Below are 69,775 nucleotides of genomic sequence, written 5' to 3'. Positions count from 1 at the left end.
TTGGCTTGAATAAGAATCTGTAGAGAGAAGAGTTCAGACTACAGGCCACAGCTGTAAGGTCATTCTTTTTTTTTTTTTTTGCCGCACTGCGCGGCATACAGGATCTTAGTTCCCTGACCAGGGATGGAACCCGCGCTCGCTGCAGTGGAAGCGCGGAGTCTTAACCACTGGACCGCCAGGGAAGTTCCTGTAAGGAAAATTTGAAACAGAATCTTCTGGGAACCATGGTCACTTCTTCAACAACTTTTTTTTTCATAGACAGCTGGTAACCAAAGGATATCACGGAGCAAAAAGATGGACCGTAAAAGGTGGATTTGTTTAAAAGGAGTCCTCTGTTGATTCCATTCACCTAGAAGTCCATGATCTGTCATTCCTGTGACACTCTCTAATCAAATTATTTCATTTGATGACTCCCAAGGCATTCATTTTAAGTTTTGTGTAGAGAATATAAGAAAGTACTTGCTGTCTGAAGCCAGAGGAAAAAGACCTGAATTTTTTCAGGGTTGGCAGACTGATGTTACGAAGTGTATTCCACAACAGAAAAATGGCAATGACTGTGGAATCTTTTGTTCCACACACACAAAAAGGCACTGCAAGTGCCTCTCCAGAGGGCAGCCTTTCCAGTGTTCACCAGAAGACATGCTTGAGTGTGGAAGAGGATTTACAAGTTGCTGAGTGCTGGCTCCTGGGCTGAAACTCAGCAGGGACTCTGGGAAGTCTGACCAAGTCAAAGCAGATGATTTTGTTGCTTGAATCTCCAAACACTTATTTGAGTTTTTACAGATATTTCAGATCAGTGATGTTGGGCCACTCTTGCTACCTCAGGTTTATCTTTTTGTCCTTATTCATTTCTCCAGTTACCATGTACTATTTTTGAATGCTCGGGTTGGTTTCATTTTTAATTTGATGAATTCCATGCATCCCCTCTCTCTCATATTTAATATTTATATCCAAATGCAGGCATATAGACAGAGCATGCGGTGCAGAGGGTGTTTTTAAGTCTAAAAATGAAATAATCTATTTAGATATATAAGACCCAAATTCTTCAATTTAGGTTTAATCGGGGTGAGGGCTTTGTGGCAAAGTGAGGCCAGACTGTCCTGGTCCTTGTGGGCTCTGTTAGGGGTTTTATCCTGGGAACACTGGGGGCTATGGAATTGCTTAGAACGGGGAAGGGCATCATCAACCCTCCATCTTGCCAAGAAACCTCGGCCAGGGTGACAGGTGCTGAGCCCCAAATGGGGCAAACGTGGGGAAGATGGGAGGGTCACTGCCTAGAGCTGTATGGGAGGGGCTGAGGGGAGGGGAGGGGCCAGGACAAGGCCAGGATCATGCCCTGGATGACAGAGAGGGCGGGGCAGCCACCCCTAAGATGGGGCAGAAGAGGAGGAGGAGGAGGAGGCTTGGGATGAGAGGATAATTGGGTCAGTTTTAGACATAGTGAAGGTTTACCTGTCTTCCTCAATATGGTAATAGATTTGTTTTTTATTACAAAAGTAATATAGGCTAATGGAAAGAATTTGGATAAATATAAAATCACACACACACACACACACACACACACACACACACACACAATGAGCTAGGATTCAACCAAAAAATAATTCCTATTGTTATTTGGTTGTATACTTATAACCTCTGTTACATAGATATAGATAATGATATAGATATAAATGTAAATAAGGATATACATATGGATATAGATGTAGATAAGGATGCAGCTATAGATATGGATATAGATAAGAATATGGTTAGAGGTATGGATATAGACTTAGATACAGACATAGACAGATATATATTATAGTGAGTTGAATGGTAACCCCCCCAAAAAATATATGTCCACATCCTAACCCAACCCCTGGAATCTGCGATTGTGACTTCATTTGGAAAAAAGGTCTTTGCAAATGTAATTAAAGATCTCAAGATGAGATCATCCTGAGATAAACAACAAGGATCTACTGTATAGCACAGGGAAATATATTCAATAACTTGTAATAACCTATAATGGAAAAGAATCTGAAAAAGAATATATGTATAACTGAATCACTTTGCTGTACACCTGAAACTAACACATTGTAAATCAACTATACTTCAATTAAAAAATAAAACCATATTCCATATTAAAAAAAAAAGATGAGATCATCCTGAATTATCCAAGTGGGCCCTAAATCCAATGACAAGTGTTATTATGAGAGAAAGAAGAGGAGAAGCCCATGTAAGGATGGAGGCAGAGATTGGAGCCAAGAAATGCCACGAGAGAGAAGCTGGAAGAGGCGAGGAAGAAGTCTCCCCTAGAGCCCTGCTGACATCTTGATTTCGAACTTCCGGCCTCCAGAATTGTGAGAGAATACATTTCTGTTGTTTTAAGCCACCCAGTTTGTGGGGATTTGTTACGGCAGCCTTAGGGAACTAACACAAATCTGGACATAGATTGGATCTGGATATCATTGTAGATATACATACAGATAAGGACGCAGCTGTAGATACGGCTGTAGCTCTAGATAAGGATACAGCTGTCAGTGTAGATATGGATGCAGATGTACTTAGACGGAAACCTACAGACAGAGACAGAGATAACACAGATCTTGAGGAAACCCTGATACAGGAATGGAGCCAACCTGGGCTAACCATGGGGCACTGCCGGAGGGAGGCCGCCGCAGATGTCACAGACACAGCCTCCCACAAATGCTCCACAGCCAAACTCTCAAGGTTTTCTGGAGAATCCCAAGTATCTGAAATGGCTTTCTTTAATGGCCCCAGAAAGCCTGCTCTTTTCTAGTTGCTAGATAATCATTTTGCCCCCCACCACCAAAGTGTAAAAACAAAACTCGTCCCCAAACCATCTGAAGCTTTCTCTTATCTTTCTCGTATAAATCCTGTTTTGCCTTCACGCACTGACAGCAGTCCAAGGCCGTCTGCCTCCCCTTCCCACGCTGATAACTGTCTTCAAGTTAGACACAGGGGTTTGGAGCCCAGGAAAGAGGAGGGAGCTAGAAAGGGCTGAGAGAGGGGGCGCTGGGCCACTAGGGAAAGTCAGGAGGGGAGTGCCCACCAAGCCGCTTGGGGATCCAGCAGCCAGGGCCTTTAAACCAGCTCTGAATGAGTCATGCGGCAGCTCTGGGAAAGAGATCCCAAGAAAACTCCTTTAAACATCCCTGTCTTAGGGACAGGAAAACAGGTCTAGGTAGGAGGGGCCACAGAAAAGGGTAAATGCCAAATACTTTGATTCGGGCTCAGTTAAAATTGGTAGTTGAAACCAAGTGATGCAAATTAGAAATATGTGTGTCATACAAATGATTAGGGGAAAAAATGCGGAATAGAGAAAAGGTACTCCCTTTACCCCGGTACTTTACTGCCATCTGCTGGAAAGGTGTTGTAATGAATATAGAACACCACGACGTTAACAGCGCCCCCTACAGCTGTAGAATAGACAGTCACAAAAGTACCTAATGAGAAATCTTCAAAGGACAGATGGTTAACAAAAATGCTTTGAGAATTGCAAAGCTCTGAGGGATTTATAAGCCTTTATTATCCGCGGTAAGATTGCAAACCATCTGTCCTAAAAGGAAAAAATGAGATCATCCAGGTGGGATGCATTCTCATTTAACTTAAATCTTTATGTATTCTGTGTCTCATCATCGTGAAAATTTAGTGTCTGTTTTGTTTGCTGAAAGGGGTCAAAAGCTTTCCCCCAAATGTTCTGCTTTTAGCATTAGCGTCAAAGGTCTCATTATCTCCCATTCAAGAAGCTCTGCCCCTTCCTAGTTGTGTCCTCAGGTAAATTGCTGCCTGACTCTGTGCCTCAGTTTCCTTATCTGTAAAATGGTGATTCTTGTTATGAGGAGCCAATGTGTTCATGCCTGCAATGCGCCTGACACAGGGAGTGCTCAATATTACTGCAGACTGGTTAAAGGCACAGACTTGAGCCCAGCTCTGTGTTCAAATTCCAGCTCCGCTGCTTGCTGGCTGTGTGATCTGGGACACATAACTTAACCTCTCTGTCCTTCAATTTGCTTATCTGTAAAATGGGCATCAAAAAGCGTGTCTATTCACACAAATGAACTTATCTATGAAACAGAAACAGACTCACAGACATAGAGAACAGACTTGTGGTTGCCAAGGGGGGGGGGAGAGGGAAGGATTTGGGATTGGGATTAGCAGATGCAAACTAGTATATATAGGATGGATAAACAAGGTCCTTCTGCATAGCACAGGGAACTATATTCAATACCCTGTGATAAATCATGATGGAAAAGAATATGAAAAAGAATGTATATGTATAACTGAATTACTTTGCTGTATAGCAGAAATTAACATTGTAAATCAACTACACGTCAATAAATTTTTTTTAAAAGTGCGTCTATTCATAGTGTTGGCATAAGAATTAAATGTTCATGTGTGTAAAGTCCTTAGAGCCGGCCATGTAGCAATTACTTTGAGTTGCCTGAAAAGGTGTCCATTTTATAGGTGAGGAAACTGAAGCTTGCACAGATGCAAGGGTTTCCTTGAAGGTCTTCTCTCGAGACCTAACTCAATGTTGGTGGGAGAGAGCCCACAGGTCTGGGCAGATTGCTATCCTGCCCAGGGTCTCTGCGAGGCCAGGGTGGGTGGTGTCCCCCCCACCCATGCCCTGCCTGACTTCTTTCCCCCATTTGCATCCCGCATCCGTTTTTAAAGTGAATACGTTTATTTTTTATTGTGCAAAAAATACATAACATACAATTTACCATTTAAACCATTTTAAAGTGCACAATTCAAGTGCATTTAGTACATTCACTGTGTTGTGCAACTTTCATGTCTATCTAGTTCCAAAATATTTCCACCCTTAAAAAACCCTCGTATCTGTTATGCAGTCACTCCCCTTTCTCCCTGCCCTCCAGCCCCTGGCAACCACTAATCTTCTTTCTGTCTCTATGGATTTGCCTCTTCTGGACATTTCAGATCAATGGAATCGTACAGTATGTGGCCTTTTGTGTCCAGCTTCTTCAGTTAGCATCATGTTTTCAAGGGTTCTGTTGTAACATGGATCAGAACTTCCTTTTTAAGGCTGAGTTGATATTCCATTGTATGAATAGACCACATTTTTTAATCCATTCATCTGTTGGTGGGCATTTGGGTAATTTCTGCCTTTTGGCTATAGTGAATGCTGCTGCTATGAACATTCGTGTACTAGTTTTTGTTTGAACACCTGTTTTCACTTCCTTTAGACATATACCTAGGGGTGGAATTGCTGTGCGTCAGGACTGTACCTCGGAATGGTAATTCTGTTTAACCTCTTGAGGAACTACTAAACGGTGTGCCACAGCAGAAGTGGAAGTTGCCATTCCCACCATGAACATGGGAGGGTTCCAATGTCCCCGTGACTGCTGGATTTTAAAGTACAAGCTGCAAAGCATGAGGCCCCCTGAGGCTGCCCCTTTAGTCATCCCGAGATGGACGCTCACTCCAGCCTTCCCAACACTCTCAAGGCTTCAACTCCTTCTGCCCATGTTCATTCTCCAATTCCTCAAGCTGGCTCCCTCATTCTTTGGGCCTCTAGCCCTGTGGTCATATTAACTCTGGATGTAGGCAGATCTGGGGGTCCAAATCCTGACTCCTTGCTTATTCTGTGTGCTCCGGGCAAGTGGCCTCAGTTTCCTCACCCTCATCGTGCAAACACCAGAAGGAAACCTGAGGGAATTTCCCTGAAATCTGGGTGGAGGGAAAGGCGTTCTAACTCTGACTCACAAGCCAGAAGCAATAAAAGAAAAACCAATACATTTGATTTCTTAAAAACAAGGAATTCCCTGGTGGTCCAGTGGTTAGGGCTTGTCACTTTTACTGCCGGGGGTCCGGGTTCAATCCCTGGTTGGGGAACTAAGATCCCACAAGCTGCGTGGTAAAAAATAAAAAAATAAAAAAGTAAACTCTTAACATGGCAAAAACCCCACAAGCAAAGCCTAAAGATAAAAGACAGGTTGGGATATAGTAAATTTTATGTGATGTGGTTTTTTTTTTTTTTTTTTTTTTACCACAATACTAGTATTAAAAAAAAAAAATGGGAGAAAATTATTTGCAACATACATGACAAATACAGGGCCTTTTAGTACCTCACTGTGTACTGTTCTGGCTGGAGATCCACTACCAGAGTCTGATCAGGAAGAAACATCAGACAAACATCCGACAGACCCCAAATAAACGTTCTTTAAACAAAGAGGATGGGGAGGATTGTCTTCTTCACAAATGTCAATACCATAAAAGATAAAGAGGCTGAGGAAATGTTTCCGATTAGAGACCAAAGAGACAGGAGAACTAAATGTAACCCAGGGCATTACTGATCGGGTCAACAGATGCAACTGGAATACAGTCAGTAGGATAAATACAAATAGCACAGCAATGTTAAATTTACTAGTGGATAACTGTAGTGTGATTATGTGAAAGCACCCTTAATCTTAGGAAAAACACACTGAAGTGCATAAGGATAAAGGATCATGAGGTATGCCATGCAATTTACTCTCAAATGACTCAGGAAAAAAGTGTGTGTGTGATACATACAGAGACACACACACACACCAGTGCAAGCAAATGGAACAAAATGTTTTGTAATAGGTGAATCCAGGTAAATGGGACACAGGGGTGTTCTTCGGACCTTTCTTGCCACTTTTTACGTTTAAAGTTGTTTCCAAATACAAAGTTAAAAAAGAAAAAAAGAAACCGTCGGTATTTTAAGAGGACTGCCAGCAGTATGCAGTCTGGAATCGAGTCATCCTTAAAATAAAAAGCCAAACCGAACAGCTGACAAATTAAATGCTAGCTATGCGCCTCTTTCTATAGGAATAATTGCATCTCTGGGCTTAAAGTGAATTCTAAGCAACTTGAGGTCAACCAATAAATTTACTTCTAATCAGAAATTTAAGTAAATTATTAAAAAGCTTCCTCTGGAAGTGCAGTCAACATGGGTCTTGGTGAGGCCTCGCGTGGCAGGCAGTATTCTGGGGAGGGGACTGGTCCAGTGTCTCCCATCTATTTCCCCAGCCCCTTGAATCTGGGTCGGTCTACGTGACTTGGTCGATGGACACGATGTGGGGGAGGGGATGCATCGGGACTTCCGAGACCAGGTCGTGAGGTCCTGCGGCTTCTGTCTGGGCATCCAGGATGCTCCCTGGTGGGCCCCGGCTGCCAAGCTGTGAGAAGCCCAGGCCACAGGGAAGGCCAGTGTGGGCACTCCAGCCACAGTTCCCAGCCAGCAGCCTGCCCCGGCCGCCAGGCGTGGGAGTGAGCCATCCTGGACGTCCAGCCAGGCCAGTCTTCAGGTGAGTCCAGGCCCAGAGGCCACCTGACCACAAATGTCTGAGACTTCAAGTGAGAACTGCACGGCCGCCCTGTCAACCCATGAAACAGAGAAAGACGGGGGTGGGTGTGTGTGTGTGTTTTTAAAGTGAGTCTTAGGGTTTGCTGTGCAGTAAAGGATTCACCTCGCCCAAAGAAAGGTCTGGCCAAGGAGGGGCTCTAAGCCCTGGGAACATCCTCCCAGATAAGGGTTTTTTACTCTGGGTGGCCTATACGTACCCGAGATTTATGCTGGGGACCCTGGGCCACATGGCATCGGCTAGTCTCTCTGGAGACTAAGGTCAGCCATGTGGGATGGGTGGCCAACGTGACCAAGCCCAGTAAAGACCCTTTAAACCAAGGCCCAGGTGACCTTCCCTGTGCGTGTTGTCACATGGTTGCTGGGAGAAACCAGCGCCATCCGTGTGACTTCACTGGCAGAGACAACCGGAAGCCCGCGGCTGATCTCTCCTGGGCTCCGCACTGTGTGCCTCTTCTCTTTGCTGATTTTTTCCTTGCTGTGATAAACTGTAACCGTGCGTATAACAGCTTTTCTGGGTTCTGTGAGTTCTTCTAGCAAATGACTGAACATGAGGGTGGGCCTGGGGACTCCTGAACTCCTGGGTTACCAGCAGGAGTAACCACAACACCCAGGATGCCCGGCGTCTCACCTGCCGGAATTCCCCCTGTAGGTCTGAAGGACTCCTCAGAACACCTGTTTCCCATGGGAAGTAAATGCAATTGGCACATTGGGATTCGTGCCTATTTTCCTCAGGACAGCCCAGTGCATACCCCCGGAAGGTGGTTCATTCACATCCACTGCAATGCCGACTTGCCGTGGAGAAGAGGACCCACCCGCAGGGCCTCTCTGAATGCCCAAACAGAATCAGGACTGAGATCGCCTCATTTCTGTCCCCGGCGAGGGGGGGCGGGGGAACCTGAGGGGTCAAGGTACTCACCGGACTCCACCCTCCATCTGCTGTCATCTGGAAAAGGTGGATCCAAAAGAGCTCAGACTTAAAAACAGACATCTCTCCAGTGGCCCAAGCCAGGGAGAGCAGCCTGAGTGGGATGCAACAGTAACCTCTGACGGAGAATAAAAGGGGAAGTGGTAGAAAATGCCTCCAGGCTTCCATGGCGGGTGGAGACGTCTGCTTCGCTGTGTGACGCAAGGACCGAGGCCGGCCTGCCCAAGTGGGGTCTGCCCCGCCGGACCGTGAGCAGCCTCAGTGAACACTTGCTGACGGGGACCGGCAGAGGCAAGGAGCAGCTTCCGCCAGCTTTTGCTCTGCCCTGGTCTCCCCTGCTGCACGTGAGCTGTTGATGGGGGTTCTCTGTCCCAGGCGGCAGCTCTCCCTCAGGAGCCCTCTATGATTGGCAAAGGGGCTGCTGGGCTGTTTGGCCCCAAGACCGGCCTCTCCAGCTCCAGGGTGCCCCAGGGAGATGAGAGATGAGGGGATGGGACTTTATGAAGCGGTCACCCCCATCCCAGCAGCTCCCGAGGCTCCACCATCAGAGACAAGCTGACTTACAATAATGACTTTATTTTAACATATTTAATTACAGACATAAAAGAGCCGGGAAGGGGGTGAGCCCCAGCCTAGCCCTGCCCTGCGGCTGCCAGGAGCGGGTGAGGTGCAGGTGAGGCCTCCCTGATGACCCTCCTTCCAGGGGTCTTCCTATGGCGGGGACCTATTGCTTTAGCAGAGGAGGGGCCACGCAAGCAAGGGGACGGGGAAGCCTCTGGGCCCCGCCCCCCCCGGCAGTGCTGGCCTCCCTCCAGAATGCCCGCTCGGTGCCCCACCCTCCGCCTCTCCACCTCCTTCTTCTTTGTCCAGGGAGCAGACCATCTGGCCAGCCCCCCACCCCCTCTGCAAACCTAAAGGGGAATAAATACAAACTTTACAAAGTAAAAGGGGGGTCCAACGTTGCCCTGGGCCGGGCCTGGGGTCGGATGGGGAGCAGGGGCCCTGCCACGTGGGCCTCACATCATCCCTAACTGCAGCAGCGTGCTGGCGTAGGCCATGGGCTTGACGTCGGGATGAGGCTGAGAAACCAGAGGCACACAGGTTAGACACGGACAGAAATGGGCCGGCGCGTGGAGGAGGGTCTTCTGAGCACCAGATGCAGAAACCAGCCCTACCCCTGAGAGCCGTTATGCACTCATAAGAGCCTCTTCCCCCTGGGGCCCAGGCCAGGGAGAGCAAGGGACCCAAGGGAGTGACTCACCACTGCTGTGAACTGGTGGAACTGGGGCCGCAGGTCAGAGCCCCGGAGGTGGATGTAGGCAGCTTTGTTCCCCATCTGGTCGCTGCGGGGACAAGGGCAGAGGGGCCAGTGCGGTCCATCAGAGGCTGGGTGGGCCTGGGGCATCAAGGAGGAGGAGGAGCAGGGAGAGGGAGGGAGAAGAGCCCTGGACAGAGTCAAGGACACAGACGGACAGAGAGGCTGACCAGGCAAGAGAGAGGAATCCAGGTGAAGAGGGGCCCAGGGGGCCCAGGCAGAAGGAGTGGGGATGAGGGGGGAGAGAGGGCCACGTGGGAGCCGGGGGCGGGGAGAAGAGGGCCCAGGGAGCAGGGCCGGCAGAGGGCCTTCCTGACAGGATGGGCAGAGGGCACGGGCAGCCCCACAGAGGCAGGACTCTTGCCAAAACCTGGTCTCCAGGCTGACCATGCCCTGGCTCTAGTCAACAGGAAACACAGGGGACAGCGGAACGTGGTGTCTGGCCACCTGGGGATGGAACGGCCAGAGCACAAGAGACTCTGGTTTCTTCAACCAAAAACCAGCAAGGGGGAGGGCGAGAAGAACAGGCAACTCGAAGATCAGGAGACTGAAAACGTGGCCCTTGTTTGGGTCCTGCTTGGAAGAAATCGACTGAAATGAGACATTGATGAGAGACATGGGGAAATGGAACTCTGGCTGGGTTCAGGTGACCTCTTTTGAAGGTGTGACAGCGGTATCACAGTTACATACAGAAAAGAAGAGTTCCTTCTTTCAGAAATATACTAGGGCAACAACGGGTAGAAGAGAGAATGCCTGGGTTTGCTTTACAATAGCCCACGGCAGGGGTAGGGGTGGTGAGAGCTGGTAACTGCTGAACCTGGGTGACAGGTACGTGGGCGTTCATCACACTATTTTATCTACTCGTATGCATCCTGGGAATTTTCTATCACAAAAAGTTAAAAAAAGAAAACCACCAGTGGGCGGAGAAGACAGGCCCAGATGGGTGGGGCAGGCGGGGACGTACCAGTAGTTGGGGGCAGAGAAGACGGTGACGCAGCGGCCGCCGTGCGCCACCTCATAGCCCTCGGCCTTGACCTCGTGGCTACGGATGATGTAGTCCAGGCTGTTCTCCTCCAGGAAGGCCTTGGTGACGTCAGGCCCGAACTGGCAACTCACACCCCGCTTGCTGACTGAGCGCCCGTTCTGGGGAGACAGGGAGCTCAGGGTGCCTGCTGCCCCTCCAGCCCGCCCGCTCTGCCCACAGCCCGCACCTGCCGGCCACGGCCCCGGGCAGACTGACCTGCGGCTGCGGGTCCGACCAGAGCAGGTCGCACATGGGACCTGGAAGGGAGCAGAGGGGAGCGTCGGGACCTGACGGAGGGCAGACGAGGGGCCATCCACCGCGGAGCGGGCGTGGGGCACGTGGGACAGGACCCTGAGCCGCTGCCCGCCTCCCCGGGACCAGACCCCATTCAATCCGTTAGGGCCCCGAAGCTGGAGGGAGCGTTTTTTTGTTTGTTTGTTTTAGCCGCACCACACAGCATGCAGGATCATAGCTCCCCCACCAGGGATGGAACCCAAGCCCCCTACAGTGGAGCGCGGAGTCCCAACCACTGGACCGCCCTGGGGCCAGGAAGTCCCTGGGGGGAGTTTTTAACACTGCGGTTCTGACCAGGCCCCTCTGTTGCTCAAGCCTCTGGGGCTCCCACTGCCCTAGGAACAAAGACCAAGCTCTCCACCCGGACCTGTGAGGCCGGACAGGGTCTGGCCTCATCGGCCCCTCCGCGCCCCACGCTTGCCCGGCCGCACTCCTGCGAGAAGGCACCTCCTCCTCCCGCCCCGTCGGCGTTCGCGTGGTGCCCCCAGGAGGCCCTCCCACGGCCCGCTACCTCCCCACTCCACCCACACCCTCTCCCCACAGCTGTGTGCGGTTAACACTCCGCTGTCTGTCCCCATCACGTCACTCCAGGGGCAGCCGGTGAACTCACAAATAAATAAATAAATGACCGCTGTGTGCTGCGGACACTCATGCTCCCCGGCCAGCACTGCCTCACGAGGGAGGTGCACTGACCCAAGTTACAGGTCAGGAAACGGAGGCTCAGCCTTGCCGTCTCTTGCCGAGGGCGCAAAGCCCATCTGGGGCAGGGCTGGAGCCCCCGAGCCCCAGGAGGGAGGGGCTGTCCCCAGCCTTCCCCAGTCACCTGAATCTGGGGGCTGCCGACTCCGCTCGATCTTCCTGATGTCATCCAGGGTGACGCCGTCTTCACTGAACAAGCCCCCGTGCATGATCTGGGGTTCAGGAGGGAACAGCAGCGTGAGGGCAGGGGCCAGCCACACCCCAACCCTCTGACTCGCTGCACCGCGTGGCGGCGGCGGCGGCGGGCCTGCCTCACCAGCACTTTGCCGTTGATACACTGGGCCAGCGGGAGCCACTCGAACACCTCGCTGAAGAGCTCGTACATCTGGGCTGTGTACTTGGCCTTCACCTCACCCTCAAAGCCGTAGATCTGGTTCATGTTGTCCGTCTCATGGTTGCCTGGCCGACAGCAGGACAAAGAGAAACCTCAGCACCGCTGGGCGCCCTCTGGCTCAGACCCCGGCCGAGGCCGAGGAGGACAGGCCGGTGGCCCCAAGCCAATGGCACCCACAAAGCAGCTCACTGGTCCCTCCCAGAAACCCGGCGGGGTGGAGACAGTTCTCAGTCCCCTTTCTAGAGGGGCAAACGGGCTGAGAAGGCACATGGCCACAAGGCCCAGGCCTGCACTGATCATCACGGAGTGGGTGAGGCCTGGGTTCAGCCCTGGCCCCGACCCCAAGTGACCAGAGGCGTGTCCCTTGCCCCAGTGAGCCTTGGGCTCCTTTTTGAAGGACTTGCCGTACGTTTCCGGCTGGAAGTACCAAGGAGGGGGAGGTATTGACAAAAAAGAGGTCCCCTGCAGAATGCCTGCTGTGGGCCAGCCCCACGCCGTGCTCTTATCTTCCCACCCGCAACCTCATTCCTCCCTCCTGGGGCTTGGGGGAGACAAGGAAGTTGCCAGGCCCCCACTGAGCATCTGCCACATGCCAGGTCCTGTTGCAAGAACTCCCCGAACCTGGCTGTGAACCTGCCCGGTGTCAGCACTCATGCCCCCAGGAGCCCCCAACCCAGCCCGCTGCCCTCACTTCCTCCTGGTTCTCCTCCTCTCCTGGCTGCATCTCCCGCTCAGCGCCCCACCTCTCAGCGGGCAGGTCCTCCGCCGGCGGCCCTCACTCCCTGCTGAGCTCATTCTGCCCAATACCACATGTACGCTGAGGAACCCACACTTCACAGCCCCCCGGGTGCCCCCAGGCATCTCCTCTCAGCCTCACAGCCACGTCCAGAGCCAAGCTGCCCATCTTCCAGCCCACACCCTGCTCTTCCTGTCCCCCCGTCTGTCAGTGGCAGCCACAGGCCTCCAGATGCTCCAGTCAAAACCTTGGAGTACCCCCTTTGACCCCTTCTTTCTCTCACACCCTCATCCAGCCCACTGGCAAACACTCTGGGTTCTTTGAAAAGTGAGCCCCAATCCAACCACTGTTCCCACCCGGGTCCAGCCACCACCAGTCTCCCTGCTCCCACTCTCAGCCCTTGGCTTGTTCCCCACACGGAGGCCCAAGGGATCCTCTTAACACCAGAGAGAGCTCCTGACCCTCCTCTGATCAGAGCCTTCCCATGACCAAGTCCTCACCGGGGCCCACAGAGCTCCATTAACGTGATGCCGCTGCACAGTGCACAACCTGCCCGACCTTACAGGGCAGGCCCGTGCATGATCTCAGTGAAGACACAAAACAAACACAACTGCAACTGGTATCCCCACTTCTTAGATAAGAAATGGGAGGCTCACAGAGGAAAAAGCGAGGGCTCTGCCCAGGTCCCCACACTGACCCCAGACCCTGCTGCCTTCCAGCTCACCTCGAAGAAGGTGAAAGTGATCAGGGTACAGGAGCTTAAAGCCGAAAAGGGTGAGGATCACTTCTACAGAGAAGGAGCCGCGGTCCACGAAGTCGCCATTAAATATCTGCCCTGCTAAGGAAAACAAGGGTGGGGGGGAGTGCTCCCTCCTTAGCCCCTCCACACCCCGGCTCCTGTCGGCACTGCCCTGGGGTCGAGAATGCCAGCAGGGCTTGGGGCATCTGGGCTTTCGTCTCTCCTCACTGTGTGGGTCTGGCCCAGCAGCTTGGCCTCTCTGAGCCTTGGGGTGGTAGTAAGGTCTCCAACCTCGTCTGCTCCTCAGGGAAACTGATGGCAGAGGGGGAGACCCCAGGTGGTCAGCCGGCTTCAGCTCTCCCCCCAATACAGGCCCAAAGCCACAGGGCAAATGGGACACAGGCCCTCCCACCCGACACTGCATAGGCCTGGTAGCCCCACCCAGTGGCCATTCATCAGGCAATTATAACATCAGCAAATACTTATTCAGCATGGACCGTGGGCCACTGAGCATGTCACAGGTATTAACACACTATTCCTCTCAGTAGCCTGATGAGGGAAGCCCACTTTACCACTATCTCTTCTCCCCATTTTACAAACAAGGAACCCGAGGAACTGCGAGGTGAAGTGACCTGCCACAGCCATAGCTGGAAAACGGCACAGCCAAGAGGGAAGCCAGGTGTGGGCAGGGCCAGGCGCCCCACGTATATGCTCTTGTACCACACACATCCAGCCCTGTTTCAAGCCGGGGAGAAGCTGGGGCTCGGACACCCTGGCCACCTGCCCAGGTCACACAGCAGGCGGGGACTGGCCCTGGCCTGTCTGGCCCCAGAGCCCAGAGCGCAAGGCCGCCGGCCGCTCCACTCCAGCTCAGTGCCAGAGCAAGCACTCAGGCCTCTCCCTTCTCAGGCTCACGCCTGCTTCCCAGGCAGGGGTTCCTCTCCCTCCTGCACCCCACACCCTTCCGAGGAAGGATACGTAGGGGTTGGTGTCCGAGGGTAAACCGTTGAGCTCAAATATGTTGAGGAGGTCATAGAACTGGCCGTGGGTGTCCCCGCACACTGTAATCTTCTCTGTCTGGAAGAAAAGAGGCCACCGGAGAGGGAGGGGCCCAGAGAGAGATGTGGGGAGGGGGCAGGGGGGAGGGGAGGGGTGAGAGGTCACAGCAGACCGAGAAGAACCATGCAAAACACACAGGCGGAAGGCACAGCAATGAAGAGGGGAGGAGAGAGACAGCCAGGAGGAGAGAGACAGGGTGGGGGAGGAGGGCAGACATCAGGGAGAGAGAAGGCAGACCAAGCCCGGTGGGTCTGTGAGTTTCTGAGCTCCGTGGCCCCTCCCCAGCCAGGGAGCCACCCGCCCCGGCCCGCCCGCCCGCACACTGCCCCCAGCACGCACCTCTTTGAGCGTGGTCTCCACGAGTGTGTTCAGCTTGGAGAGGACCTCTTTGACCTGTACCAGAATCTGGAAGGCAAGGCAGGCTGTGAGTGGGGCCAGCTGGAGGGCCTGCCGTCCACCCCAGCCCAAGAGAGACTGTACTGGCCAGGAGACGCTGCTGGGCTGGGGGTGAGGGAGAGGCGGGGAGAGGAGAGGAAGGGGCAGGGGAGGTCTGGCCGCGCGGGTGCTGGCCGGGAACAGAGGCGGCCCCCAAGCTGTGACCCGAGTGTCCTATGCGGCATTTAAACATCAGGATTATTTAATGGGAAAACCTAGATTCTTGGTTTCTCTTAAAACAGTCAGCATGGATGGACCTAGAGACTGTCATACAGAGTCAAGTAAGTCAGAAAGAGAAAAATAAATACCGTATGCTAACACATATATATGGAATCTAAAAAAAAAAAAAAAAAAAAAAAATTGGTTCTGAAGAACCTAGAGGCAGGACAGGAATAAAGATGCAGACATAGAGAATGGACCTGAGGACACAGGGAGGGGAAAGGGTAAGCTGGGACGAAGTGAGAGAGTGGCATGGACTTATATATACTACCAAATGTAAAATAGATAGCTAGTAGGAAGCAGCCGCATAGCACAGGGAGATCAGCTCTGTGCTTTGTGACCACCTTAGAGGGGTGGGATAGGGAGGGTGGGAGGGAGACGCAAGAGGGAGGAGATATAGGGATATATGTATAGCTGATTCATTTTGTTATAAAGCAGACACTAACACACCACTGTAAAGCAATTATACTCCAATAAAGATGTTAAAAAAAACCCAAAAACAATCAGCATCATGAAGAAACACACAGGATGAAGCCAGATGTGGAACATTTTATAAAACAACTGGCTTGGAAATGTCTAAATGTCAATGTCACGAAAATCTCCCAAAAAGGCTTGAGACTGCTCTAGATGAAAAAAAGGTTAAAAAGGCAGGTCATATGCAGTAATTGATCCTTCAATGGATTCTGGATTTTATTTTTTTATTATTATTATTTTTGGCCACGCCGCACAGCTTGTGGGATTCTTAGCTCCCCAACCAGGGTTTGAACACAGGTCCTCGGCAGTGAAAGCACAGAGTCTTAACCACTGGACTGCCAGGGAATTCCCCGGATTTTGGATTTTTTTTTTTTTTTTTTTTTTTTTTTAAAAGCTAAAAAGAATGTCTGGGGGGAAAAACTGGGGAAAATTAAAATATTTGTCTAGAAGCACATAGTATTAGTTCTTTCAGATTGAAGATGACCTTGACAATGTCATGTACACCTGACAATGTCTGCAGATCTTATGGACAGCCTGTGGACTGTTTGCATTAGTCAGTATTATTGTATTGGTACTAAATTACTAAGGTGGGATGACTACATCATAGTCACGTAGGAGAAGGTCCTGTTTGTAGGGGATACAGATTATGATGCAACTTATTCTCAAATGGTTCAGGAAAAAGAAAAAAGTGTATGTGTATATACACACCCATATACATAGAAAGATGAAGTGAATGTGTCAAAATGTTAACGGTGAACCTAGGTGAAAGGGGTATGATGTTAACCGCACTGTTCTTTTGACTTTTCTGTAGGCTTGACAATTTTCTAAATATAAAGCTGGGAAAACAGAGTGTTAAAGAAAAGAGGAGGGAATTCCTTGGTGGTCCAGTGGTTAGGACTTGGCACTTTCACTGCCAGGGCCTGGGTTCAATCCCTGGTCAGGGAATTAAGAATCCCACAAGCCGCACAGCAGGGCCTGGAAAAAAAAAAAAGGAGATGTCCACTTCAGGTCAGAATGTAAAGAGTTTGTAAAAGACTGTCATTCTTGCCCTAATGACGAGAACAAGCCAAAAAATAAAACAAAAAACCCCCTGAAACATCTGAGAGCAAGGATACAAAGAAACCTAAATTAATCAACCCTTCCCTGGGAGAAAGGGACCGTGAGTGCATTCCTCCTGGCAGCGCGCCAGGAGGGCAAGACCCTTCAAGGCTGAGAAGAGGGGAAGCTGGCAGAACCCTCGTGCCTGCGTGGGCTGGCATTACAGAGCCCCGAGGGGCCCCGCCGCAGAAGGCCTCCGCCCTCGCCCTCGGATTCTCTCCCACGGCCACCCAGAAGGCGAGGCGCAAGGCGGCGTGGTGGAGAGAGGCCATCTGAGGCACAAAAGTGGGGGTGAGACTAAGGGCGGAGCACTCCCCAGCCACCCCATCTTGGCAGCGGGGCTGAAAATCAGAGCGCTTTCCTCCAGTTCCAAAAGCTGGAGACTTTACAGCATAAAGACATCCCTGGGATTTTGCCAGGGCTAAGATCCCAAGCCCTGCTGATGGGAGAGTCCTGATTCCACTCTGAAAACATCTGAAACCGGCGGTGAACTAAGTCCAATAAGACCTGCCCCTAAACTGCAGATGAGGTGGACACAGACCCTCACAATAGCAGCCCGACAGAATCAGGTCCTGCCGTTACCTGAAGGAAAGTTTTGTCTCGGTCGCTACTACTCTTTTTCACAAAATGTCTGGCATACGATAAAAAATTATAAGACGCAGAGAGCACACAACAGAAGCAGACCCAGAGATGGTGGAATATCCAGACAGAGACTTTAAAATAACTATGAAAAAAATGTGTTAAAGGATCTAGCAGAAAAGGTAAATGACATGCATGAACATATGGGGCAGAGAGATGAAAGCTATTGAAAAAAATAACCCAATGGAAATGCCAGAAATAAAGAATTCATCTGCAGGGCGCCCGGCACACCACGGGCTCAGCAAGTGTTCGCTGCCGGTACCACCCTTCTCCTCTCGCGCCCTGTGATGGGGTTCAGGCCCGGCTGTGATGCTATCCTGGGGTCACAGGCGCGTTCAGCCCTCGACAGGGGCGTTACCTGGTAGGCGCATTTCCGGTGCAGTTTCTTCTGGTCCTTGTACCACTGCATGAGCTCTTTCATGAAAGTGATTGTCACTTTGCCGTCCTCAAGCTTGGGTCCGCTGTACTCATCCTCGATGGCTGGTGTGTGAATGGGGGGATGAGAGTCAGAGGCCATGGCCACTGTGAGGGTGGGAAGTGGGGCCTGGCTCCCAGGCATGGGGCAGACACGGCGCTGGACACACAGGTTGAGAGGGGGATGGAGTGAGAGAAGATGCCACTCCCCGGCCGGGTCCTCTCATGGCCCGCTCCTTCCGTTCAGGTCAGCTCAAAGGCCCTCTCCCCGACTTGACTTGACAGCACTTAACACTGTTAACTGACTAGTCAATCCTCTCTCCCCACTAGGACACCAGCTCCAGGAGGGCAGGGACTGTTTTGTTCTCAGCTGTATCCCCAGTGCCTAGAACAGCGGCACCTACTAGGTGCCCAATAACCATCTGTGGAATGAATGACAGACTCAGCTGAGCGCCCAGAGGACCTACGGACAAACCAGACACAGGAGGCCCGTGACGGGTGAATGCAACTGCGGAGGGCAGGGTGGGTGGTACAGCAGGGAAGCTCGCCCGAACCCGGGACCTCCAGCCCCAGCTCTGGACTGTGGAGTCCCCACAAGCGCAGGCGAAGGAGCAACAGGCAGCTTGTGCGGACAGGCACCAGAGGCCCCACTGCGCCCCATCCCCCCGGCGCCCCAGCATGCACTGGGAACAGAGGGCTCAGGCAAAGACGAGGAACGCTCTGGGCCGGGCACAGCGGGGCACCCCGGCCCGACTCACTCATGCTCTCGATGTCGAGCGAGTCCACGACGGAGCGCTTGTGCTCGTCACCTGCGATGGCCCGCTCGAAGGCCTTCTGCTTCACGACCTTGTTGCACTCCTGGTATTTCATCTTGGCATCCTTGTCGTGGGGCTTCACCTTCACCACCTGGGTGCGTGGGTGGGTGAGAGGGGAGGGAAGGAAAGAGGCATCAACACCCAGGCCGGGGTCGGGGCACAGGAGCCACAGGGAGACGGGGACGCCGCGGCTGCCCTCGGCCTGCCTGGCCCGGGGCTTCACGACTGCTGAGCAGAGCAGCCGCGCCGGGTGCACTAGGGGTGCAAGCCTGGGCTCGCTTCACCTCTAGGCCTCGGCCTCTGCATCCCCAAACTGGGCCTGACAGAGCTGCCCACACAGGGCTGCCGGGTGGGTAAACGTGCTAACCCACGCAGATGCTCTTAATAAATCTTAGCTCTGACCATCATCAAAATAAAACTGGCCCCGCTTCAGCTTCCTCATTGGAATCAGAGCGGGCTGAGGTGCACTTTACTGATACCGTTACAGTCAATACCAAGGGGGGTGGGATTGACAGGAAAGGGTGGGCTGGATCCAAAGTCATAATTTACAGCCCAGACTCATCTGAAGCGGCAATGACTTGCTGGATAACCTGGACTCGCTGAGCCTAAGTTTTCTCATCTGCAAGATGGGGGAGATGACAGGCTCCACCTGCCAGGGCTGTTGGGGGTGATACACAGGGCCTGGCATGCAGCCTGGGCTCTGCGGGCAGCAGCGGGCACCTAGTGGTGATGTGGCCCTTGTTCAACCTTGGGTGCTGGGGAGACCCAGGACAAGTGAGTTCCCTCAGTTTCCTCCTGTGTAAGGTAGAGGTGACAGTGCATCTACCCTAGGGGGCTGGGAGGACTAAACAAGTGAACACTTGTGAAGTGTGTGCAGCGGTGCCAGGCGGGAGTCAAGTCCACATTAGCGCAGGCTGCTCTTCACGGCCCCCTTTCGTGGGCTGCTGCATTCATTAAACAAGATCGTATGGAGGAAGCAGCAGGCACACGGCTTTGGGACACGTTTAGTTCTCAGGAAAAGGAGCCTGTCCTCTCCTCTCTCCCTACCTTCTATCCCGCTTCCTACAAACTCTGATCCTCCAAGCTGAGAGGCAGGCAGGGCTGCATTCAGATCCCAGCTCTGCTACTTACTTGCTGGGTGACCCTGGGCAAGTGAATTCACCCCTCTGAGCCTCAGTTTAGTTATCTGTAACTGTTCCTGCAATTATTAGTGGACCCTGCTTGACCTGCGCACCCTGTTGGCCTCCCCAGGAGCGGACTCCCACAGCTCCTGTGTCGGGGGGCAGAAAGGGGGGTGCCAGGGCTGGCCCTCAAGGGCAGGGATGCCCCCCGGTGGAAAGCCTGGCAGAGTGAGTCAGAAGCCTGGGAAAAGGTATCTGCTAATAACCCCTGAGGGTCGGTGTGGCTCACGCCCCTGAGAATGGGTGTGCAGGCCAGGCGGTGGGGCAGGAAGCTGGTTCGGGGCAGGCTCAGGCTAAGGCACCCTGCCAGGCAGCTCCACCCGGGGTAGGGGTGCGGTGCCAGACTTGGGAGAAAGGCAGCACCAGACCTTCCCTGGAGTCCTCCCCACCAAGGAGACCTTACGAGTCCACACCCCAGGACGAAGTCCAAACCACCACTGGGCCTGGCCCACAGAGGCCCGCCCACCCCTCCACGTTCCCTGTTTGCCCAGCACTACCAGCCAGACCAAACTCCCAAGTCCCCAAGTGCGCCAGCTCCTTCTCACCTCCAGGCCTTGTACAGGCTGCCCCCGGCCCAGAACACCTCATTTCTACCTCCAGTGACTTTCTAGCCCCTCCTCCTCCTCCAGGTCTCAGCTCCCCTTTCCCCTCTCCCCCAGGCTGGGTCAGGCACCCCCTCTGGGCTCACACAGGGCCCTGGGCTCCCCCCGTCCGCCCCAGCCCTGAGCACTGCTGGAGACGAGTCTGCCTCCCCACTGGAAGGCGGCCATGGCCATGAGGGCAGAGCTGAGGCGGTGTCCCAGCTGTGAACGAATGCCCGGAGTGGATGGATGCCCCACTAAGCATCCCCTCTGAGCCACTACCCTGCTCTCAGAGAGCTCACAGGCTGGGGTGCGGGATGCAGGCAGACACCGACGACCCCGGGAGTAAAGGGGCGGCAGCAGCGACAGCACACAGCTAAGTGTTCCAACACTCACCATGTGCCTGACGCTGTAAGTGATTACCTTGCTCACTGTATCCTTAGAGCAGCTCTATGTGATGTTATCACATCTCCATTTGACAGATTAGGAAGCTGAGGCCCAGAGAGATGAGGGCACTGACCCGAGAAGCCAGGATTCAGTTCTCTCCCTGCTTAAGGTCCTGCTCCCCCAGGCACGCTGGGATGTGCTCCCCCCCCACCGCTGCCACCGTCCCCACAGTGCCCCGCACGCCCTCCAGGGACACACCGCCGTGGTCACGAGTGCAGGCTCTGGGGCCAGGCCTCCAGGGTCTGCATCCAGGCCTTCCAGGGCAGGCAGCCCTACCTCTCCAGCCTCCCTTAGCTTCTAGAAAGCGAGGGAGGCTGGAGAGGTGGAGGGTGGCTGTGAGAATTTAACATCAGGCCCATCGCAGGGCCCAGCAGCGAGCGAGTGCCTGTTCCAGGGCCTGGGGCTGCTGCGACTGCTCCTATAACTGGCTGCCTGGCTGGGAAAGGGAAGTGACCCTGCCAGCCTCCCGCTCCTGGGGAAGGTCGTTTGCTCCAGGTTGGAGGGGCCTAGTGGGTCCCAAGGCCTGTTGGGTCAGAACTGAATGCTGGACTTTTCTTTAAAAAGTGGGATCTGGGTTGTATCCGTGTCAGTATCCAGATTCTGATAGTGATGCCAGATATGTCACTGGGGAAAACGGGGAGAGTGGGATCTCTGTATTACTTCTTACGGCTGCGTGTGAAGCTACAACGCTCTCAAAATAAAAAGTTGCTTTTAAAAAGTGGTATTTTCAGCTGGGAGTATTCACAGGCAGTAACAACAATGACTCGAATCAATGAAACGATGACATAGGCTTGTGATCCCCACGTGAAGCCATGGGGGCTGCGCGTGTTTGGGAATTGGGAACTCTTCGGATTTGAGAAAGGTGACACAGTGCACCCACGTGCTCTATGTTACAGGACACCTCCAGCAAGTCCGGGTGGCACCTGGTAACCACACACACTCCCGTTTCTGCAGTGAAACTTCTAGTCGCACTACATGGGGGCAAACAAGACCATCAACGGCCTATTAGTTCAGGTCAGATTTTGCCACCAAATGAGTTGCCCAAACTTACCAGACTATTTTTCACAACGGCTCGGGTTTAGAACTGAGGTGAAGGACTGTAGTCTGGGAGCAAAAGCTGACTTCAGGGGACCCACATGACAACGTGTGGCGGGCCATTATGATTATTTCCAACGCAGAGGTGATGGGATGCAGCCCAGAGAGAGGCCGTGCCTGCCTGTGGCACACGGGCAACCAAGGAAGCCAGGGGTCTGGGGGAGGCAGTGGGAAGCAGGACACTAGGGTTTTCACCCCACGGGTCGAGACCCTCCAGTGAATTCATCTAGGAGGTCACACCAACATTCCTTCCATAATAAATCAGAGTGAGACCATCGGAGTACGCTGCCTGAGCTCAGGGCGATGATTATGTCAACAAGTCTGGGACCAGGCTGTCCCTTCCTGGCTGCGGGACCTTGGGGCAGTGACTACTCTCTGGGCCTCGGTCTTCTCACCTGTAAATCAGGGATAGTAAGAGTCCCCACTGCGTAGGGTTGTCATGAAGATCACATGAGTTACCACAGCACGAAGGTCACCAGCGCGCCCGGCCCCTGAGAGCGCTGTGTCAGGTGTCAGCTGTGACCGTTCCTGTTACTATCATACGTCCATACCTTAGTGGGACGGGCGTTCGTACAGGCTAGCGAGGCAAAACGCATTGCTAACTGACTGTGCTGGGCTATGCTGTAAGAAGAAACCCAAATGCAAACCATATTACAAACCAAACCCCAAAAATCCCAGGAGAGGGTGAGGAGTGCTGAAGGAGTCCCCCAGATCCGGCCCGGGCCCGTGTGACTCACCACCTGAGTTCCAGCCACAGACGGGAAAGAACACAGGTGGAATCTTCTGAGAAGAGGACCCAATAAGGGGGCGGGGAATCCTGGAGCCAGAGTCCCCCGGAAAGGATGAGCTTGGAGATGAGGGGCGTTGGTGAGGGGATTCAACATGGACCCATGGAAAGGGGAGATCAGTTCCTGCCCTGGAGGGAGAGCAGAAGAGAGATGCCCCCACCCCCCCGCCCCCTAACAAGGCCCTGTGCCTGCACACAGCCCTTCCTGGGGGCTGCAGGCTCTTCCCCAGACACCCCCAGGAGAAAGCGCACACAGTACTGAGCAGGGGCAGGCCCTACTCTGAACGTACTACTCTTGCCGAATCCTCACAAGGCCACTGAGGCAGGCTCTGCTGTTCTCTTCCGTTTACAGATGAGGACACTGAGGCCGAAGATCCAAAGCTCTCAGAGATACACAGCTCATAGCCGGGCGTCCTGACCGCGGAGCCGGTGCCTCCAGCCCCTGCATGAGTGACCTTCAGAACTTGAGACTATGACTCACAGTAAGAAATAGATATTTTATCAAATCTAATACACATCCGTATTCACATAAATGAAAAATACTCTTTCACAAATATATACGTACTTCCTCCAAACAATGAACTGCTGTCTTCTCTATTCTATTTGATGAAGACAGAAGTGCTGGTCTCAAACTGTTACACTGACTTCACGGCCCACTAACCATTACAAGCATGGACTATGGGTTCAAGTCTCAGCCCTGCCACTTCGCTGCTGGGTGACCTTGGAGGAGGGACCTCCTCTCTCTAGACCTCTTTTTCCTTCTTGTAAAATGGATTGAACGCATTTTCCTTCTTGTAAAAAGCATGTCAAGAGCTCACAGCAGAGTTAGGCCCACAGTGAGTACGCAGGTGAGGAAACTGAGGCTGAGAAAAGAAAGGTCCTTCACCTGAGGGCCCAGGCTGCTGTGAGACAGAGCCTCAGGCTCTTTGTTTAACCAAGGTCACATCTTGGTTCTGCCTCCAAGGATGCCATGATTTAAGAGGGGGCCTGGGCACATCCTCCGTGAAACTCCAGCATCTCACAAGATAGCCCTGGAGGTAGAGACTCTGGATGGGGAGCCACCCCAGGGCCCAGCCCCTCTGCCCTGCACCCAGAGTCTGATGAAACGTGTCAGAAAGGACGGCCTGCAGGCGGGCAGCTGGCCCAGGCGGGCAAGGATCTCAGGCTCGTGCAGGGGCTCCCCAGGGCTGCTGGCAGAGCCCTCACAGGGAAATGGGCCGTGATCCAGCCCCCAGGGCATCCGCAAGGCCCGGGAGAAAACTCAGATGCAGTTATGTCCATAAGACAGCTGCAAGTGACCTCTCAGCCTCATGGAATATGCGGGGCGAGGCCCCAGTCTGGGTCAGAGCTGTGCCGCAGACCTGTGCTTGGGGTTCCTCTCATCTCCTGCCCCCTCCCATCTCCTCCAGGCCCCTCCCCCCATTTGGGGACCTGCAGGAAAGCCCTGCCCCCATCCAACCCCACCTGTCTTCCGGGTTACTCATTACTGAGCCCTCCAGCCCTATGATCTTTACACACACCACTTCACCAGAGCCCAACAGCCGCCCCGGAGGTGGCCACTCCTCTTGTCACCATTCTCCAAATGAGGACGCCAAGGGCCAAGGGAGCGGTTTGGCTGGGGAGCGGCCTGGGAGCCCACGCTTGCAAGGGCTCGGTTCTGCTGCTCCTTCCTCCGTCCTCCTCCCGGGGGGGTCACCCCAGCCCCCTCCTCCATTCCGCCCCTCAGTCTCTGAATTATCTCCTCCTCCAGGCCTCTGCCCCGCCCTGACACAGGCGCCCCAGGCCCAGCGCCTGGCTCGAGCCTGCACTTGGCCTGACAGCCGCCCTCCTCTCGGGGCCAGCAGCCAGCCCCAACCGTCTGACCTGGCTCCCTCCAACTGCAGCCTGTGGCTCTCAGCCTCCCCTGTCGCCTCTCCCGACACAACAGAAGCTGCTCAGAGTGCGTGACGAATGAAATGAAAGGAGGGAGTGCCGGGTGCGTTACGGGGAGGGGGGCAGAATGATCATTCATTCAACGAACACTAAGCCCCTGCTGGATGCCAAGCACCACCCCAATGACCAGAATAAACAAAACCCCTACTCTCAAGGAGCGACTCTCTCGAGTGGGGAAAGACGCAGGCCGGAGGGCTGGGCTGCCTGCGTTCAGACCCCAGCTCTGCCGCTCGCCTGCTGCGTGCTGGTGGGCAGGGGACTTGAGCCTTCTGGGCCTCAGTCACCCCATCTGTACGATGGGAGTAATCACAGTTCCCACCTCGCAGGGCTGCCGCACAAGTCACTCGGCCAGCTGACGAGAAGGGTATAGAGCATGCCTGGCACGAAGGCGTGTGCTCTGGGAGTCCTTACCACTACCGTTATCATCAGAGCACTTACAGTGATGGGGTGGCAGATGAGCGAGTGAACTGGTGAATTCTTGCCGTCCTCTAGGTCCCCTCCCTTGTCACCTCGTTAAAACACATCCCCCGTTTGCTGTCCCTCTACAGCATATCACCCTAGTCTATTTTCTCCCAGGCCCATATCCTCACCTGCAACGATTCTGTGTACCCGCACAATGACGGGTTTGTTTTTTGCCCTCCTCCGAATTATAAGCTCCACCAGAAGAGCTGTGTGCCTCTTGTTCACCAACAATAACAGCAACAATTATCATAATACTTAATTATTACAGAACAGCCCTTAGCATGACTACATGCTAGGGGCTGTTCTAAACACTTGGAAAGCAGAGGCTCATTTATTCCTCATGGCAACCCTGAGAGGTAGGTCTTACTGTCCTCCCATTTCACAGATGTGGGAAAGAAGGCACAGAGAGGCCAGGCAACTTGTCCCAGGTCACCAGGCAACGATGGCAGAGCTGGGCTACGAGCCCGGCTGGCATCTGTTGGATGAGCAAGCGGTGGGTAAACGTGTGAATGGCCTCCGCAGACCTTCCCCGTCTAGTCCAGCCGCACACCCAGAGGCCGTCCTCCCCCAGCCCGCCCCGCCCGGCCCTCAGCATCCACCCGGCTCAGAAGCTGGGAGCTGGCTCGCCCCCCGAGGCCCGGCTCACCGTCTCGTAGTCGCGCAGGGCGGCCCGGAACTTGCCCAGTGCCATGTTGCTGGCGGCCCGGCGGTAGTAGCCCTTGATGTACCTCTTGTCCATCTCGATGGCCCGCGTGGCGTCGGCCAGCGCGTAGCCATAGCACTCAGTGCGCAGGTAGGCCAGGCTGCGGTTGCCATAGTAGATGGCATTGCTGGGGCTCAGCTCGATGGCCTGGCTGTAGAACTTGATCGCGTTCTCGTAGTCCTTGGCTGTGAAGATGAAGGAGGAGAAGCATGAGGCAAGGCTGGCACCGCCCAGCCAGAAGAGGCCCCTAGGCTGGGTACTCGCCCAGTCCCCCAATTTACAGATGGGGAAACTGAGGTCCACAGCTGAGCTCAGAAACGTCTCTTCAGCCCACCCTCCTTCCCTGTCCTGACTTGTCCCACCCTAGCACAGGCCTTGTCTCCTCAGGCCCAAATCCCTAAGACCCCAAATCACTTCCACACACCCATCCACCCAACCATCACCCCCCCCCCAAGGCCCCAGGTGGACAATACTTCTTCCAGGACTTCAGGAGGGTCTTACTGAATGTTCCCCATGGCCCGGAGAGGATATGTTACTGAGTGCCAGACCTGAGCTGTGAACCAGCAAATGTGAGTCTGCCCTGAGCCCCTTGGTTGTCCAGCCCCCCAAAGCAAGTAAACAAGCCCGAAGAGGGGCTCTAGTAGGAGAATAGGAAGTGGGAAAGGAAAAGGAACCTACTTAGGTCTCAAGAAGGGGACATTTCAGCAGAGACCCAAAGGAAGTGACAAACCAGACCAGAGGAAGAGCTTTCCCAACAGAAGGAACAGCAGGTGCAAAGGCCCTGGGGGGGTGGGGGGAAGGGGTGACAGAGCATTATGTTTTAGGACCAGCAAGAGGGTGGTGTGGCTGGGGTGGAGTGAGCTGGGGGAGGGCAGGAGATGAGGGCAGGGAGGCTGGCAGGACAGATCCCAAAGACCACAGCCAGAGCTGGGTGTGGACATCAATGTTCTAAGTGTGGAGTGACAGGAGGTGACATTTGGCCAAGGGGAAAGGTCAATTTTATTTGAAATGAGCTACGGCCATGCCTTGCACGTTACATCTCGGCCCGTGGAATCCTCACATCCCCACGGCATAAGCACCGTCTGGTGCTCACTTTACAGCAAGCCACAGAGGTCTTGTTCAAGGTCAAACACTCAGTTTGTATCTGCAGAGCTGTCTTGGGCCCCGCCCGTGTGGCCATTCAACAGGCAGGAGACCAAAGCTAGGAGGTGTGCCCGAACTGCGGGGGCCATGATGTGCCAGGTGCCACGTGGGGCTCTTGGTACCTGAGTCACCTCACTGAACCCTCACGGCAACCCTGAGGACAGCTGCATTAGCCCCATTTTCCAGACGAGGCTCTAAGAGGGAAACCCCATCACACAAAGTGGCAGGCAGGAATTCTGAGCCAGGCCAAGACCCAAATGCTCCCACTCTCATCCTCCATACCAGGTGGCCTCTCAGTGGGAGCCTGGCATAGAGACAGGCACAGACAGAGGGGCAGGTAGCCTGGGCCCAATCCCTGGCTGCACTCCTTACTAGCTGTGTGTCCTTGGGCAACTTACGTGCCCACTCTGGTCTAAAGTTTCGGAGAGTCCTCCAGACACTGAGCCTAAAATGAAAATTCCTGCCCTAACTCCCACTATTCTTTTCTCCAGAGCCATCTGATAAACCATGGCTTTCCTTTGTTTTGTTTGCTTATAATCCATCGTCGCAATTTGAAGCTAAGCCCCATAAGGGCAGGGGCCCTGTTTGTCTTACTTCTTTGAACCCTTGCCCTGTCTGAGGACACAGCAGCCCCCAGCCCTGCCCTCCTGGGGCACACAGTCCAGTTGGGGGGTGGGAGTGACACAGCACACACAGATCCACCCCCAGAGTGTTTACAGCTGGGGCAACCCAGAGGGGATGCTGGAGCTGAGACCTGGAGGAGGAGAAAGAGTGAGTCAGGTGAAAAGAATGGAAGAAGAGGATTCCAGGCTCCATGAATGGTTCCTGAATGAAGGAAGGAAGGAATGAAAGAAAGAGAAAGACAGGACACACCTACACTAGAGAAAGAAGTCAGGTGCTGGGAGATGCCAGGAACAATATAACAGCGATTCCTTCTGCAGGCTAACGTCTGGCAATCTTTCAAATGGCTCGCATGTCACCTCCTTTGGGAAGCCTTCCTTGACACCCAGGCTGGGTCAGGCGCCTCTCCGGCTGCCTCGGCCCCTGGGCTCCCCTATCCCAGCCCTGCCCCCTCTGGGTAGTCACCGTTAGGCGATGGGTGTGTCCCCCAGGATGGTGAGCGCTGGAGGGCAGGCCCAGGACTTCCCAGAAACACGCAAGGGCAGAACCAGGCAGCCCGAGTCTGACTGACCCTCCCTGGAACACCAACACCTTCGAGGGCTCCTTCCAGCCTCCCGGCTGGGCTCCAGAGGCCGACTGGCCAGCGCTCTTGCCGGGCCGTTCGGCATGGGGTGGGGAGCCTGGTGTCTCGGAGCCTGACATCTGGCTCTGAGGATCCCGACCACGAGACGTTGGGCAGACAGCCTCCCCTCTCTCAGACTCAGCTTGCTCATCTGAACTGCCTCATGGGCTGCTTGTGAGGGTTAAAGGAACTCCTGGATGAAATGTGGCTACAGCAGAGAAAAAGGTCAGCAGAAGCTTGTAAAAGAAGTGAATAAATGAGACTAAATGAAAGGAAGAAGAGACTAGAGCAGAGGAAACAGGAGGGGCCTGTGCTTCACACAGCTACCCAGTGGCACCAGATCCCAGCCCTGCTCTATGTGCTCGACAAATATGAGCGCATTTAATCCTCAAGAGAGGCCCCATTTTAGAGGAGGAAACTGAGGCACAGAGAAGTAAAGGTTTGCCCAGGGGTCACACAGCAGGTAAGAGGAAGAAACAAGATTTGAACCCAGGCAGGCTGAGCTCTTAAGCCTGTCTACAAACTCTTAGACTCAGAGGCCTCCTGGGGGGTCAAATAGAACCCCTCTCTTTTTACAGAAGGGGGTGGGGGGCAATGAGGCCCAGAAAGAGGGGAAGAGAGCTGAACAACATTGGGGATCAGGCTCTGCGCCACCAGGGCCTCTGGAATGGGCCTGAGGTCACAGAAGTGATCCAGCCATGCTGGCGGGGGCGGGGGGCCTGGGGCCCCTCTTCTCCCACCATGTTGAGCCCCTGGGGCCCCTCTTCCCCCACTGGGGCCAGGACGGCTCCAGGTGAGGCTGTGGGTAAGGACTCTGGACGTGGGTGCCAAGCACGTGGTGAGGAAGGGGGATATCCGGGCTGTGCTGCTCACACACTCTGACCTTGGGCAGCGGTTTCACTTCTCCGAGCCTCAGCTTCCTCTATAAAACAAACAGGCCCGCTCCCACCTAGTGCTCGGGGGAGGATTAAACAAAGTGGTGTACCTGGCCACCATGGGGCCTCAATTAAGGCGAGCTGTAATTATTCTTTTTATTGTTACTTCCCCAGCCCTGGAGACTGGGGCTCTGTGCCTGCAGCTGCCTGCCAAACAGCAAGGGACCTGGACCAGAAGGGGCATTCCCCTCCGTTCCAGCTCAATGCCAGGACCGCTGGCTACCTGCCCAGTCTCAGGCCTCCTAAGAGCTCAGATCCCAGGTCCTGGAAGGCAAGGAGCCCTTCCCGATGGCCTACTGTTTCCCAGAATTCTTCCCTCGCCACAGCATCACCCCCATACTTGCTGCTCCTCTTGATCCCCATTTCAGGAACAGCCCCACCTTCCACACCTCCCCCAGCTGGAGGCTGGACCCTGTCCTGGACACCTGATCCCTCAAGCCCCAAAGCCAGGCAGTCACCCTGTCCTGTCAAGTCAGCCTCCAGAACATCTCTCAAATCTATTCTCTCACTTCCAAGCCGAGAACCCCTCTCTGCCCTGGTCTGGCCTTCATCTTCTCCTGCCCAGGTTCCTGCCCCAGCCTCCTCCCAGCTCTCCCAGCGTATGCCCCCTCCTGCCCCTCCAGAGGGGTCTTCCTGAAGCACAAACCCAATCCAGCCCTTCCCCACTCAGAACCATCCACGGCTCCTCGAGTCCTCAAGTGGAAAGCTAAGGCTCCTGCCTGCAGCCTCACCGTAAACTCCTCTGGCCTCTTACACTCCAGCCCCACTCACTTCCTTGGTGCCAGGCTCACCTCTGGGCCTTTGTCATCCAGCTCTTCCTGCCTGGGGTTCCCTCCTCCCTCTCTCCAGGCAGCCGCTGTCATTCTCCCTCTGAAACATTTCTTGAGTCGATTTCCGTCTCTCCAGCCTAGTGGGCAGCACCCCCCTCCCCACTCACCTGTCCACCATTCTAGTCTCCTTCTTGGTCTCCACCCTTGCCCTCAGGTCCAGTCTCTGCAAGGCCGCTGGGGGAGCGCCTTCAAACGCGCTAATCAGACCGAGTCGCTCCTCTCTTCAAACCTTCCTTGGCTTCCTACCACCCTCGGGATCACGTCCCTGACCTGCCTCCAAGGCTCTACCTTCCAGCCTCACCTCTCACCAGTCCCACCTCCTTCTCGCTGCTCCGGCCTGACCTGACTTTCCCACTCTTAAAATCTGTTCATGCTCCCACCAGAGGACAGCTCTCCACTAACGCTCTGGATTCCTCCCATGCCCCACCCCTCCTCCAGGGCTCTGCTGCTGTAGCTCTCCTCTCTCTCCTGCAGGATCAACTCTCTCTCTATAGGACCATACTCTTAGCCTCTTCTATTCTTAAAAAAAAGCACCCTCCCCCCCATTTCTCCACTCCCTCTCAGAACCAAAATTCTCAAAACCCTTGTCAACACTTGCTGTCTCCACTTCCTCATTTCCCATTCACTCTTCAGCGCCCTTCCCTCTGGCTATCATCGCCATCATCCCCTAGAAACCGCTCTGGTCAAGGCTCCCACCAACATGTTATGGAGGCAAATCCAACAGTCAATGCTCGGTGCTCGCTTTGGCAGCATCCGACCTCAGGTACAGCCCCTCCTTCTAGAAGCACTCTCTTCTCTCAGTTTTCCTGATTTTCCTTCCACCTCACTGACCACTCCTACTCAGTCTCTTCTGTTCTAAACCTTAGAATCCCTTGAGGTTCCGTACTAGGCCCCTTCTCTTCTGAGGAGACCTCATCCATTCCCAGGGTGTTCCAGTCTGCGCATAGGCTGATCATGCCCGAATTCCTCTCCAAAGAGTTCCAGACTGGCCCGTCTACCTACTCAATGTCTCCTCTTGGATAGCAGAGTCAAATCCACACTAGTCTATGCAGTGACTTGTGACACCCTACATGATCTGGCCCCTGTCCTAAGCTTACCTTGTACCTGTTTCCCTACTAACTCGTTGAAGTTCCAGCCAAGCCAGCCAGTCTCTTTTCATTCCCGACCTCAGGGCCTTTGCACAGGCAGCTCTACCCACCTGGGACACTCCTTCCCAATTCTCCTTCTCAACTTAAATGCCTTCTCCTCAGTACGATCTTCCTTGACCGCCCTCTCTAAAGTAGTAGCCTCTAACCCTTATTCTCTACTTCACACTCCGTTGGGGTTTTTCCAAAGGACTCATCACAGCTTCTAAGTATTTTATTATTTATGTGTGTTTACTCAATGTCTGATTTTTCTGTTAAATTACAAGCTATATAAGGGCAGGGCTACATCTGTCTCATCTGCTGCTACATCCCTAAAGTCGAGCATGGTCCTTAGCACATAGGAGATGCTCAATAAACGTAATGAATTAATGAATGAATGGGTGCCCCCCCATCTTTCTTTCCCAAGATCCTAAGTCATACTATTCTTGGGATTGCCTCACCTCTACTCCCAGAACCTCCCTTCTCCTGGTGTAACCCCAAATCTCCTACTTCCTTGCCCTCCCATCTAATGATCTATTCTCCACTCCCATGATTTCCTGCTCTATTGGGACAGTTCCCCCCTCCCCCCCACTTGGTGTCTCTCCACTTGGTAGCGCCATCACTGCTCCGCCCCATGTCACTACTTGGTAGCGCCCTCTTCAGGTCTCACCATAAGCTGGTACCTCTGGGGTCTCACATTTGGTAGTGCCCTCATTCCCGTCCCCCTCCCGTTTCACACTTGGAAGCGCCTTCCTCAGTCTCCCCACTTAGCACCCGCTCCGTACGCCACTTCTAGGTGTCATCCCTTCTCTCAGAAGGCCCCTCTGTCGCCCCTTGGTAGCGCCATCCTCGACCTCCCCACGCCCAGTCACTTGGTAGTGCCTGCCCCGCGCCCAGGCTGCCGCTCCTCGTTGCCATGGTTCCGCGCGGGCCCGGCACCCCTTGACCTGGGCCGCTCTCCACCCTCCTTCGCTCCCTCCAGGGCGGGCGCACCTTTGAAGTAGTCGTTGGCCTGTGTCTTGAGCTCCTCTGCCCGCTTCAGAGCGCCATCAGCCGGGGGCTCATCCCGGGGGGGCTCAGCACACTCAGTCCGCTCGCCCTCCGCCATCGCCATGCCGCAAAGCGACCCCCCACCCTGGCAACCGCGGCCAGCGGCACCCGGCCGAATCGTCGCGAAGGAGTGCCGAGTTGCCGCTGCCGCTGCTGCACAAGTGTCGTAAAGCGCGGGCCCTGAAGGCTCCCTTCGCGCGCCTGCGCAGGGCGCTTTAGCCGTAGAGCGCGCGGAGAAGGTGACCAGAGGGCCCCCTGACGGCGCCCTTCCTAGCATGAGCCAATGGGGAAGGCGAAAAGGGGCGCGCGGGCAAAAAAGGCCCGGCGTGGCCCCGGCTCCCAAAGTTCCGTGTTCCGAGCCGCAGAAGTTTCTCGGGGTCCTAAAGTGGGATTTCCCTGCCGTCTTCTCCCGTTGGTAGGTGGGTTGCGAATGCTGCTGGTGGGTGTGGCTTTTCTGCTAGGCAGCACCATGCCCAACGCGGAACCGGAGCCGGGGGTCCAGCCCTTCTGTCACTTTACCTGCGTGACCTTAAACAAAGAAATCTTCCCTTCCTCTTTAGGGCCTCACTTACCCCTCTCTGAAAAATGGGCGGTTTCTCAAACCAACACCAGAAAGGGCCAGTGTTTCTAAGTTATTAATTAAAGGTGCCCTGGATCCCCTAGCCCTGAGCTAGGGTTAGAAGTTTGTTGCGCCATTTCCTTTCTCCTTCCTCACCCCCCAGTCACCAGCCTTCCATGGCTCCTCAGTGCCCTTAGGAGAAAACCCAGACTTTTTCTGATGACCTAAGAGACCCTGAATAGTTTAGCCTCAGGCAACATCTCCAGATGCCACTCCCATCCCCAATCTTCATTCACTGTACACCGTTCCAGACTATCCTTCCTAAACCCACAGCCGCTACTCAATACCGAACTGTAGCACTAAATCCTTTAAGGCTCTGCTCTGGCTCCCCTCCTGGGGATAGCACGAGCTATCCCACCCCCAAAACTTCTTGTCCTGGCAATCTGACCCTACCACATCCAACAATCACCCGAGAAGGTAAATACTAGTATCATCTCCATTTTACAGATAAGGACACTGAGATTTGCAGAGGTCAACGTATTTGCCCAAGGTCATACAATAAAGTGGCAGAGCCAGAACTTGAACCTGTCCCACCTAATTCCTGTGCTCTTAATCCCTACTCTACTGTTCCTGTATGCTCCAGAGCCTACGCTGTGGGTTAGATTTTTGAGATTTTTTTTTTTTTTTTGGTGTGTGTGGGAAGAATGCCATAATGGATTTGAATCCTGGATTCCAGTGCAGCACAGCCCTTCCCTGCTGTGTGACCTCGGGCAAGTGATCGTCCTCTTTGAACCTCAGTTTCATTCTCTGCAAAATGGGGATAATAACTGTCTATTGTATAGGATTAGAGGAGAGTTTGATAAGATCACGTAAGTAAAGTGACAGAGGGCCTGACACAGTGTAAGTACTTTTTATATCCACTCCGTTATAAGTACTCAAAGTGGGACAGAGTACCTAGAGCTGATGGGGTGGGGACAGGGGGGGAGCGGGCAGCTCTCAGGAGGTTGTGGGAGGACCTCACCCAGCTGAGGTAGGCAGGGAAGACTTCTTGGAGGAGGGGATGTCTGAACCAAGATCTAACGTATGAGTAGGAGATAATCAGGTGAAGAGAGGGGAGAAGAGAAAAAGGCATTTAAGGCAGAAGGAACAGCAAGTGCGAAGGCTTAAAAGTGGCTTTCTTTTCTTTTTTTAAATGTTTATTTATTTATTTATTTTTTGCCACACCGTGTGGCTTGCGGGATCTTAGTTCACCCCAAGCAGGGATTGAACCCGGGCAATGGCAGTGAAAGTGCCAAGTCCTAACCACTGGACCACCAGGGAATTCCTAAAAGTGGTTTTCTTCCTTTGGAAAGATTATTTTGTGGAACATAGGAGAGGGGTTATGAGGGTGACATGACAGAACAGCACACCCGTCCACACATGAATCTGTAGACACAAAATCTCTCGCACGTGCGCGTGCACACACACACACACTCGAGTACAGAGAATCATGTCACACAGACATCAGTACACAGAACTATACTGTCAAACAGCCCCATACGTGCATCCAGAATCATAACACCACACAGACAACACACAGGTACAAAAAAAAAAAAAAAATCGCAATGCCTCCTACACTCAGGAACACAGAAATCCAAAGTAATGAGAAACACACATGAGGCTGAATCATTTCACCCAGACACTAACACATGTAGGAGGAATTACAACCCTCCCCATACACAGGTTCACAGAATTATGTCACAATGACCCACACAGAACGAAAACATCACCAGACACACAACGTTACGTAGACCTATATCACAAAGTGACGTGGACACCCAGTCATCCAGTGCACCCACACCCCCTGAAGCGACCCCACAGATGAGTCAACACACAGAGCTCTGGTGCCTACCAAGGTGAGATCTTTATGGGGGTTTAGAGATCAGTGGGTTTCAGAGCCAGCATGGCTGGTCCAGTCCCTTCCCCTCCCCCAGCCCACACAGTTCCCTCCATAGAGGGCCTAGGTCACCCCCTGAGAGAGGGAGGGGTCACACCCTTCCCCTCATAGCACCGATCTGGACAGGCCATCCCTTTACAAAACAGTGAGAAGTGCCTTCCATAAAGGGGGTGAATTGGGTTGAGAGAGGGAGGCCTTTTCCTGTGGGAGACCAAGAATAGCACCATCGTCGAAAGAAGGTTGGGGGAGGGGACGGGGACACATAGGTGGTGGTGGAGTACTGAGGAGTCCTGGCCTCTCTCCCCACCCCATGATATGCAGATAGGGCTGTGCGTGTGCCTGTGCGGCTGGGGAAGTCACCTGGATTGTGAGGGAGCCCCAGGTTCCCCAGATACCTGGGGTTAAGTAAAAGTAAGTACATATCTGGAGGGCTGAGGTGGGGAGGGAGGGGGTTCTAGGACAGAGAACTTTTAGGGATATGAGACTGAGAATGGAGAGGCTTGAGCATGAAGTCCATTAGCTCAAGGACCTGGAGGGTAGGGATCTGGAATGGGAAGACTTAAGGCAGAGAGTAGTAATTAGAGCAAGTTGAGTTGGGCGGGAAGCCCAGAATAGAGTTAGGAGGGTGGGGTCTGGAGTGAGGGAGTCAGAGGTCTTAAGATTCAGACCTAGAGGAATCTACAGGGCAAGGTCCAGATTCTAAAATCAGAAGACTTTGGAGGCTGAGTTCTAGAGCCAGAAGAATTTGGATCTGAAATCAGAGGCACTTGGATGCTGTGAGGTCTAGAACCAGAGATACAGAGTAAGGACTAGAATTTGGAAAAGTCTGAAGACCAAGTTCTAGCACCAGAGGGATTTGGGAGTTGTAAGGTCTAGAATCAGGAATTTAAAGCTGTAAGGTCTAGAACCAGAAAAATTTATAAGGCAAGGTCTGTAATCAGAAGATGTATGAAGGCTGAGTTCTAGATGCACGGTAGTTTGGAGTCATAAGATGTGGAATAAGGGGGAATTGGAGATTGTGAGGTCTAGAACCAAGGAAATTTACAGGACGAGGTCTGGAATCAGAAGACATTTGAAGCCCATTACTAGAACCAGAAGAAAGGGAGATCATCAGATCTGGAATCAGAGGGTCCTGGAAATTGCAAAGTGTAAAGGTTGTATAGTCCAGGACCAGTCAGTGGTAGCGATGATAAGGTCGAGAGCAAAAGAGAACTGGAACATTGTGTCTAGTTCTGAAAGTACTGGTTATAAGGTCAAGACATGAAACCCATTTTACTTCTTTTTGATGGGAGAAGCAAGTCTCGAGTGTAGAGTTGAAAAGGGATGAGCTGGGCATCATGAATCAAAATGATTGAGACATTACGAAGTCTAGATTTGGAACGAAATGCATTACAGATCAGGAAGACTAGAACCAATTCCAAGCTTGGGGATGTAGGGTTCCAACATCAGAAGAAATCTGGTTGTAAGAGCTGGAATCAGCAGGAGTGGGAGCGTGCGCCATTGAGAACAAGGGAGATCTGTGGGGAGAGCTCTAGAACCAGAGGAAGGCAGAGAGTGAGTTCTAGAGCCAGAGGATTCTGGTGGTCCTAGGCCTGAGGGAGTTGGAGGTTGTGAGGCCTAGAACCAGACAACTTTGGAGAGCGTGAAGTAGAAAGATAGAGTTGGAGATTGTGAGGTTCAGAAGGAGAAAAAGCTGAAGACGGTGAGATCCGGAATCACAGCGGTTTGGAGGATGCAAGGTCTAAACCAGACCACGCTGGGGGTTGTGCAGCCTAGAACCAGAGAAGGCCGGGAGTGGCACAGTCTAGAACCAGAGTAGGTCGAAAGCTGTGTGGTCTAGAACCAGAAAGGGTTGGAGGTGGTATGGTCTGGAAGCTACACCTGGGATAGGAAGAACAGCTATGGAGTCGGGGTCCAGGTCAGGCAGGAGCCAGCAGAAGTCCAGAGCGGAGGGGTGGGCAGAGCTGGGTGGCTGCTTGGGAGGCTAAGGGCTCAATCAGGAGTCGCCGGGGGTGAGGTCTGGCCCAGAGGCCTCCCGTCCCCATTGACACCTGAGTTGGTGGGGAGATCAGAGTCCCACATTCTTATGGACCCCAAGCAGTTTGTAGCGATGAAAAACATATCATGAAAGCAACAAAAATAAAAATAAGAATGAAAGAAAGATGGATAGAAAGCAAGGTGCTTATGGTTATCAATACTCCCCCAAACCCAGAAATGCAGATCTGAGCCCCAAACTCCCCCACCCCTAATTACCGAAAATAAAGCCAAGAGAATTGGAGAAAAGGATGAGGTAACCGGTACTGAGAACCCCAAGGGAAGTCCTGAGAGAAGCAGGAGAGGGCCAGGGACCCCCTCCCAGAGGTCACTGAGCTGAGACCACCCCGGAGCACCCCCAGACAGTGGGGGTGGGGCAGAGGGGTGGGGACTGAGGTAGGCCTGAGGCGGGCGGGGGTCACCGAGAGGAGAGAGGGAACCCCTCTCCCGGCACCTCCATCCTGTGCATTGGCTGCCGGCTTGGAGTATGATTGACGTCCTTTCTTGGCGGGGGGGAGAAGGGAGATGGGAAGAGGACCTGGCTCAGTTGGCCTGGGCCAAGCCTGCCGCTGGCTGAAAGTGGCTCCTGGGCTGGGTGGTGTCCTCGTCCGGGTAGAGAGAGAGCAGGGAGGGGCCCAGGCCTGTGGGGGAAGATGGAAGGTAAACCAGTGGGGAGTTATCACCCCAACCCGTCTTCAGACAGTTAAAAGCATGGCTGGTGAGGCAGGCATGCCCGGATTCAAATAGGAATGAAATCTTGGGCAAGTGCTGTTCTCTGAATCTCGGGTGTCCAGATGTTAAGAAGCCTGGAGCCAGATGCCACCTGAGTTTGAATCCAGGCTCTGCTATTTACTTGCTGTATGAACTGGGACAGGTGACTTTACCTCTCTGTGCCTCAGTTACCTCATCTGTAAAATGGGCTAACAACAATACCTCCCCTGCCTCCCACAGGGCTGTCAGTGAGGAGTAAATGAGTGAATCCACGTAAAGTGCTTTGAACAGCGCCCAGTGAGCTGTGGTCATCTGGGAAACAGGGATACTTAGACCTACTTCATTCATGAGAATTCACTCATTCAAAAAATATTTGTTGAGCACCTACTGTGTGCCAGGCACTGGGGACACAGTAGTGAACAGGACAAATGAAACTTCCTGCCCTCGTGGGGCTGACATTCCAGTGAGGGGCGTCAGTTGGATCATGTACATAACAGATTTAGCACAAAGCTTGGCACAGAATGAACTCTAGATAAATGTTAGCTCTTCATTTACAAATATGTACTGAGGCCCTGCTCTGTGCCCAGCCACTGCCCAGCCTTGCACACACGGTGAAGCACAATGACCAAGACAGGCCAGGCCCCTGCCCTGTGAGGAGTAGACAGACAGTAATCAAATAATGTTACAAACTCCTATGTGAATGTGGATTGTGATGAGTGTTTCAAACCATAGCTTGGGGAATTGAGGGACGGCTCTGTGGAGGGAGTCGTATTTGATCTGAGATCTAAAGGATGTGGTAATTAGACAAAGAATGGAGGGAAAAGCATTCCAGGCAGAGGGATCAGCATATGCAAAGGCCCTGAGGCAGCCTCCTCAAGCAAGATGACTTCAAAGTCCTCACAATGCCCCACAGTGGCCCTGTGGAATCTGCTTCTCTCCTCTCTTCTCTGTGCTTTAGCCACACTGGCCTGATTTTTCCCCATAGAAGACAGATACACTCCCACCTCAGGACCTTTGCATTCGCTGTTCCCTCTGCCTGGGATGCTCTGCCCCCCAGAAATTGTCACAACTCACTCCCTCACCTCCTTCAGGTCTTTGTTCAAATGGCACCTTCTCAATGAGACCACCCCTAATCATACTGTTTAAAATGGAAATCCCCCCACCGCAGAACTCCTTTTTCCTCTGCACACATTATTTTCCCAAGTAGCACTATTTTTCATCATGTGTACTCTTTACTGCATTTGTTTCTTTGTTCTGGACTGTCTCCCTCACTAGCATGTCAGTTCTATGAGGGCAGGGGTTTCCGTGTGTTTTGTTCCCAGTTTTGTCTTCAGCTCTTAGGACAGTGCCTGGCACTTACTGTGTGTTTAGTGAATATTTATTACACACATGAAGGAAAGAATGAATTAAAGGATAGTGACTGTGGCTGAAACGGAGGATGTGAAGCGGAGTGCAGTCTGAAACGAGGCAACAGTCAGACCCCGCAGAGACTGGAGTCCAAGATGAGGGGCTTGATCTTTCTCTGAAGGGCGCTAGGGAGGCATAGAAGAGCTTTGAGCAGAGGAAGGCCAGGGTCAGATTCGTGCTTTGGAAAGCTCCCTCATGGCCAATGCCTGCAGGTTTCAGGTGGAGCTATGGCTATTCATAGTTGTGCTGGAAGATGATGACAGCAACACAGACAAAGCAGCTTGTCTCATACTCTGCAGGGTTGCGGGGGGGGGGCGGTGTTCTGGGACCAGCATCACCTCAAGGGCGACATTTCTTGAGCGTTTATTGTGAAACAGGTCTCGTGCTAAGCTCTTCCTGGGCAGCATCTCCACAAGTCCTCAGAACATCTCCTTAAAGTATGAACTCTTATATTGGGTGGGCCAAAAAGTTCATTGGGGTTTTTCCTTACAGAAAATAGGCGCCCCCTGACAAGAAGGGGGAAACCGAGACTCCAGAAGCAGAAACTATCTCCCAAAGCCACACAGCTGGGAATGACCAACGGACAATCAGACACAGGCTTGGGGAGACCTAGACTCGGGCCCGGGCTCGGCTTCCACCTCAAGGGACAGCTTTGGCCAGCCCCTGCCTCCCTCAGGGCCTCTCTTTCCTCCCACCGTGTCCCTGAGAAGAGGGAGGAGCTGCCTGTTTCCACTAAGGTCATGTCTAGGCTCGGACAGCCCCCCACCAGCCTCAGAATCACCCCACCCTCTCTCAGCCATCTAAGGCACCTCCCACAGGAGATGGGGACCCAGAGCCTCTCTGTCTACCCAGGTTGCTACTCACCCAGGGGCTCATTCAGTTCTAGGAGGTGGGTGCTGGGATCCTGCTGGCTCCCTGGGGCTGGTCCTCCTGTCAGAAGGAAACTCTAGGGGACACAGACAAAGCCGCCATCATCATCATAATCATCACCATCATCACCATCATCATCATCATCATCATCATATCCAAGGAGGCAGGATGGGGCAGTGGTTACGGGCACTGTGGTGTTCAGTGGCCACTTATTGGCTGTGAATTTGGGTGATTCACTGTCCCAGATGTCCTCCGTGGGTCCCTCCAGAGCCTTGTTCTCCCCTTCTTCGGTGCCCCAGCGGGCTGACCTGTGCGTGTGGACTCCATCACCGTGCAACCTTGCTCTGTGTGTTCCTTTGAGGTTCACATGATGGGAGATACCAGCAGGTGGGAGGAGGAAGACAAGGGGTATTTGATCTTCTAGCTGCTTCCCTGCTGGGTCATCTTGGGTTGGCTGTGTCGCTCCACGGAAGGTTTCAGCTCTTACAAGGTGGACCCTACTCTCTCCAGGATCCAGTGACCACCCCCCTGCCCTGTGCCTTCAGGCTAGGGATGGTGTTGCTAGCCCCAGGGTGATGCCTACACCTTTGCCAACAGTCCTGTTACTAAATTCTCCTCAACACCCCATTTGAACATGTTCTCTGTTGCCTGTCCAGTCTCTGACTGATACAGTTGCTTACCCTCTTGTATGTAAATGTGAATAATAATAATAATGATAATATTTCAAGAGTGGCTGTAGGGGTTGAATAATCATGCAAGGCACTTTGTGCAGTCAGCGTCTGGCACACGGTAGGCACTCAATAAATAAGAGCTGTTGATATTACCAACCACACTCTCATGTTCAAACAGCCCTGTCCAGAGTGAGGAGGCCGAGGTGCTCTCTTGTTTGGTTGGCTTTTATACGCCCACTTATCAGCAGCCCACTAAGGAGCAGCTACGGGCCTGATTTCATTACGTCTCAGGCCAGTCCTATGAAACGTAACTACCTGCTGCTTCCCAGATGAGGAGACTGAGGCTGAGAGTGGTGACGTCACCCACCCAAGGTCTCACAGTTACTGAGTGACGGACCTGGGACTCGAACCCAAGTCAGTCTGACTCTAGTGCCTGTACTCTTAAAGCTACACTACTAATCCAAGGCCAAGACCTGTGCTAGGTTTGGGAGGGAGTGTTCCATGGGAGCAGAGAAGATTCCTAGAGATATTCACCCTTGTCATTTCTCCCCTTACCCTGCTTATTTTTTCTTCTTAGCACTTACCACCAACTTACGTCTATTTGCAAAGCCCTTCGATACCTGTTGCCTGAACCAGCAGATCAAGGTCCTAGCCCTAGCTGGATGGCTGACCGTCCATTTGACCTTCAGCCAGGCCCTGCCTCTCTTGTTTTTCCATCTATAAAAACTAGGTTTAAGCCTGCTGGGTTCTGAGGGCCAGAGAATCCCACGAATCCCCACACATACCAGGCTGAGGGGAGGCAGCAGGAAGTTTCCGGGTTCTGGGCTGGGGGACCGTTTGGGGGGTCTCACTCCCAGCAGCTCCACCCCCTCTGCCTCGTCCTCTGAGCTCTGGGCCAGGGCCCTGGAGGAAGACAGGCAAGAATCTCAGAACCCAGCAAACCTGGGCAGGTGTGGGCACCAGTGTGAGCAGGTGATGAGCGTTCATTCACTCCCCCAAGCACCTATTTATTCCTTTACTCATACAGCCACCAATCCATCCATTCATCCATCTGCAAATCCATCTTCCCATTCATCTACCCAGTGATCCATCACCCACCCACCTATACAACCACCATCCGTCTATCCTTCCATTCGTCCACCTATCTATCCATCCACTCAGCCACCCACTCCCCCATCCATCCATCCATCCATCCATCCATCCAACTATTATATTCACTAATTTCCTCCCTCTCTCACTTCACAAATCTTTATTAGGCACCCACTGTATATCCAGCTCCAAACTGAAAGCCTTGGAAAATAATGAGATGTATCCATGAAAGCCTTATAAGGATAGTAACGAGACCACCCTGGAGACTAAATGGGCACATGCCTACAATTTGGAGAGCAAAAACTTGAGTATTAGTAGTGTAACATATTTGGAAGGGGGACATGGGTCCTCTGAAATTATATGCGAAATCATGTGTCTATATGTGTGTGTAAATCTTCTGGGGAAGGGTCCCTGGCTTTCAACAGATATTCAAAGGTGTTAGGGAACTTAGTTCTAGGCAGTTTCTCTGACACCGTGGCAATGTCCTCTTAACTATGACAAAAATTGTTACTAGGCCAGATAGAAATATATTCTAAAGGAGAGGGCCGTGGTTGACTGGTGGGATTTGGATAAACAATGAGAACAGTGGAGGGCACTCCAGAAGGAAGGCACAGCCTAGGCAAAGACATAAAGTTTGAAACAAACATGACATGTGCTGGGGACACTGAGGGCCTGGCTGGAGCAGACGTCAGGGTAGGAGAAATAATGAGAGATGAGGCTGAAGTAGGAGGCAGGAGAGAGATGGGGTCAGGGACCTTCTCTACAGTTCTTCTTTTTTTTTTTTTTTGCCACGCCACTGCTCACAGGATCTTAGTTCCCCGACCAGGGATTGAACCCACACCCTCAGCAGTCAAAGCACGGAGTCCTAACCACTGGACCGCCAGGGAATTCCCTCTACACTTCTTTACATCCCACCTCTACTGTGGCTCACCTCTTCCGAGCCCCAGCCATGGGGGAGGATGCTGAGGGGTCCCCTCTGGAGGGGCTGGAACAGCTCAGCCGGGGGTCACTCCCCCAGCGGGGCAGCAGGGAGGGCTCAGGGGTTGGGGGCGACATGCCGTGGAAGCTCCGTGCACGGGGCCGGGGAACAGCCCCTGGAGGTCTGTGGTAGGCCCTGGGTAGCTGCTCACTGGAGTTGAGCTGGAAGTCATCATCCATGGAGATGTAGGGGGCCAGCATCTCCAAGTCCAGAGCATCGACGTCCTGCGGAGGGCAGGAGGGAGTTAAGAGCATGAGCCTTGGCCTTGGGTGGGCCCAGGCTAGAGTCCCAGCTCCACCACTTCTGAGTTGTGTGCCTGAGGTCAAGAGTCTGAGCCTCAGTTTCCTCATCTGTAAAATGGGTAGAAGGACTCTGTGGTAGCCAGTTGCCAAGATGGCCCCCAAGGATCCTCACCTCTTGGTTTTCACACCCTAGTTTAGTCCCCTACTATGGTGACTAGGGCTGACCTGGTAACAATAGGATATTGAGGAGATGATGGTGTGTGACTTCCAACATTAGGTTGTAACGATACTGTGGCTTCCGTTGTTGCTGTGCTCTCTCTCAGGTCACTGGCTCCTGAGGGGAGCGCTCTGGAGAGGCCCACATGGCAAGAAACAGACCTCTTGCCAACAGCCAAGAGAGGGATCTCGGAAGTGGATCTTCTAGTCCCAGTCAAGCCTTCAGATGACTGCAACCCTGCGTGACATCTTGACTGCAACCTCATGAGAGACCCTGAGCAGAAGCCACCCAGCTAAGTGACTCCCAAACCCCTGACCCTCAGAAAGTATGTGAAGTAATACACGCTTGTATTAACCTTCGAAGTTTTACAGTAATTTGTTATCCAGAAATAGATAGCAAATAAGATTTTGATAAGGAGTGTGGGGTGTGGCTGTAACAAAAACCTAAAATGGGAGAGTGGCTTTTGCACTGGGCAGTGAGCAAAGGCTGGAAGGACTTTGAAGGGCCCGTTAGAGGAGGCCTAGATTGCCTTGAACAAGGCATTGGTCAAAATTTGAACCATGAGGAGCCTGCCACTGAGGGCTTGAAGGCAAGTGAGGAACATGTTATCCGAAGCTGGAGGAAAGATTTTTGCTGGGAAGTGGCTGAAAGTTTAGCAACACTGTCACCTGCAGTTTTGTGGAAAGTAGAAAATGTAACTAGTAAGCTGGGTGATCCAGCTAAGGAGATTTCCAGCCAAAGTGTTGAAGGGGCTGCCTGATTTCTTCTTGCTTACTTGGAGTAAAAGGCAAAGGGAGAGAAAAGATAAAGGAAGAAAAGTTAAACAGGAAGGAGCTGGGGCTTGAAGGGCTTGAAAATTCTCAACCTCCCTGTGTACTGAAGAATTTTACCCAAAAAGAGGTTCGGCCTTTGTCCTGGCTCCGGGGAGGTGACATCTAAACCCTTGGAATTTCCCAAGTGATAGGTGGGTGTGTCTTGGCTACTCGTGATGGACGCCTTGGACCACACCTGATAGTTTATTCTGACAAGACAACTCAGGACGGGGACTATCCATGCCAGAAAGGCCAACCATGGGATTTGAGGGCTGGGGCTTTGGGCCACGTGAAATCAGCCTGACCTCCAAGGAAAATGTGTGTGTGTGCTGGGGAAGGTGGAGATGGAGATGGAATTCAACTACATTGGCAATAACTCAATTGATCATGCCTACACAGTGAAACCTCAATAAAAACTCTGGAGACCAAAGCTGGGGTGAGCTTCTGGGACTGGCAGTATTCGATATGCATGTTTCCACACATCAATGCCAGGAGGGTAATACCATCCCTGGGGACATGAAAGCTTTGAACTTGGGACTTTCCCAGTCCCAGATTCCACCCTATGAATTTCTTCCTTTGGCTATAATATTCTTTTGCTATAATAAGACTGTAATCATAAATACAGTGCTTTCCTTAGTTTTATGACTAGTTCTAGTAAATTATAAAACCTGAGGGAGCCCATGAGAATCTCCGAATTTGTAGGCAGCTGCTCTGAAGTGAGGGTAGCCCTGGGGACCCCCAAACTTGTGGCTGACGTCAGAAGTCTTGGGCAGACTTGACAGTCTGGAGGATTGTGCCCCTCCCCTTGGGTTTGGCTGACTCTGGGAACTCCCCAGATGGCAAGTGATGCTAAAACTAAGAAATGGTTTCTGAGCAAAGAAGGGCACTCTCAGGAAAGCATGGTCTAAAGATTAAGCCTAGGGTGTGTTTATAAAATTCCTTGTTAAGACCTCAGAAAGACAAAAGGTGGTGCCTAGAATATCCTCAGTCAGACAAAAGGTACTCTAGGGTTTAAGGATGTGCCTCATAGGTCTTCTCAATCAAACAATAGGGCTTCTATTAAACCTCAGGGCACTGTCACTCAGCCATCTCAACAGAAGCCCGAGGTAGACAAGGGTTTATCTCAGAGATTTGTGGGTATGGCTTTAGTCTAATGGAGTGAACTCCAAAGAGATTCATTTAAGACATACAAAGTTTTTTGTTGTTTTTTTTTTTAAAGAGAATTATATGCACAGAAGCATTGCCAGCTTGGCCTGAAAGGGACAAAGATGGTACAAAATGAAAAGAGACCTTTGGGCCATCAAAGTTCTAAAAGCAGGAAGCAGGTTACGAAAACCACTCAGCTGCAAATACATGTTACTTTTTTATGAAAAAGGAAGGATGACTCAGAGTGAATTGCCAAGAGCCCAGAGGGTGGAGCCAAGAACCATGGAGAAAAGCTCCTGGGATGTTTTTGAGTCAGAATGGGTTCTGACCAAGGAACTTTTGATATTTGCCCAACTGGATTTCAAAACTGCTGTGGACCAGTGATACCTGTGTGCTCTCCTTTCCCCTTTTTTTTTGAATAGGAGTGTTTTTGGCAGTTATTCTCTGCCTGTTCCATCACTGGATGTTGGGTATGTGGGTGGCAGACAACTTGTGTCTTTAGTTCACAGACCAACAGATTGAGAGGAACTGTATTTGAGGTGCTTTGCCACACCCAGACCTGATTGAGGTGACGAGATTCTGGACTTAAAGTTGATGGTGTAGTGGGAAGAGACTTTGGGGGACTTGGGAGGGGGTGAGTGAGTTTTGTGTGAAGGAGAGACATAAATCCCAATGATCCTTGCCTTTTGGTGTTCCCACTTGTTTGTGGCTGCCTTCCACATTGTACCAGGGTTGGTCTGTATGACCAATACAATACAGCAAAAGTGATGGTATGTCACTTCTGAGATTAGGTTATAAAAGACTGCATCTTCTGTCTTAGGTTCACTCTCTGTCTCTTGGATTACTTGCCTTGGGGGAAGCCAGCTGCCATGTTGTGAGGATGCTTAGGCAGCCTCTATGCAGGCCCACATGGTGAGGAACTGAGGCCTCCAGCCAAAGCCAGTGCAGGACTGAGGCCTGCTAACAACCATGTGTATGAGTTTGGAATTGAATCCTCTAGCCCCAGATGACTATGGCCCTGACTGAGAGCTTGACTTCAACCTCATGAGAGACTCAGAAAAAACCATCCAGCTAAGCTGCTCCCAGATTCCTGATTCTCAGAAATTGTGTTTTTTTTTTTTTTTTTGATGTGGACCATTTTTAAAGTCTTTATTGAATATGTAGCAATATTGCATCTGTTTTATGTTTTGGTTTTTTGGCCCTGAGGCATGTGGGATCTTAGCTCCCCGACCAGGGATTGAACCTGCACCCCCTGCATTGGAAGGCAAAGTCTCAACTACTGGACTGCCAGGGAAGTCCCATAAATGTTTGTTTGAAGGTACTGAGTTTTGGGGTAATTTGTTACACAGTGATATATAGCTAATACATCCATGCCACTGTCATTTATCTCTCCAGACCATCAATCATCCAAACATTATCCATCTATCATCCATCCAACGGTCTATCTACCCAGCTACCCATCCAAACATACATCATCCATCCATCTGTCCATCCATCCATCCGTCCAAATACCTAAGCATTACCCATCCATCTCTCTACCATCATCCACCTAGTGAATTCAATGACCCATCTATCCATCCATCCACTCATCCCCTTAACCATTCCACCATCCTTCTCTAAAACTTAGATATGTCACCCAGAACCCAGAGGTAAAGACTGTTCCTTCCATGCCAGCCCTTACCTGAGCTATATCTAGATCTGTCTCCACTGCCTCAAGGTCTTTCCCAGAGGCAAAGAGTTTGTGTGCATTCTCCACATCCACAAGTAGTTCATCTGGGAGATCAGCCTGTGGGGAGAGAGAATAGAGACTTAAGGAAATCTTGAGCCTGGGAGATGTTAAGCAGTAAGGCAGTCTAAACATTTGAGCTCAGGGGTAGAAGTGAGGGTCAAATATCAGCCAGGTGGGACACCAAAGGGGTCAAATAGCAAATGTGAGTTTCTGCACCTGGGTGTTCAAGTCTGAGTGCCTGGGTATAAATTTTTTTTATATATAAATTTATTTATTTTATTTTATTTATTTTTGGCTATTTTTGGCTATGTTGGCTATGTTGCTGCATGCGGGCTTTCTCTAGTTGCGGCAAGCGGGGGCTACACTTCATTGCAGTGCACGGGCTTCTCATTGTGGTGGCTTCTCTTGTTGTGGAGCACGGGCTCTAGGGGAGCGGGCTTCAGTAGTTGCGGCACGTGGGCTCAGTAGTTGTGGTGCAGGGGCTCTAGAGCACAGGCTCAGTAGTTGTGGCGCACAGGCTTAGCTGCTCTGTGGCATGTGGGATCTTCCTGGACCAGGGCTCGAACCAGTGTCCCCTGCATTGGCAGGCAGATTCTTAACCACTGCGCCACCAGGGAAGTCCCTCTGGGTGTAGATTGACAGAGCAAACAGCAAAGGTTCGAAAGACCAAAGCCTGAGGCCAAGATATTCTGGCCCTCTGGGGTTAAATGTCTTGGAGTCTGGAGGAAAACAATGCCCAGTCCAGCTTCCCAAGGGTAAAGGGTGAGGTCAAAGGTCACAGTCTATTTCTCCGGTGGAGAGAAGATATTTTGGGCGGGGTCACAAAGGTGGGAATAAGGAAAGTCAAGACCAGATAATATGGACCCCTGAGTCAAAGGTCAGACTATCTGGACCCTTAAGTAAAAACAGTAACCATTATGGTCTCTTGAAGCCTTTACTAAGTGCTTCTCATGAAAGATTTCGTTGAACCCTCACAATAACCAATGAGGTGGCTACTTGCTATTATCTGAATTTTGCAGGTGAAGAAACCGAGGCGCCACTTGTCCAGAGTAACACAGCTATAAATGGCAGAGTCAGGATTTGAATCCAGGTTTGTGCAGTTTAAGACATTAGACATTCTGGACTCTCTGAATTCAAACTTCAGAAAACCTGGATGCTTGGTCACAAGCAATGAGGGGGGTCACCCATGCCAGTCCCAAACATCCTAGGTTTTGGTCCAGATAACAGTTGAAGAATCTGGAATCTAGGTCTTGAAGGAACCCCCGACTCCATCTCATCCCAGCCTTTCCACTACATAGATGGAGAAACTGAGGCCCAGAGAATAGCAAGGTTCAAGCCGAAGGCCAAAACAGCCTAGATCCTGAGGGCTGAAGTGGAGGGGACTGCTTACCGGGAGAGGACTTCGGGGGCGTCGTGGGGCTGGGGGTGCGCTGGGGGTAGCGGCTACTGAAGTCCCATCCAGGATCGGTGCCAGGAGGCGACGGAGGTCAGGGCTACAGAAACGACGGGGGTCAGCGGCCAGGGCGGCCTCACTCAGGGCAGGGGGGTGCAGGAAGGCTAGGATCCGGGGACCAGAGGTGTCTGCGGGACACATCAAGATGGGGAGGACACAGGATGGTCACCCAGGGCTGAGGGGCAGAGCCCTCTGCCAACCCGCGGGAACATAGCTGACTAGGTAATCAGCATAGACCCCGTTCACAGTGCTGCTGAGTCCTGGAGAACTCCTGCTGTCCCTTCAGTTGCCCTGGAGGGGCTAACATGGGGTGAGGGCACACAGTAGGCTGGAGACTGTAGCAATTGCCCAATGGCGGGGAAATGTTTTAATATTTAAAATTGACATGGCTGGACCATGGCACGTGACTGACCCGGTTCTCCGGTGGCACAGAATAACATTCAGCCTGGGGGGCTGTCATGTTAGGAGAAAAGACTGGCCCATGATCCTCAAGGAGATTCTAAGGTCCCTGGAGGTCAAGATGTGGCCCCGAGCCAGTTCTAAGCCAGAAAAGGAAAGGATATGGGGGACCTCATTACCACACCCAGAAGCATGGGTTGCCAGCAACAGCTTGGAGACGGTGAGGCCCTGAAGAACAAACAGGGAGGGAAGCTCATCCATCCAGGATTGGAGGGGATGGGGTGTTAAGCAGAGGAGAAGGAAGAGGTAGAAAGGAACCAGACGTGGAAGGGTCAAGATTACCGGACGCCAAAGAACAGTGAAGTGGGAGCACAGAACAAATGGAAAGTGGGGGCGATTGGAAGCCACAGCAGGATTCAGAGCAGAGAGCAACAAGACTGAAGCAATTATCCTGGGGACAGAGGAGAAGAGGGAGGAGGGAAGAGAGAAGGGCGTTCTGGGCGGAGGAAACTACATGTGCAAAGGCCCTGAGGCATGAAAGAGTTTGGTTTGTTCCCAGAGCACTAAGGAAGCTGGTGTGGCTCAGAGAGTAAGAAGGGGAGGGAAGCAGGTCACACAGGGCCAAGCGAGTGGCATTAAGGCACTTGGGCTTTCTTCCGAGCATCCTGGGGACACAACCCCTCCCAGCCCCAGCCCTGCCCCATACCAAGGCTGTCACCAGGATTAGGGGCATCCTTCTGAGAGGAGGTGCCCCGCTGAACGTGTCTGCGAGAGTGTCGCTCCGTTTGCTCCAGGGACAGCACCACTTCGGTCTCTTCCACCCGGCTGGGGTACAGGGCAGAAAGGGGAGTGGGAGTCAGGGAGGGTGCTTGGCAGCCTCCACATATGATGTCCCGTTAGAGGAGGGCAGTCTCATCCGGGGGCTGGTGGGCATTGTGCAGAAAATAATTTGCCACATTGACTTGTTTTAAAGATTTAAATTTTGTTGAATGCTTTTTATTATAATAGCATTGAAAAGAAAGTGAAGTGTGTCTTCCCAAGCTCCCTCTGTGGAAGGAAAGGCAGAAAAAAAGAGTTGGCATTTAGCACAGCCTGGGTAGAGAGAGAGAGAGGAGAGACTGAAGGGCCATGAGGGGCAGAGAGCAGGGAGAGTGAAAGGCACGAGAACTAAATATTCTCTTTATAGATATTTACTTATAAATACATTCGTATAAATGTATTGATGAGGAATATGTACTTACTATATTCTTATGTTGCCAAATATGAAGAATTTATGGGGATATATTTTTATGAATAAGAGATTTTATTTATGAAGCTTCTATTCATAGGCATTTGTCACATTCAAGGGAACGAATTTATAAATACATCCTTATGTCCCCCGCGCCTTCCTGCCGCCCCCTCCCTCCCCTGTCTGTAGCTGCAGAAGCAACTCAAATGTTCTCTCTGCAAATTGGCTTCTGGAGAATGGGTCTGGGGTGGAGGACCAGACCTTCATTTGCATCTCATTTGCAGAACAATATCCAGGTCAGAATGTGGGTGGTCCTTCTACCAGCTCTTTGAGAAGCTGTGACCCTTCCCCATCCTCACCCACCCCTTCTGAGCTGGAAACATTCCAATTTAGGCTGGATCCAAAGCCACCCCACTCCTCTTGAAAAACATAAGGTTGCACAGTGACACGTGTATGCACCCTCGGCACTTACAGGCACAAACAGGAACTCCCATATACGCCCAAGTGTATACATCAGATTTGCACACATGCTCTATACACTTGGGCTCGCACATATGCATACATGCCACATGAAATGCACGCATTCATTCATTCCACAGACATTTCCTACACAACCAGTAATACTTAGTGGTTAAGAGCAAGGGCTCTGCAGCCAGCAGCCTGGGTTCAAATTCCAGCTCTGCCACTTAATGAGCTGTGTGACCTTGAGCATATGGCTGAACCTCTCTGGGCCTCATTTTCCTCTTCTGTAAAGAGGGAATAATAATAGTACCTCCTCCCCAGGTTGTCGTGAGGCCTAAATGAGTTAGTGTATGTCAAATGCGTAGAACCGTGCCTGGCACGGGGTGAGCTCTATGTAAGTATTTGCCATTATTGTTTATTGAGCAACTACTGTGTGCCAGACACTGTTCTAGGCGCTGGACATTCAGCAGCGCACAAGACAGACAAAACTCCCTGCTCTCATGGGGCTTAAATGCTAGTGGGAAAAGACAGACCTTCAATAAAAGATATTATTTGTTGGTAAATGTATCTATCTAGTTACAAAATATATATTTTCAATAACGAAGCACTTGAAACATGGCTGGTTGGAATTGAGATGTACTGTCAGTATAAAATACACCCCAGATTGAAAAAATTGAGTATGAAAAAGAATCTAAAATATCTCATTAATAATTTTTAATATTGATTACATGTTGAGATGACATTTTTGGATGTATTAGAATACACGCACATATACCTATATTACAATGTATAATACACTGAATAGTGTATTATTAATTACATTAATTAATAATGTATTACTGATTTAACAATGTATTATTGATGTGATATATTATTGTATTTAATAAAGTATTATTGAAACTAATTTCACCTGTTTCTTTTTACTTTTTGGGGGGGCGGCGGGTATAGTTGTTTTACAATGTTGTGTTAGTTTCTACTGCACAGCGAAGTGACGTAGAGTTCCCTGTGCTATACAGCAGGTTCTTATTAGTTATCTATTTTATACATATTAGTGTATAGATGTCAATCCCAATCTCCCAATTCATCCCATCCCCCACCCCTCACCCCCCCCTTTCCCCCTCTTTTTACTTTTTTAATGGCTATTAGAAAATTCAAAATAACATATGTGGCTCATGTCACACTTTTTTTTTTTTTTTCTGCGGGGCTGGCTTGAGGGATTTTACTTTCCTACCTGGGATCAAACCCGGGGCCCTCAGCAGTGAAAGTGCAGAGTCCTAACCACTGGAATCCTAACCACTGGACCACCAGGGAATTCCCATGTCACACTTTTATAGGACAGTAAGTATTAGGGGGAAAAAAAGGCGAAGAAGGAGATATGTAATTTTGAAAAGGGCAATCAAGGAAGAAGGCCTGGTTAAATACACAAATAAATAATTACAAATGGTTTTAACTGCTCTGAAGCAAAAGGACAGGACCAGGAGGGAAAATGGGGAGATATGATCTCCTGTAGGAGTTCAGGAAAGGGTCTCTCAGTAAGTAATGTCTGAGCTGAAACCAGAGGATGAGTGGGCGTCATTCAGGAGAAAGAGGAGGAGGGAAGGGGGAGGAGCATCCTGGCAGAGGAAACCGCATGTGCAAAGGTCCTGAAGTTTGGAGTGATAAGGGGAGGCATGCAGGAGTCAGGTCACACGGGGCCTGATGAGCCATGTTAAGGTTCTTGGGCTTTCTCTCCTGGATACTGGAGAACCACAGAAGGGCTTTGAGCAGGGGAGAGACATGAACCAATTTGTATTTCAGAACCTGCCCCCTGACCTCGGCAGTTGTGTGATCAGTGGAATCCAAACCAGCTTTAGATCTCGGTTAGGAGGTTAATGCTATAAATAAGGTGTGAGATGGTGGTGGCCATGGAGACAGAGAGAAGGGAAACAAATTCAAGATCTATCCCAGAGGCGGATAGAGTGGATGGGGATAGGAGGGGATGAGAAAAAGGATGCAGGAGAGACTTCTAGGTTTCTGGCTTGAGCAAATAAGATTATGTGGTTTGGTAGTTATTAGTGTAGCCTCCTGACCAACCTTGGGTCAAAACCCAGCTCTGACATTTACTAGCTGTGTGACATCAGGCAAATGACTTCCCCTCTCTGGTCCTCAGTTTTCTCTCCTCAAAAATGGGGATCGAAGTAATTGCTATACCTCATGGGGTGGTTGTGAGCACAAAGCCCAGGGCCTGGAATGTTGTAAGTGCCCCGTGCAAGTGAGTTGTATTTTTATGGAGCAGGTGCTCACTGCAACGGAAGGAGGCTTAGGTGTGGAAGAGGAGGGATGGATTCTACAAAGTGTCAGCACCTGGGCACGCACAAAGAGCCACGCAGCTGCACGCCACACAGTATGTATACAGCAGTAAGCATGATTCATACCATATGCTTCTTATCTCACTGTTACTAAGTAAACACCTATTCTTTCTTCACCCATTTTCTGCCAGTAAAACTGAACTCGCCGATTGAAATTCCAGGGCCTGGCCATCAAAAGGCAAATCTTCATAATGAATAAAAGGAGCTTGCCGGAAGAGATGGGGGTGGGTCCCCTCTCCTTAGCTCTGACAGTGAGGAGACTTCTTCCCAAGGCAACAAGTTATTCAAAGATTCTGATTTGAAAGGGTGTTAAGGAGAGAACATTCCAAAGATGATCAGCCTTGTTTTCTTGTGTATGAAAACTTATATGAATATTCCTGTTACCAACCTCTGTTTTCTAATAGAATCTGTTCTTGATCAAAAACACCCAGGGAAACTCCTATGGCTTTAGAAATGAATGCCATGTCCTGGAAGATAATCTTCAAAGAATAGCTGTAAGTCTCGGTCTTAGGTGATAATTTGCTGCCCTCGTCACAATGTTGTCATGGTGAAAAACTTCTAAGATGCATGATGGAAGCGGGGGAAAGACCATGATTCACCACTACACACCCATTAGAATGTCACCCAATGAAGACAAAACAAGACAAAAACAGACAATACAAATGTGGCAAAGATGTGGAGGAACTGGAACCCTCACGCGTTGCTGATGGGAATGCAAGAGGGTACAGCCACTCTGGAAGGCAGTTTGGCAGTTTCTTGGGAAGTTAAACATACACTGACCATATGACCCATCCATTCCATTCTTAGGTGTTTGCCCAAGAGAAACAGAAACATATGATCTCACAAAATCCTGGATGAGAATGTTTACAGTAGCTTTTTTCATAATTGCCCAAAATAGGCAACAGTCCAAATATCCTTCAACTGGCAAATGGATAAACCGTGGTCCATACATATTCATACCATAGAAGATTACCCAGCATCAAAAAGGAACGTATTGATACACACCTCAACATAGATAAATTTTAAATATATTAGGCTAAGTGAAGGAAGCCAGGCTCAAAGGCTACATACTATAGAATTTCGTGTACATGACATTCTGGAAAAGGCAAAATTCTAGAGTCAGAGAACAGATCAGTGGTTGCCAGAGATGACTAGGGGGTGGAGTGGGGTTTACTATGAAAGAATTTTCTTGGGTGATGAAACTACACTATAGCTTTTTTTTGGGGCCACACTGCGTGGCTTGTAGGATCTTAGTTCCCTGACCAGGGATTGAACCCAGGCCCCTGGCAGTGAGAGTGCGGAGTCATAACCACTGGACCGCCAGGGAATTCCCTACTCTATAGCTTGATGATGGTCGGGGTTACATGATTCCATGCATTTGTCGAAACTCATAGAAGCGTATACCAAAAAGAATGAAACTTCTCTATGTAAATTACACATCAATTTTTAAAAAGCAAAAAAAGCCCCCAAGATTCAGCTAGATTTCTTACTTTAACTTGAATATAGAATCCTTTTAGTTTAAATTACGCGCTCACACACATTTGTGTCTACATGCAGATACGTGTGTGGTCAGTCACACGTGTTCTACATACGTGTACCTGTGCACATTCCCTCTCACACACGTGTGCACCATACACATGCACACCTGTGCATATACACACACACACACCTGTTCACACATATGCAGACCAGACGAGAACCACACACACAGCCACCCCACCTCCTTCCCGCTTACCTGATCAGGAAATGGACGCAGACGATACTCTCAGACTGGGGGCCCCGGCCCCCCGACACCACTGTGGCCTGGGTCTGGGTCCACAGGTAGCCACCACTCCGGGCCAGGAAGCGGTACTGCCCCGTTACTGCCTGGCCCTTGCTCAGCACTGGGGAGGGGCATGGGGAGGGGTTAGGGCAACTGGGGAGAGAAGGCTGTGGGAGCAGGGTGCTGGGTATGAAGGGGCCAGGGAAGAGAAGTTTCCTTGGGACTTGGGGAAGCAGGCAGCTGGTGTTGGCTGGGGCCATGCAGCACTGGAAACGGAACCTGAACACGTACAGGTATGGATGCTCTGGCCGACTGCATCTGAGTCCAGCGCATGGATGTACTCATAGGCAGAACAGCCAATCAGGTCATCAGGGCTGTAGCCAGCAACCTCCGCAATCCTGAAGTGGGTGCAGTGGACCCCGGTCAGTTCAACTGGCGAAAGTGGAGGGTGGGTGAAAGGAAGGAGAGGGGGACACGGGGATGAAGCCAGCAAGACAGAGAGAGACAGGGTGGTAACAGAGAGAAAGGGAGAGTAAGAAATAGAAAAAGGGGTGTGGCCAGTTGAATAATGGCCCCTGAAGATGTCTCCGTCCTAATTCCCGGAACCTGTGAATATGCTACCTTACATGGCAAAAGGGACTTTGCAGATGTGATGAAGTTAAGGATCTTGAGATGCGGAGATGATCCTGGATTATCTGGGTGGGCCCAGTGTAATCACAGGAGTCCTTATAGGAGGGGAGTAGGTGATCAGAGTGAGACTAGATGTGATGATGGAGGCAGAGGCTGAAGTGATGCGCTGTGAAGGTAGAGAGAGGGGCCACGAGCCAAGGAATGTAGGAGGTCTCCAGAAGCTTTCATGGCAAGGAAACAGATTCTTCCCTGGAGCCTCCAGAAGGAACATAGCCCTTGATTTCAGCCTCATAAGACTCATTTCAGACTTCTCACCTCCAGAACACTGAGATAGAGAATTTGTATTGTTTTGAGCCACTACGTTTGTGGTAACATGATACAGCAGCCATAGGAAGCTAATAGGGGAGGAGAGAGAAGGTAAAAATGGAAAGAGTGATGAAAAGAAAGACAAAAAAGGGGACTTCCCTGGTGGTCCAGTGGTTAAGAATCCGCCTTCCAATGCAGGGGACGCAGGTTCGATCCCTGGTCGGGGAACTAGGATCCCACATACGCGGAACAACTAAGCCTGTGTGCCACAGCTAAAGAGCTTGCATGCCGCAACTACAGAGCCCACGCTCTCTGGAGCCCGCGTGCCACAACTAGAGAGAAGCCCACGCACCGCAATGAAAGATCCCGCGTTTCGCAACTAGGACCTAAGGCAGCCCAAAGATAAATAAATAAATATTGGAAAAAAAAAAAGACAAAAGAGAACGTGAAAGAAATAGGAGAGGGGAAGAGAAAGAAAGAAAGTCACAAAAAGAAAGATAAAAAAGAATGAATAGAAATAAAAAGTAATCACGATGATAATGATTTAAAAAAATAGGCACTTCTAGAGTGCTTTGTACCAGGCAACTCACTGAATGCTCAGAACAACTGTTCAAAGTAGGTTCTGCTATCACCCCATAAGACGGATGAGGAAAGTGTGGCACAGAGAGGTGAAGTCATTTGGCCACGGGTGCACAGCCAGCATTTGAACCCAAGCAGTCTGAACCCAGATACGAAGACCCACAGACAATTCAGAGACAGAGAGATACACAAAGACAGAGATAGATGGAGTCAGAGAGATAGAAACAGAGCAGAGAGAGAAGCTGGGGGGGTAGGAGAGGAGACGTGAATGAACTTGGGCAGAAAGGAAGAGGAGGAGCCAGGCTGGCAGGTGGTGGGTGGGCCCCTGGCTCCTGCCCACCTCTCGTCACAGTAGGTGAACTTCATGTCCAGGCTGTGGCGGCTGAGGAAGGCCCCCCGGCCCAACGGGGGCTCCAAGCTGCCAGGGTGGGGGATGGCTTCACAGATTAGCACCAGGCATTGCAGGGGGGGCTCCAAGTTGGGGCTCCCGGCCGGGGAAGACTGTGCAGGGGGCTTGTAGGCCCTCATGTGTCCAGAACAGTGCAGTACCTGGTGGGCAGGGAGCGAGGCAATGATACACCTGGGCCTAGGGCTACCCAAGGGGCTGGGAGGTATATCCCTGCGGGCCCCTCCCCTCAGGGAGCTGAGAAGTAGAAACCCCTGAGGATTCTAGAGACCCAGCTCAGGGAGCTCTGAGGACCCCCAGACCCCAACCCCACAGAGACCCAACCTAAGAAGCTTCTGACAATCTCTAGATTCTTAAGACTCAGGGAGCTCTGAGGACCCCAGATTCCAACCCCATGGAGACTCCAGGCCCAGGACGCTGAGGACCCCAGCCCCAGACCCAGAGAGACCCAGACTAAGAAAGGGTACAAGGACCCCCAGATCCCCAACCTCCTAGGTACCCAAAGGATGCAATAGACCCAGCCTGAGAGTGCCCCACTGGATCCCTGGCCCAGGAGACTCCCGGACTCCAAGCCACTGTGAGAACTTCAGCGCTCAGGTCCAGCCCCAGCAGGTCCCTCGCCCTCCTCCAGGCCAGGCCCTGCCCACCTTCCAGGTGGCCGCCTTGAGGTTGAGGGTGCGCCCGCGGCTGGTGAGGGTGCTCTTCATGCGCAAGGAGAAGCACCGCTCGGTGGGGGCCTCCGGCTTCTTTTTGGACAGGCCTGAGGAGGGCCATGGGAGCGGGGAGGGGGAGGGGAGAAGCAGGTCACCGGGCAGCTTGGGACAGGGCCCAGTCCCTCCAGCACCCTGGTTACTAAACTCTCCCCAGCCTCATCCCCCAAATTGAGACTTCCGACCCACAGAGGGTCTCCACGGGGTATGCTATGCTCCTTTAGACCCCCAGGGTGGAGCCATGTCCCTGTATTCCCCTGGGGCAGGGCCACGTCCTCTTCATCCCATTTTTCTCAGTCCAGTATTTCAGAGGGGGAGGAGATATGCTGAAGGAAGGATGGAGCCTCAGTTTCTGTAATTTTGGGGCAGAGATCTCCAAGGACTCACTCTGCCGGGGGGTCAGGGCGTCCTGAAGCTCCTCTTGGTCACAGGGATGGATAAAATCAAAGATACTGTGTCCGATCAGCTCAAGCTGGGAGGGAGGGAAGCAGGGGTGTCTTAGAGGAAAAGCATTTTTACCAGGGCCTCTGACCCATCTCCTCCCTCCCATCCTCATCATCCTGTCCTAATTCATGAGCCTGGATTATTTCCCCAGTCTCCTTATTCATTCATTCATTCCTTTCTTCGGCATATAATTCGCTGGGCACTCTTCTACATGGTATGGGCACAGCAGTGACTACAAAGACAAAATCCCTGCCTCTCAGAGCTTACTGGCTAGTGGCGGGAGATAGCCAATGAACAAACAAAACAACACACATGCATAAAACAATATACTAAGTAATATGAAGAAAACTAAAGCAAGGTAAGATGATGAAATGATGGGATGCTATCTTAGAGGCAGTAGTCAGGGACAGTTTCTTGAAGAAGTGACATTTACACAAATTGCTGAACAAAGCCAGTGAGGTGGCTCTCTGGAGTAGAGTGTTCCGGAAAGAGGGAACAGCAAGTGCAAAGGCCCTGAGGTGAGACCCTATTCCAATTCCATTTGTTGTGCAAGCCGAAGACCCAACTCCTTATTTCAATTCAGGAAATGAGCCTGGTGCTGGGAGGAGGTAACACAGATGAAAGGGGACCCACAGAGCTCACAGTCCAGAGCTAATGCTGAATAGGGGAGGAGTGAGATCTTGTAGTTGGATTGGAATCTGCGCTCTGCCACTTCCTAGTTTTGGGATCTTGAGACATTCACCTGTCTGAGCCCAAGAGCTCAAACTAACGGAGAAATTGGTACCAAGAGTGGGATAACAAGGCAGGGGAAAGGAACGGATGCCAACTGTGGAGCCTATTTATGTGAGCTGAGAAAAAGAACGGTATTGCTGTAAGGATCAGCTGAAATTAGTTCTACTCTCTAAGTGTCTCTTGTTTGTCTTCCCATCCCCAGACCCCTAATCCTACTTCTTTTCTCCCACTTGGGGCCCTGCATCCACTTCCTGATGGATTTTCCAGCCGCTAGTCTCGCTCCCTCTAATTCTATCTCTGTGCAGTACCTAGAGGGATCTTTCTAAATAAAATGAAATTCTGACTCCACCTTTCTGACACAACCTCTCCCCTGCTTAAAATCTTTCCATGGCTCCCCAGTGCCCTAGAGATAAACCTTCTATTTTGGTCCTAAATTATGTCCTCTCTAGCCTTTTCTCTCTCACTTTCTCCCATTGCACTCTGCACCTAGCTTGGATCAATGTCTTTATTTCCCCCAAATGTTCTGTTTTATCTCACATCTGTGTCTTTGCATATTCTGTTCCCTTGGCCATGTACATTGCCAGTCTTCTCTGGTCCCATCCATTTGCCATACCCTTTGACTGGCTAAGCCCTTCAGGTTTTAGCTCAGATGTCTTCTCCTCCAGGAAGCCCTCAATTCCCACCCAGGCTGGGTCAGGTACCACCCTCCACCCCCGGCTTGTACAGCCCCCTAGGCTGCTGCACCCCAGCCCTGACCATTCTGAATCTTCCTGTCTGGTGACATATTTGTCTCCCCTCTGCACTGTGGGCCTTGTAAAAATAGGGCTAAGGTGGTTCTGGTCACCTCTGTATCCCAGCATCACCTGCACAGAGCAGGCAGCTCCTCTTACCTGACTGAGGCCCAGGTGTTTGCTGACATTCTCTGACAAGTAAGCCATGTCTCCCTCGGCGGTGAGCACCATAACGAAGCCCTCCAGGGCCTTCAGGTAGCAGGCATCCAGTGGTTCGCCCCCTGCTCCCACCTGGTTCCACTCCCCTGGTGTCCGGACCAGGATGGATGGGGCATCTCTAGTCAGCGGTAAGCCCACCCTGGCTAGCCTCCCTCTGCTTTCCTTCACTCAGAGGAACTTATAGGTACCTCCAGGTGAGTGGGGCACATCCCAGTGGCTTGGAGTCCAAGGAAGAGGGCAGGACCACCAAGGACTGGAATTCTAAGGGAGCAGAGCCTCCCAGGGGTACAGAATTCTAAGGAGATAGGGGTTTCCTAAGGGAATAGAACTCTAAGGAGGGCAGAATCTTAAGGGGATGAAATTTCCAGGGGTCAAAATTCTAAGAAGCCGGGGCCTAGGAGGAGTCAGAATTCCAAGGGGGTCAACCTTCCCAGGGGTTCAGAATTCTTGGGGCAGGACCTTCCAGATCGGCGGGATTCTAAAGAAGCAGGGACTCCCAAGCAACAGAATTCTAAGGAGGCAGAATTCTAATATAATGGGCAGAGCCTGCCAGAGGATGAGTCCACTTTCCCCATAATAAAAGCTTTTCAGGGTCCTGGGATTCCAAGGGTGTGTGTGTTTGTGTGTGTGTGTGTGTGTGTGTGTGTGTGTGTGTGTGTGTGTGTGTGTGTGTGTGAAGGCGTCCTACAGAGAATTCTAACAGGGAAGGAATTCAAGGGGATGGCTACTAAGGGGACAAGCAATAGAACTAGGGACCTGAGGAGGGGAAGCGGGACTCTCTCAAGTAATTAAATATTGGGCAGTGAAGCCTCCTGGGGATATTGATTATAAGGGAAGGAAGCCTAGCCGAGAAGATCTCCCAGGAGACCAAATCCTAAGGGTCCAGATGCCTTAGGGAGTTAGCCGGCCTCCTATTCCCTAGGGTTCTAACTCTAAGGAGAGGGAGCGTCCCAAGGGCGCATTCCAACGGGCGGGGCCTCACAAATGATAGACTTCTAAGCGGGCGGGGATTCCTAAGAAATGGGTTCCGATTGGCCCAGAACTTGAAGGGGCGGGGCCTCTCCCACTAAGTGGATTCCAGAGGGGTGGGGCTTCGCCGGGAAGACATCGGGGGACGGGGCCTTGTGGAGATGAGGCTTCCCGGAGGAGGGGGCCTCCCTGGGATGTACCTTTCCGAGGGCGGGGTCTTGCTGAGGTGGGAAATCCCGGGGGCGGGCCTCACCTGCGGCGCAGAGTTGGTGCATGCGCAGGTAGCTGATGGTGAGGCGCATGATGGAGGCCTTGTCCAGGTGGGCGCTCACCCCGCGCGCGAAGGGCAGCGTGTGCGCCAGCTGGTACAGCACCTCGGTCTCCTGGCTGCGCCGGCTGCGGGCCGCATCCCGGGACTTCTCCTTGCGCAGCTCCGTGCTCGACCTGCGGGCATGGGCAGCGTTCACTGGCGGCGCCCCGGGAAGGGAAAGAGTTGGGTGGGACAAGTACGTGGGTTGCTGCCACATGGGGCTCGGGTTCAGAGAGGGCAGAGCCGCGACTGTGCTGGCCTCGCAGTGTGGCCCGGGCGAGTTGCCGGAGCTCTCTGGGCCTGGGTGGATTATACTGTGGAGTCGCTCCTTGCCTCAGGTTTTATCTGTCCCCGCGCCAGCCCATGCTGCCCTCCGGTGCCTCACTCCTCTCCGAGGCGTGCCCAGGGCCGCTCTGTCCCCTCCCTGACTTATCTGCTGTTTATTCTCCGGGCTTGGGAAGACTGGGGAACAGGGAGGCCTCCGGCTGGGAGGGGGCTGGCAGAGCTGGCCAGGAGCCAGGGAAGGGAGGGCGCAAGAAGATGCCTGCAGCCCCCCAGGACCCCTGCCCTACAGCCTCCCAGAACCCCCTCTTCTGCCCTTTCCCCTCCTCAGCTGAGCTGAGTCCTCAGAATCTTGGAGTACAGATCTCAAAGTCCAACGACCCACCAACAGGGGCCCTGCCAGGGTGACACAGCAAACCAACCCCAGGGCCAATGGCTAACCACTCATCCCTGCCCTTTAATCCACTTCAAATGCCTGAATTATGCATGTGGGAGGAGAAGGATGAGTGTCATTTTTTTTCAGAAATATCTGCCACTTATCCAGCTTTTACTATTAGGTCAGACCCTGTGCCAAGTGTGTAACTTACTTTAACCCGTTTAGCTCAGACATCCCTAGAAGGAAGGTAGTAACATTTTCCCCATTGAACAGATGAAGCCCAGGCACAGAGAGGTGCAGTGCTTGCCCACAAGGAGTGAAGCCAGGGTTTGAACGCTGGTCTTCCTGAACTCTTCAGTTTCCTCTGTTGTATGGCCCTGGGTTTATCTCCAGATTTTAGTACTTCTCCCTGTTTCTGCCACTGTCTTAAAAGTCAAACTCCAGGGACTTCCCTGGTGGCGCAGTGGTTAGCAATCTGCCTGCCAGTGCGGGGGACACGGGTTCGAGCCCTGGCCTGGGAAGATCCCACATGCTGTGGAGCGGCTGAGCCCCTGCGCCACAACTGCTGAGCAGCCCCCGCTCGCCACAACTAGGGAAAGCCCGCGCACAGCAACGAAGACCCAATGCAGCCAAAAATAAATAAATAAAAATAAAATAAAATAAAAAAATTAAAAAAGTCAAACTCCAGGTCTGTCTGAATCCAAATTATAGTTTTGGGGAAAAAAATTATAGAGTATGTTACATATAGTATAGTATATGTAATCTTATCTATATTGATACTATTGATAAAACCATTAATAAGCAGCTCTAAGTTGCTAAGCATTTATGGGTCTGGCATTGCACTAAGTAAGGACTCAGCCTATGTGTACCCATTCAATCCTAAGAAAGCCCTAGGCAGAGAGCACTTTAAACCTCCATTTCACAAAGGGGAAACTGAGGCTCTGAAAAGTGAAGTCCTTTGCCCCAAAAGTCACAAAGCCATTAAGTGGTGGAGCTGAGATTTGAAGTCAGGCAGTGAAGTTCCAAAGCCTTTATTCTAATTCCTTTCTTGTGACGTCCCCGCCAACCTCCATGGACGCAAAACTCTAGGAGGGGAAGCTGCCCCTTCCTAAAAGCCAGAGGCCACTTCTGGGGCATCAACCTCACCCCCAAGCAGGAGACCTGCAGCCCCACCCACAGGCATGATGGAGGGAGGGGAGCGGACTCTCCTGACTCTCCAGATGGGAAAGAACTCCTCAGTGCAAGTGGGTGGGAGGCACAGAAGGGGGCAGCTGGGTGGAGGGAGCCAGCAGTTGCCCTCATCCCCTCCCTCCTGGCTGATGGGGGGCAGGGGCCTCCAGTCCTGCTCTGCCCAGGGGACATTCCGTCCTCCTGTCCCGTTCTGTTCCAGCCCTGTTTGTCTTCCTGCCCAGAGGGTGGGGGTGGGCGGGCCTCACTGAGCTGGGGGCCCAGACAGAGGGAACAGGGAGCAGGGACAGGAACGGGGCTGGAGGGTGGGGTTGGCCCCCCACCTCCCGGGCAGCTGGGCTCTATAATCCTCTCTGTGGCCAAATGACTCCTCCCTCCATAGAAGAAGCTAGCTGGTGGCTACAGCGGGACCCTCCTTCTAGCTCCCAGCCTGTTCTCCGGATGTTCTGACAGGAAGTGTGGCCTCTCACTTGCTCCACAGATGCCTGGTCTCTGGCCTTTCCCTTTAAACAGAGTCGGGGCTAGTTCCTCTGGTGCAGGGTTCCAGTCTCAACTCCATTACTTATTAGCTGTGTGACTCTGGACAAGTTGCACAGCCTCCCTGAGCCTAAGAACAACACAAACTCATAGGGCTGTTGTGAAGATTAAATGAGTTAATATATGTCAAGGGCTTAGAACCGGGCCTGGCAATTGGTCGGCGCTATATAAAGGTTCAACTTTTATTATTCCCCCTTTGTCCACATCAGGGATGGAAGGCTTAGGAGTGTCGTTAGGCACTGGAGAAACCCTTGGGCTTCAGTGGTAACCCCATGGTGCGGTGTGTGTATGTGTGCAAGTACACACGTGACTTACACAACACCTTGGGAAGAAGACTAAATCATAGTGATACTAATAATAATGATAGCTTTGGTGGATCAAACACTCATGAGCTTAGAGACCCCATTAAATCCTTTCAACAAACCCTAAGAACCTGGAAAATTGATCTCCCTTTTACAGAGTCAGAAACCAAGGCTCCGAGCAATTGCATCACCCACCCAAGTAACCAAGCTGGTAATCCCAGGGCCCTCCACCAATGCGCAACTATGCTCAACGCTTCTGTTAGTCTGACCACGTATCTGCTTCTACCCAGAACCCTGTCTGACTTGAACACAGTTTATTGCTCACCTATCGGGTGTCCTGCCCCGAAGATCTGTCCCCTCACCGCTTCTCATCTTGAGCGGGTGCAGGGGAGGGGAGGTATAACCCTCATTTTCCAGGCTACAAAACTAAGGCTCAGAGAGCAGTTGCTGGCACAAAGCCACACAGCCAGGAAGCGGGTGAGCTGCAATTTGAACCCTGATTTGGGGGCCTGTGCTCTTAAATGCCATGCCTTGGTGGGCGTGCCACCCAACGGACCCCTGTCCTGCCCCTCCTCTGTCCATTGGCCCCAGTCCCTTCCCCTTGTCCCACCACTGCTGCCTCCGGATTTCCCCAGCTGGCCAGTCTCCCCAGCTGGCCCCATGCCCAGCCCTGGTCCGTCCCCTTGGCACTGTGCCCAGGTTGGGACGTGCAGCTGGAACCCTGCCACCCTTCCTCTGTGTTCCAGCAGAGAACGGGGGTGGAGCCAGGCTGGGAGGCCCCAGGGTAAGGCCTGGGAATGGGGACTAGGGCTTGGTGCACCCCCCAACCAGGAGAGGGAGAAGCCCACCTCTTCCCTGCCCTGAAGAACTTGCCACCCGAGAGCAAAGGCATGGAGAAGCGGGGACACCCTTCCCCACATTCAGGCTGCTCCTGGGCCTCTCTCTCCTGATATTCAGTTGGGTACTGGGGGTCTTGCAAAAAGTGCAGAGGATTTGGGCGGGGGCTTAGGTTGAATCCATGCAGGGACTCCTCTTGGCATTGCCCCAAGGTGGCCTGAGAGGGTTTGGGTTTGAGAAGGGACTTGGGGGGGGGTCAGTGGGAGTCTCTCTACCCCTGACTCTGCTCATTCCTAAGGACATGATAATCCAGTGGGGTGCCTGTACCCAAAGCCCTATGTTCTCTGGGAACCCTCTGACCGGAGGGGCGCCCTGGGCCGAGTGCCCATCAGGGACTTCCCAAGAATCATCCTTGCCTGGGGTGGGATGGCAAGGATGGAAGAAGGGAAGGGGGTAAGGGAGTATGGGGGGCCCACTCACCATCACCCTGACCCTCTTTGGCCCTAGCGCCATCCTAGGGGTGCAGGAGGGGATGGAGCGTGGCCGGGATCTGGGTGCGAGTTATGAGTGGGTGGTGCGTGGGCTCGGATGACACCACAGGAGAGGACTGGCCTTGGATGGGGAGGGGGGAGCGCCCCAGCTCAGCCAAGAGGGGCCCCCACCTAGCCAGGAAGGGGTGCTGGGAGGGGCTAGGCCAGGGCTGGCCTAGAAGGGGTGGGATAGAGTTCCCTGGCAGGCCCAGAGCCAGAGACTAGAATAGAATTGGGGGGTGTATAAGTGGGGGGGTGAAAACATGGGGGTGTGGAAGGATCCAATCAGACCTGCGAAGCCAGGGAGGAGGGAAGGGGGTGAGGCTTCCTGGATGCCTCAGATTGGACAGGAGAAAGCAAGGGCGTGGGATATTTTCCGGGGTCCCATGAAAACATGGGCAGATAGGACCCCCTGGCAGTGGACCCAGAGCACGAGTTCCCTGTGCTGCCCCAGCAGATCTGCACCTGCTGGGAAGGGAACACAGAAACCCACCACCTGTCCAGGATGACCCCAGCTGGGCACTGCGGCAGGGGGCGCTGCCCACAGCTTGCACTGAATCAGGCACAGCACCCTCTCTGGAGTCTTCCCCAAATAAGGCTTGGGTGCCCCTTCCCACTGTCACAGGGATTGGGTGGGAGTGGAGGAGTCAGATAAGAGGCTAGACTTTGGGAAGTGGGTCAGGCTGTTTTCTTGTTCTTAAAGGGGGTGACCCTACCTTCCAGAAGGCCCCTGGGAAGGGTCCCAGGGTGGCTTCTGAAAGGTGACCATCTCTGCCTATTTCTAGGCAACTCAAGGTTTGGGAGACTGTCAGGGAGGGTCCAGTTAAAGAGGATCTCTCTTCTCTTGAACTCAGAAGCTGACTCCCCATTCCAAGGGACTCCCTATATCTGGGAAGGCTCAATTTGGGGGTACCCCAGATCCCCTAGGACCCTAGGGGTCTGGTGTCAAGGAACAACCTCAATTCTGGGGGCTCGGAGGCCAGAAGGGTCAGTATGTGGAGGGAGAATGCCTCCCGCAGAAGCCTGGGAACTGCTCAAACGCAACCACCCCCAATTCCGTGGGGACCCCGAGTTTCACCCCCAGTCAGGAGGGGAAGCGAACCCGGAACAGCAGGAAATCTGGGATCACGACCCCGATGTCGCTCCTGGCTAGAGGGGCGTGGCAGCCTGGACTTGGGGAAATGCCCCCACCCCTGCAGTCCCCTAGGGTGGAGGGTGCGGCGGGGATGTGTCTCCAACCGCGCGTCCGAGGGGCCCTAGGCTTGCACCCGCGCCTTCCTCACCCGGCTCAGGGGTCGCTGGAAGAGGAGCCCCCCCAATTCTTATCATTCCTGCCCCCAAAGCCCAGTACCTTGCGCGCTGTAGCCCCAGCGCCATGACTCGCCAGTCGCCGCTCCGGAGCCCTTCGAGGCCCCTAGCCCCCTCCCCTGCCCTGCGAGCCCCCTCCCCAGCTCCTCCCCCCGCCGAGCGGTTGGCTGCGCAGCGCCCGGCCCGCGGCTCTGGTTGGTTGATCGGTCTGTCACTTCCATGAAAGAGGCGGGACAAGAGACGAAGACTTGGAATGCCGGGGGGGGGCGGGGAGGGGGGGGAGAGAGAGAGAGAGGTGTGTGTGTGTGTGTGTGTGTGTGTGTGTGTGTGTGTGTGTGTGTGTGTGTGTGTGTGTGTAGAGGGGGCGGGTGCCGTGGAATACACCCCCCCCAGCCACACTCCTTGCCGCGGACTTCTCAGCAGTGTCGCCAGCACGGTGCAAGCAAGGTCGGCTGGCCGCGCCTTCTGGCCCAGTATCTCCCGCCAAGTTCCGACACCAGTACTCTTCTGAACCCACCTAGTTCACTCCAGCCTCCACCCTCTAACTCGCACCCCCGGCTCACTCCTCCATTTCCTACCCCCGGGTGGGCCCCTCCGACCTCCAATTCCACCCCCTCCAGTGGCCCAGCCCTGCCTCCTGAGTCGCCCAGCTCCGCCTCCTCTCTTTCCCTATCCACTGAGTCCTCCGCTTTTCCTCTCCGCCCCCAACTCTCGACCCCACCCCAGTTCTACAATCCCTCCCCCCTCTGTACCCCATCGTTCCCTCTCAGTCCCCAGCCCCTTCCTTCCACCTTCGCCCCTCCATCCCGTGCCCAATCCCTCAGCTCCCCACTCCTCCGGTCTGGCACCCTCTGTACCCCAGCCCCACCTCCTTGCCTCTCTAACTCCCTTTTCAGGTTCTCACTGGTGAGTGATCAAGTTTATGTCAAGTAAATATGTAAAACTCAATCACACCCACTTTTCAAAAGAGCGGAGAAATGATCTTTCTACCAGTGAAGTAAGAAGGGAGAGGCGCAAGGTCACCAAGGAGTGGTAAAAGTGTTACAATTGGATAAGGAACAGGGTGTGTGTGTGTGTGTGTGTGTGTGTGTGTATGTGTATGTTGGTGGTGGTTGGGTTCTAATCCACAGCAGACCAATATTCAGGATGCAGCTTTGGGCAGGGAAGAGGACACTATAGCAGAAGTCTGTGGTTTTTGCCCACCCTAGTGTCCCACTCAGTTTTCTTTTGGGGAACCACTTCTCTCCCCTCTCAGTCTATTTAATTTGAATAGGGCTGGCCATAACCCTCCCCTCACCAGCTCCAGGGACTAGACCTAGCCAGTTTATTCTGTTTTCCTGATCACAGTGATTGGTTCAGGGAAGGCATGTGACCTAATCTAGTCCAGTGAGAACCAACCCTGAGACATTTGCTGCAACTATCACAAGAGAGGTTCTCTTTCTACTGGAGTTGCCAAGCTGGTGGGATGTAAGCCTGGAGTTCATGGGACTCCGTTACAATGAAAGAAGAGGCTTTATGCTGAATGTCAATGCAGAGGAAAGCAGAAATGAAAGTTTGTGAAAGACAGTCCTAACGCTAGCACTTAGGTGCCTGGATCCAGCCATACCTGAAGTCCATTTTAATCTTAGAACCATTATGGGTTTTTTGGTTGTTGCTGTTGTTGTTAAATATTGTTTTATTCATTTACTTTGTGCTTAGATTAGTTGAGTTGATTTCAGCTGCTTACCCCCAAAAGAATCTTGATAAACTGAGAGAATATCTCCTGAGCCTCAGTACAGAGACATGTGAATGAGAGGTCAAAATTAGGAAGGGCTGCAGGAGAAGCAGGTCCTATCCGAGGAAGCAGAGGCTATCTGAGTCATAGCAGATAGCCAATCTGAGGATTTATGGTGCCCAAGGAAAACTGGCATTTGTTAAACAAACATTAAAACAGGACTAAAACTTATATACACAGATGTGCCAGGCATCTATGATCTAGGTTAGTGTTAAACTTCACTTGATGGTTCCTGGCAACAAAGGTGATATGGGAAATGTGTTTTTCAAAACGGTTTCCAATTTTTGCTAAAAGGATATGTTCTTGTTTGGGGCTTCCCTGGTGGTGCAGTGGTTAAGAATCCGCCTGCCAATGCAGGGGACACGGGTACAAGCCCTGGTCCAGGAAGATCCCACATGCCAAGGAGCAACTAAGCCCAGTGCGCCACAACTACTGAGCCTGCGCTCTACAGCCCACGAGCCACAACTACTGAGCCCGCACGCCTAGAGCCTGTGCTCTGCAACAAGAGAAGCCACCACAATGAGAAGCCCGCGCACCGCAACGAAGAGTAGTCCCTGCTCGCTGCAACTAGAGAAAGCCCGCGCACATCAACGAAGACCCAACACAGCCAAAACTAAATAAATAAATTAATTTTTTTAAAAAAAGGATATGTTCTTGTTTGTCTGGAGAGACAAGTTTTGTTTCTGAGCTGAAGCTTAGGGGAGAGCTTTTCATTATTAAAATGCAGAGTGATCTGAGCCACCAGGAACTATGGGAGCTCGGTGGAGGCACCTCACCCAGCCTGGGGGGGTTGTCAAGAAGGTTTCCTAAGGAGGAGACCTCTGAACAGAGACTTGAAGGATGAATAAGAGTGAAGAAGGTAAAGAGAGGGGGAGAGAGGGCTTCCCTGGTGGCGCAGTGGTTACGAATCCGCCTGCCAATGCAGGGGACACGGGTTTAAGCCCTCATCTGGGAAGATCCCACATGCCGTGGAGCAACTAAGCCCGTGCGCCACAACTACTGAGCCTGCGTGCCACAACTACTGAAGCCTGTACGCCTAGAGCCCGTGCTCTGCAACAAGAGAAGCCACCGCAATGAGAAGCCCGCGCATTGCAAGGAAGAGTAGCCCCTGCTGGCGGCAACTAGAGAAAGCCCACACAACGAAGACCCAACACAGCCAAAAATAAATAAATAAAATAAAAATTTATAAAAAAAGAGAGAGAGAGGGAGAGAGAAAAGTATTCTGGGCAGAGGGAAGAGAATGCAATGGCTTGGAGGCAAAAAAAGAGCTTGGGACCTTGAGATATTTGAAAGGTACCTGTGGCTACAACGTGGAGTGTAAAGAGAGGAGGTGGGCAGTGATGGTGGAATGGTGCATGCAGGTGAGATCAAACCAGATCTGAAAGCCATGAAAGAAGTTTGGGCAATATCCTGGTAGCACTGGGGAGCCATGGCAGAGTTTTGAGCAGGACAGGAACACAATGTGTGCCTTATAAAGATTCCTCTGGTTGCTATGTGGAGAGTGGATAACAGGGGTGAGGCTGAAGGTCAGAAAACAGGAAGGAGGCTGGGGTGCAGATCTGGGTGTAAAGAAGAGATGCCTGGGCCAGAGAAGGGGCAATGGGGGTAAAGGAGAGGAGACAGATTGAAAAGATATTGAGGTTCACCCATACATCAACATATTAATATACTGATATGGATAAACAAACTGTGGTACACCCATACAATGAATACTACTCAGTAAGAAAAAAGAATGAACTATTGATACACATACAACACAGATGAATCTCAAAATCATTATGCAGAATGAAAGAAGACAGACACAAAAGAGAATTACTATGTGATTTCAATTCCATGAAGTTCCAGAAAGGGCAAGGCTAATCTACGGTGGAAAAAAAAAGTGCAAATGTCCTGAGGTGGGATTTGCCTGGTAAGTTCAGGGATCAGCAAGGAGACCAGTGTGGCTAGAGCAGAGGGATGGATGGGAAGATTGGGAGATGAGATCAGAGAGATGATGTGAGGAGGAAGTGGACAGTGGTGTGGAAAGATCATGTAGGGTGAGTTTTTTTAGGTTATGTGTTGGCTTTCACTCTGAGGGAGATAGAAACATAGAAGGCTTTTGAGCAGGAAAGTGACATCTGAGTTAGGTCTGAATGAAGTCCTCTTTCCCCACAAGTTGGAAAGAACTGGAAGCTCTCTTGTTTACAGAACAAACCACCCAAACGAGATTTATTTTGCTCATGAATCTGCAATCTGGGCAGGGCTCAGTGGGGACAACTCATCTCTGCTCCACTTGGCATCAGCTGGGGCAGGTTAAAGACTGTTGGCAGGAATGATCTGATGCTTCCTCACTCACATGCCTGGTGGTTGATGCTGCCTGTCAGCTGAGACCTCACCTGGGCGCTGTGGCTGGAACATCTACATGTGAC

The 69,775-nt window shown here is 52.2% G+C and overlaps 2 protein-coding genes across 5 annotated transcripts; both read right to left on the bottom strand.

Annotated features, from left to right (window-relative positions):
* Nucleotides 1-8,832: 8,832 nt before the first annotated feature.
* On the bottom strand, nt 8,833-32,282 carry PPP5C (protein phosphatase 5 catalytic subunit). The gene is made up of 13 exons (XM_061173648.1): nt 32,087-32,282; nt 25,762-26,003; nt 18,574-18,721; nt 17,760-17,881; nt 14,876-14,941; nt 14,456-14,554; nt 13,463-13,568; nt 11,925-12,067; nt 11,733-11,820; nt 10,832-10,872; nt 10,556-10,734; nt 9,538-9,619; nt 8,833-9,355 (listed from the first exon to the last, which is right to left on the bottom strand). The coding sequence occupies exons 1-13, from the start codon at nt 32,205-32,207 to the stop codon at nt 9,293-9,295; spliced, it is 1,500 nt and encodes a 499-aa protein (XP_061029631.1). The 5' UTR covers nt 32,208-32,282; the 3' UTR covers nt 8,833-9,292.
* A 4,600-nt stretch (nt 32,283-36,882) lies between these two features.
* Nucleotides 36,883-65,707, bottom strand: HIF3A (hypoxia inducible factor 3 subunit alpha). 4 transcript variants are annotated; one of them, XM_061173646.1, is made up of 15 exons: nt 65,637-65,707; nt 60,177-60,367; nt 58,895-59,040; nt 57,216-57,300; nt 56,766-56,878; nt 56,053-56,261; nt 54,489-54,595; nt 54,171-54,318; nt 49,104-49,222; nt 47,936-48,126; nt 46,498-46,602; nt 42,352-42,623; nt 41,117-41,234; nt 39,655-39,736; nt 36,883-37,313 (listed from the first exon to the last, which is right to left on the bottom strand). In XM_061173646.1, exons 1-15 carry the CDS (start codon nt 65,660-65,662, stop codon nt 37,216-37,218), a joined length of 2,010 nt encoding a protein of 669 aa, XP_061029629.1. In that variant the 5' UTR covers nt 65,663-65,707; the 3' UTR covers nt 36,883-37,215. The 4 variants fall into 4 exon arrangements, with proteins under 4 accessions (XP_061029629.1, XP_061029628.1, XP_061029627.1 ...); XM_061173645.1 differs by lacking the exon at nt 65,637-65,707 and adding an exon at nt 63,244-63,317; XM_061173644.1 differs by lacking the exon at nt 65,637-65,707 and having other exon boundaries at nt 60,177-60,832.
* Between the last annotated feature and the right edge of the window lie 4,068 nt (nt 65,708-69,775).

Source organism: Eubalaena glacialis, chromosome 18 (genome assembly GCF_028564815.1).
Source record: "Eubalaena glacialis isolate mEubGla1 chromosome 18, mEubGla1.1.hap2.+ XY, whole genome shotgun sequence".
In the NCBI taxonomy this organism is placed as follows: Eukaryota; Metazoa; Chordata; class Mammalia; order Artiodactyla; family Balaenidae; genus Eubalaena; species Eubalaena glacialis.
This window is presented reverse-complemented; position numbering and strand designations above follow the sequence as displayed.

Coding starts and splice junctions, on each gene's coding strand:
- PPP5C (XM_061173648.1), bottom strand. CDS start 32,207: ATGGCGATGGCGGAGGGCGAGCGGACTGAGTGTGCTGAGCCCCCCCGG. Junction 11,821..11,924: donor GTATCAACGGCAAAGTGCTG/GTGAGGCAGGCC, acceptor CCTGAACCCCAG/ATCATGCACGGGGGCTTGTT. Junction 10,873..11,732: donor TCGGCAGCCCCCAGATTCAG/GTGACTGGGGAA, acceptor GCTCCCTTCCAG/GTCCCATGTGCGACCTGCTC.
- HIF3A (XM_061173644.1), bottom strand. CDS start 60,450: ATGTGGCAGCAACCCACGTACTTGTCCCACCCAACTCTTTCCCTTCCC. Junction 49,223..54,170: donor TGCGTCCATTTCCTGATCAG/GTAAGCGGGAAG, acceptor CCTGTACCCCAG/CCGGGTGGAAGAGACCGAAG. Junction 37,314..39,654: donor AGAACTGAATGAGCCCCTGG/GTGAGTAGCAAC, acceptor CTTCCCCCACAG/GCCTGGGCCCCTCCCTGCTC.